We start from the raw sequence: 72,089 nt of genomic DNA on the forward strand, positions 1-72,089 counted from the left end.
AGCTTGACAAGTTTTAATTTTCCATCACTAAAACAACAAAATGATTACTATCACTATTTACCAAGCACCCCAGTGGTACATGTTTCATAAAACACAGCCTTTCAGAAAAGCATAGAAAGCCAGGTCCTGCATCACTGCGGTCAATGGGAGCTTTGCTATTGACTTCCATGGACACAGGCTCTAGCCCATAATCTTGATTTGACATGACACAACAAAGGAAGATCATAAAGAGGTGGGGCTGGTGATAGTAAGATTGTGGCTAAATGAGTACGGAAAGGTCACATCTTGATGGTTATTTGCATTGTGGTCCCACGTAAAGACCATAGTTGGGGATCAGGTTTCATTGTGCTAGACACTGTGCCCACTTATAACAAATGAGACAGCCACTGCTCCAAAGCACTTACATGCTCAGTAATTATAATGTTTCAGTTTCCTTTTAAAATTGGTTGTTGATTTACTGAAATTCTATTCCACTTTATAGGCTCATTTGAACAATCAAGCTGTATTTTAATAATGAGGATCCATAAATATCCTTAAATAAGAAGCAATTTATTTGTCTTATTTTAAAAAAATGTTTGATGTTGATGACACAGGAAAATATCACCCCAATTTTTCCAAGGGAATATTCAGCATGACGCTTCCTTGCATAGCCTTGCAATGTGCCTCAGACCGGCCTGTATGGAATGCCTCTTGGGGTAGTTCAGATTCCGTGTCCACTCAGTCTTTGTCCCTCTACTGAATGTTAATAGGAAGGTGATTTTTGTGGTGTGGACTGTCCAGCAGGAGTTAGACTGAGATCACATATGTATTTCATTTAGGACAAAGAGCCATTTGATAGTAATGCCTTTACTCTCACCTGAGCGGGATTGAAACCAGCAACCTGATGGTAGAGGGGAAAAAAATTAAAAAATGTTTCCTTTTGCACTTTTTGGACCTAAAATTAGTCAAAATGTTTTAAACCAAAATGAAAAACATAATTTTTAAAATTATCTTTAAACTTTTTAACTTGTTTGGCTCATTGGCTGCATCTAACAATATTGAGTGCATTTGTATATAGCACCAAAGAGCCCTGTTCAGGAGTGGATTTTACTGCACTTTTTGCAAAGTATATTCTCCCTTTGAGACTTATGTGTATATTTCACTTGGGCTAATGGGAGTTATATGCACTGAGAGAAATTAATAACCTATTCATTCTGTATGCTGGGCAGCAATTTTTCATTTCATGCATCATATACAACTTGCTATACAAGGTCAGTAAGTATTCTTAACATACAGAAAAAAAAGATTGAGACAGCTTTATTGTTTTGAAAGCTAGATACATTGAGCTCATAATTCATTTCCATAACAGTGTAGCATCAGAAGCTGCACTGACAGCCAGTCACAAAATCCTTAACACAAAATCCCTGCCCTCTCACTGAAGTCTATTTGGCCCAAATTAAACAACATAGGAACAAACCCAAAAACACTTTACAAAAGAATCTGTAAAATGAATTGAGGTTTGGACTATTAATAACAGTCCAAACAGTCAATTCCATTCACATAGACTAAGACCTCAGCCATTCAAAGTGCAATGGAAACTCTGAGCATTGTAATGATGTGAAAAGAAAGTTGAAAGTGTTGAAGAAATTCAAAGTAGTCAATAAAGAATGTCTAAGACAGATGCTACTTAAAGGGCTTGTCTACATAGGGACATTGACAGGCAGAACTATAGTAGTATAATGCAGCTTCAATTCTGCTGGTATAACTCCCCATTTGGATACTCTATTTCAAAATAAGAATGACTTTATTCCAGTATAATTACTCTGCTTCCAAAGATTCACTCCCAAGGACTAGGTGTAAATGAAATGTCATTTATTTTCTTTGGATACAAAGGACACTCCAAATGGAAACGGATGGGCCTGAATCTCTGGACTGAAAATTGCTTGAATTTGGGGGCCATTCAGATACAGACCCTCTCTAATTGTGTAAACTGAGAGAAAAGCAACAAACTAATCTGAGTATGCCCATGTATTTCCTCAGGAAAATCTTTACCTTTGCCATGGCTTTGTGAATCACCTCAGGGAGATAGTAAACACAGCTAAAAACTCCATTTATTGAAGGGAAAAAAGTTCATTTTCATTTACATTTCAAAGGCTATTTTAATGTCTACAAATCTAATTCCCAGAGAAAAAATAGTTTTCTTAAAATTAGAGTTTGCATTAAATCCCCATTATTTTTGGCTACAATTCAAATAAAGACTCAATCTGGGAATTCATTTCTGATGGTGTTTATAGTGCATACTTGATTAGCTGGATTATGTAGCACAATACTGCTGCTTATCCACTAATAATTTCACAACAGAATGGCCATTGTCCTGGAAAAGTGCCCTGTCCGGGCCAAGCCTGCTTTGGCAAGTAGAGGAACTAAATGACCTTATACATCCTTCCCAACTTTAATACCCGCTGTTCTCTTGTTTTAGCAGCTAGCTTGATGTTTGGTGCAAGTCAGGTAGAATACAATACTTGTGCTAGGTCTCTGTGGTTAGAATTGGTTTCCTTTCCTGTAAATCAATGTTTCCCATACAGAAGCCTGGGCTTAGGTGGAGGGAAGACTGAAAAGAGAAGCTGTGGGGTTCCAGGTAGAAAAGAGAAGAGAAGTGCAATGGGTAAAGGTATATGGCTACATTATATTCTCAGTGCAAATGCACTGCTGTGGGCGACATGGTGGGCAGCTCCTTGGGCTTCCTCCCTGCAAAATACCTTACAATAGGGCACAAATAGCTCATACATACAGGGCTACAGGCTCAGGAAGCAGCTCTCTGGGCCCAAATATGTATCTCATAACACACAACTTAACAGTGAAAGCACATTTGCATGGTACAATTTGATTTCCTGATAGTGATCATCCAATCATGCCAAATTTTCTCCTTGCTCCATTTTCTGTACAATATGACTGGGACTTTAAGGTGCAGATGGTTGAGTTTTACATAAACTGAAACTTTTTTCTTTAGTAGGTAGAATGCCTTTTCAAAAAAAAACACCCTTCCCCGCAAAAAACCCAAGCAACCCCCTGCCCAAAAAAATCTCGAAGAGTTTGTTTGATGTTGATGTAATTCTTTTGTCCTTTTTTCTATGGGCTGCATGCAAAGATCCACAATCAACTACACTGTAGGGAAGTCTGAATTAAAAGTAAAATTACAACCAGAATAACGAGTTTATAATTTCAGTTTTTCTCTTATTTTCTTATTTGTGTGATGTGTGTGTGTGCCTTCTGTCTCTGAGGCACCTCTCACTTTCCTAGCTACTATAAGCTTTCAGATCAAACAAATAAGAAACAAGAAAACAAAGTTAAAATAAAAGCTATAAACAATAGTTTTGGTACCTTAATCACTTGTTCTTTACGTCTTTCTTGTTCCCCAATCAAACTTCATTTAGATAGGTTTGCTATCTCATGCTGCTGCTATCTCAAGCAGCCTCACCATAAAATAGAAAAGCTTCTACACCAAGTACATACACAAGAGAAGTACCAAAAAGAGGATAGGTATTTAGAAATTTGGTCAGAGGAGGCCTTCCCTACCAGCAAGCCAGAATCTGTGATCCTGAATAAGTAATTTATGATGTCATACATTTATATTGTGTAGTAACTTTGCCTTAATAAAAAAGGGATTTTTAAATAATAATAATAAAAACCACAAGTAGCTGTTCCTTCTTACACTACCAGACTGATTGTTAAAGGAACTGTTGTAGAACTTGTAGGAGCACACAAAAATTACCTTCACCCATGAAGAAAAATGTAGATAAAATGATAGTAATTTAGAGGTATTGAGAAGTATCAACAAAAAAATATTGTCCATAGTTTACCAAAATATATATTCAAGTAGCACTATATTTTTCACCCAGTGCAAAAATACACTGGAAATTTATAACATTGTTATAGAATAGTGTGCTGCTAGAACTGAATACAAGTTAATACAACTGATACTTAGGACTTGATCCAAATCTCACTGAAGTCAATGTGAAGACTACTTTTCACTTCAGTGGGAATTGGATCAGCCACCTAGATAATTTGAGCAAGTCTACATTATATTTTTATTGCAAGTTGGCTACATTTATGATTGACTTTCATAACTTTTTGTTTCAAGAAGTGATAAAATGATTAGACTTTGTATTTACTATCTCATATCTTATTGAAAGCATTTGTGTGTTGTAGTGAGATATGAGTTGCATATGAAACCCTTTCAGATTAAAAGGTTCTTATTTTTAGATGACCTTCCCAACCCCACATCAAACCTGCAATGCTTTATCATCATAATGGGCCAAATTCACCTATGGCATAATTCCATTGAGATAAATTAAGCTGCACTGATGATACATTCGGTTAATTTAGCAAATATTTTCATCACTTTGATTATATGTAATTTTCAAATATAGATTTTGTCCTGGAATATAATGATTTACTTAGTCACAACCTAGAAAAGTGAATGTCACTTATGGGAAATGTGAGCATACTGGACCCTGACAAATTGAATTTAATCTTAGGAAATCCTTTGATTTGACAGATGATATTGTTCACTCCTGTCTGGATTTGTTTGGAGCCCCCATTTTATGGTTGAAGGGCTGCATATATAGAAAGCCTGTACATCTGCTATGCAGTTCAGCTGCTATTATGAAGCGTGTGTGATTTCTGCAGTCTTAAATATGCATTACCTGTCTTGCACATTTCCTAATTAGTTCAACCAATTTTCTTTCTGTCTCCAGGTAATATGAACCAATGATCTGAATCTGATGTTGTTAACAGAATAGAGTTCTGAACAAATGTTTTAGGTCACAGTCTGTTTATAGCACTACAAAAAGTGCCTTATTTGTCCCCTAATTTATACATTTCGATTTCTTTATTAATTTACCAGAAAACTAAACCATTTTGAATTCCAAGAGCTTAACAAATATTCAAGTTTATTCCAAAGCAATGATTGATCCAAGCTGCAACTCGCAAGAGAATACCACTCTTAAAAGTAATATGTCAGGATTGAAAGACAACCACATCATTACAATGTTTAAAAATGTATGAATGTACCTGCTTTCAAACACACCATACAAGTTTTTCAAACTTTAGTTTCCCTTCAGTGACGTCCTGCTTTTATTTATTTTAATATGAGTGACACATTCAATCAAACAAATTGTAGCAAAGTAAATGCAACTATGATTAAAAATAACACATTACCCCGTACTTTCACCTGCTGGAATATGATAGATTTGTTTATTTACATAGTAAATCGCATACACTACATTGGTGCTTTCTTTTAGTACAGTGGTTCCCAGACAGGGCTCTGGGGCCCCCTGGGAGGCTGTGAGCAGGTTTCAGTGGGGCCATCAAGTACGGCAGGCATTAGACTCTCTGGGGCCTAGGGCAGAAAGCCAAAGCCCTGCTTCATAAGAACATAAGAACATAAGAAAGGCCGTGCTGGGTCAGACCAAAGGTCCATCTAGCCCAGTATCCTGTCTACCGACAGTGGCCAATGCCAGGTGCCCCAGAGAGAGTGAACCTAACAGGCAATGATCAAGTGATCTCTCTCCTGCCATCCGTCTCCATCCTCTGACGAACAGAGGCTAGGGACACCATTCTTACCCACCCTGGCTAATAGCCATTTATGGACTTAGCCACCATGAATTTATCCAGTCCCCTTTTAAACATTGTTATAGTCCTAGCCTTCACAACCTCCTCAGGTAAGGAGTTCCACAAGTTGACTGTGCGCTGCATGAAGAACTTCCTTTTATTTGTTTTAAACCTGCTGCCTATTAATTTCATTTGGTGACCCCTAGTTCTTGTATTATTTTTTGGGGGGGAATAAGTAAATAACTTTTCCTTATCCACTTTCTCAACATCACTCATGATTTTATATACCTCTATCATGTCCCCCCTTAGTCTTCTCTTTTCCAAGCTGAAGATTCCTAACCTCTTTAATCTTTCCTCGTATGGGACCCTCTCTAAACCCTTAATCATTTTAGTTGCCCTTTTCTGAACCTTTTCTAGTGCTAGAATATCTTTTTTGAGGTGAGGAGACCACATCTGTACACAGTATTCGAGATGTGGGCGTACCATGGATTTATATAAGGGCAATAATATATTCTCAGTCCTATTCTCTATCCCCTTTTTAATGATTCCTAACATCCTGTTTGCTTTTTTGACCGCCTCTGCACACTGCGTGGACATCTTCAGAGAACTATCCACGATGACGCCAAGATCTTTTTCCTGACTCGTTGTAGCTAAATTAGCCCCCATCATGTTGTATGTATAGTTGGGGTTATTTTTTCCAATATGCATTACTTTACATTTATCCACATTAAATTTCATTTGCCATTTTGTTGCTCAATCACTTAGTTTTGTGAGATCTTTTTGAAGTTCCTCACAATCTGCTTTGGTCTTAACTATCTTGAGTAGTTTAGTATCATCTGCAAACTTTGCCACCTCACTGTTTACCCCTTTCTCCAGATCATTTATGAATAAATTGAATAGGATTGGTCCGAGGACTGACCCTTGGGGAACACCACTAGTTACCCCTCTCCATTCTGAGAATTTACCATTAATTCCTACCCTTTGTTCCCTGTCCTTTAACCAGTTCTCCGTCCATGAAACGACCTTCCCTTTTATCCCATGACAGCTTAATTTACGTAAGAGCCTTTGGTGAGGGACCTTGTCAAAGGCTTTCTGGAAATCTAAGAACACTATGTCCACCGGATCCCCCTTGTCCACATGTTTGTTGACCCCTTCAAAGAACTCTAATAGATTAGTAAGACACGATTTCCCTTTACAGAAACCATGTTGACTATTGCTCAAGAGTTTATGTTTCTCTATGTGTCTGACAATTTTATTCTTTACTATTGTTTCAACTAATTTGCCCGGTACCAACGTTAGACTTACCGGTCTGTAATTGCCGGGATCACCCCTAGGTGATCCTTCAAGGGACTGCAGCCCAGGATTCTGAGCCCCACCACCCAAGGCTGAAGCTGAAGCCTGAGCAACTTAGCTTTACAGTGATGTGGGGGCCCAAGCAACTGCCCTGCTTGCTACCCCCAGGGGCGGCTCTATGAATTCCGCCATCCCAAGCAGGGCAGCGCGCTGCGCCGCTCGCGCTGCCGGGCGCCGGTCCCGCGCCTTCGCGGGACCTCCCGCAGACGTGCTGCTGGTCCCATGCCTACGGTGGAGCTTCTGCAGTCATGCCTGCGGGAGGTCCACACGAGCCGCGGGACCAGCGCACCCGCCGCAGTCATGCCTGCGGGAGGTCCGGTCGTCCCGCGGCTCCATTGGACCTCCCGCAGGCATGACTGCGGAAGGTCCGCTGGATCCGCCTGCCGCCCGCCCGTTAAAATGCCGCCCCACGCGCGCGCTTGGCGCGCTGGGGTCTGGAGCCGGCCCTGGCTACCCCTTAATGCCGGCCCGGCTTTTATATGCAGAAAAACAGTTATTGTGGCACAGGTGGGCTGTGGAGTTTTTATTGCATGTTGGGGGGGCTCAGAAAGAAAAAGGTTAAGAACCCCTGTTCTAGTAGAATGTCTTTGCCTTCTGTTCACAGGTCTTATTTGGAGGCTACTCAGGCTGTGGCAATGCTTGCAGTGATCATTTTAATGTAATACTGAAATGGGGGCTGCACCAAATTGATCTCCATAACAGAACCAAACTGGATGTGTTTAATGCAACATGAAAACATGGAAACCAAATTAAATGAAAACTTTTTTGAGATAAAGTATTGGTTTCATCAAGCATTCAGATGCTACAGAGATGGGGACTTCAGAAGCCTCTAAATCAATACAATTAAATAAAGAATGTGAAAAATTTGAAAGGGAAAAGGAAAACTAAAGACTACAGGGAAAATCCTTCCAGCAGCACCATTGTGCAAGGTAAAAATGTGGTATAACTGGTTTCTCCTCTGTGGAAATCACATGAGGACTTCAATACACCTCTGCATCCTGTAGGATGGAACTTCATAGCGTTCATCATGGAGAGAGGGATATGGGTAGGCTACAGGTATGAAGGGGCCTGGACAGTGAGCTCATATATGTCATGAGCCTACTGACCAAAATCCCATGGAGGGGAACAGTTAGGAAATTCCATCATAGACTCAGTAGTAGCAGTAGATATGGCCCAGTTACTTTCATGCCTTGGCCCTTATTTGATTTGTAGCTGAGTATTCTGTTCTTCAAAAGCCCCATATTAGGGATCACTGCTGTTTATAGAAACTTTTCTTCCGCTTATTTTGTGCTTTTTTGTTTTTAAAACCTCATTTTCGTGAAATTTCAAGTGGCTTTTATTGTTTGCAGATTGTCTTGTGAAATCCACTGCCACCTCAAAATGTCAAGATTTCTCACTCGCCTAGGGGTTATTGAAGTAAAGGTAGCATATAACCGTGAACAGAATATACTACACCTATGTTGTGAAGGGAGGAGTCCCTAACACTCCAGAGCAGAAAGGTGCTGCTGATAAGCTACACCAGAAAGTACAGAAACTGTTCCAGATACTATTGCTATAGATAGAGAAAAGTTATAGACCACCTCTCAGACTTAATTTGCAGCATGTTGTATATTTAATGATAGTAATGAATCTATAACTTTTTTAAATTTGTCATTTTACACCGAAGGGTGTGGAGCATGTAGTGTATAGGAATTGGGTGGTATCACTTTAAATAGTTTGTGAGCCCCCTAATGCCGCTCACTGTTTGGTGTGTTTCAGAAGCCATCAGAACCCCACCTGAGTGCCAGTGTGCATATGTAGCTAGGCCTTGAATGTTGCATGTAGTTGCCAAACACAGTCATTCGGACACTACTGTGTCTGCCTAGTTCTTTCCTATTACACTCACCATATAAAAAACAAAAGACACAACATACGTGCTTAGTTGTGTGCATGTGAGTGGTCCCATTGACTTCAATGGCACTTTTCATAAGCTTAAAGTTAAGCATGTGTGGAATTCTGTGCAGGATTGCGGCATTGTAATTGACAATCTTTACAAAAACACTGACCAGGCAGAAATGGAACAGTCAGGGACATGTGCTCTGGTTCCACCTTCAGAAGCTGCACAGAAACCTGTATCTGAAACAGCACACCCTACCTACTCCCAGGTCCCCACATCACTCAACTGGCTGAACCCATATTCATATCTGGTTAACAGGCTTTCAGCTGGATATATGATACTCTAAAAGGGAGATTGGAAAAGGCCCAAATGAGAGTTCTGTGCCCAGTTCCCACTGACTTTGCTTGATTTTCAGTGGATATTGGCCCCCTAAATGCTCTTTGTGCCTTTGAAAATCTCCCCTTAGGAATTTTTCTTTAAAATATATCTAACAAAACATAACCATGTAATAATTACAATTATAGAGTGGCATAATATGTGTCCTATCATTTGTATATCTGCTAAAATTTGGCTTAGAATCATAGAATTGTAGGACTGGAAGGGACCACAATAGGTCATCTAAACCACTCCCCTGCACTCAAGGCAGAAGTAAGTAATAACTAGAGCATTCCTGACAGGTGTTTGTCTAACCTGTTCTTAAAAACCTCCAATGACAGAGATTCCATAACTTCCCTAGGCAATTTGTTACAGTGCTTAATTACACTGACAGTTAGGAAATTTTTCCTAATGTCTAATCTAAACCTCCCTTGCTGCAACTTAAGCCCATTGCTTCTTGTCCTAGCCTCAGAGGTTAAAGAGAACAATTTTTCTCCTTCCTCCTTTGACAACCTTTTATGTACTTGAAAACTGTCATCATGTCCCCTCTCAGTCTTCTCTTCTCCAGACTAAACAAACCCCGTTTTTTTCAATCTTCCCTCACAGGTCATGTTTTCTGGACCTTTAATCATTTTTGTTGCTCTCCTCTGGACTTTCTCCAATTTGTTCACAACTTTTCTAAAATGTGGCTCACAGAACTGGATACAATATTCCAGCTGAGGCCTTATCAGCATGGAACAGAGTGCAAGTGTTACTTCTCATGTCTTGCTTACAACACTCCTGCTAATACATCCCAGAATGATGTTTGCTTTTTTTTTGCAACTGTATTACACTGTTGACTCTTATTTAGCTTTTGATCCACTATGATACCCAGATACCTTTCTGCAGTACTCTTTCCTAGACAGTCATTTCCCATTTTCTATGTGTGCAATTAATTGTTCCTTCCTAAGTGAAGTATGTTGCATTTGTCCTTATTGAATTTCATCCTATTTAGTTCAGGCCATTTCTCCAGTTTGTCCAGATCATTTTGAATTTTAATCCTATCCTCCAAAGCATGTCCAACCCCTCCCAGCTTGGTATCATCCACAAACTTCATAAGTGTACTCTCTATGCCATTATATAAATGTACCTTCCTTTATGAACCAAAGGCTAATTAGTTTTTTCAGTTGATTGTCTGATATCCACACAGGGTTCTCAGAGGTTCCAGACCCGTGTTGCTCATGAAACAAATATGACTCAGTATTGGCTTTATACATTTTATTAAAACACTTAAGCAAACATAAAATCAAGAAAACGTATCACCAAAGCTCAGCTACTGTTAATAACACTAAGCAAATCTAAGAATAAGCAGGACAACTATCAAATTGAGGTTAAATACAAAAAAATTAACAAGTTAGATTCAATGTTGGATTGGAATTAAATCATGAAATGAGTTACATCATCTAATTAATATTAAAAATAATCAATCTTTACTCACTCAAAGGGGATTACAAGAAGGTGATAACCCCCAACTAAAGAATTGTACCAAAGTCAATCTGGTCTAGGGCATAGAGCTGATTAAGGCTACGTCTAGTCTACATGCCAGTGTCGGTGGTGTGTAGTGTACACGTAGCTACACGCCACAGTGAAAAGCAGGCTGAGTCCTTTCTGCAGTTTGTAGCTACACATGTCAGTGAAAGACTCCAGCAGCAGGCAGGCCGTAGAGAAAGGTTTCAGCAGTTCCCCATTGCCTGAGCCTTGCACTGTAGTGAGCGTTTTCTTGCTGCCTCCCCACGACTGGATTCTCCCTGTATCAGGAAAGGGCTTCAGCAGTGGAGAGCTGGCTGAGCCTTTCCCCACTGCCTGAGTCTTTCCATGCAGTAGGGAAGGGCCCCAGCAGTAGGGAGCTAGTGGAGCATTTCCCTGCTGCCTCCCCACTGCAGGAGTCTTTCCCTGTGTCAGGGAAATCTCCAGCAACAAGAAGGCAGTGGGACGCTACACTGCTAAAAATAGAGAGGCACGTCTTGGGTGAGCAGTGAGCTGTGTAGAGTATGTTCTCATATCCACACCCTTTAGGCATGTCTCTACTCTCCTAAGCCCTGCCTCACTGGCTATACTGCTATATATACCTGTGCTAGGGGAGCTTCATGGGTATGTATGACCGGGGTCCCAATGGGGAAGAGCTATGATCACTCAATTCGGGTGAACTGCAAAGAATGGGGCAGACAATCCCCATAAAGCTGGTGGATATTCCAATACTTAGATTTATCAAGCCAGCATAAAACAGCTTCTGTATTACTTTACTGCAGGGATCAGCAACCTTTGGCACGCGACTCGCCAGGGTAAGCACCCTGGCGGGCCGGGCTGGTTTGTTTCCCTCCCGCATCCGCAGGTTCAGCTGATCGTGGCTCCCAGTGGCTGCGGTTCGCTGCTCCAGGGGGTGGAAGGAAGCGGCGCGGGCCGAGGGATGTGCTGGCTGTGTGCCAAAGGTTGCCAATCCCTGACTTACTGTTTACTCTGAAATCCAAACAACACAGTTCCTTTAAAGTGATCCAGCCTGAGGCCTCCATCCAGGTACCTAAGTAAAATATGATGATTCCTGAAAATCTTATTTCATCATATAAAAGAAAAGGTTCTACCAATCTCAAAGGATCGGACACATTACCTCCCAGGTTATTGAATGTTTCAGGCCTTACCCAAATACATGCTACAGCCAATTCTTATTAACTAAACTAAAATTTATTGAAAAACAAAAGAGAGAGTATGGTTAAAAAATCAATATACATACAGACATGAGTTCAATTTTTAAGATTCATATTCATAGCAGAGATGGTTAGCTTGGTAGTTGCAAAGAGTTCTTTCAGGAATAGCTCATAGGTTATAGTACAATGTCACTGCAGGGTGTTTCAGTTTAGGACTAAGATCTCAGTCCTTAAGCTTCCCTTGTCTGAAGCCTCAAGCAGATCTGAGATGACAGAATCAGGACCCAAGGATCTTTTATACAATTTCATGTCTTCTTTGACAAATTGGGAGTTCCTCCGGGAACAAAGGGTAATTAAGATGACTTTGAAGGAGGTCTGTTACAGGTACTTAGCTATAGAATTAATTAAAGGCAATTTGCTTGCTCCTCCACCAGTCACAGACTATTTGCTATACATTTCAAAGAGAGATGAATACAGAGATATCCCATGTTTACAATTCATTATGAAGCTCATTAAAGAAATAATTTTTAAAAAATTATAGATGGCCTGTATTGCCACATATGCTATTTCTTTCACATACCATATAGTGCAGTGATATTACAGCAATATGCATGCATTGTATGCTTTTAGTTGCTTATTGCTTAGTTATTAATCTGGTGCAGTCACAAATTGCACAGGACAAGTATTACAATGAGAGCAAAGTACTTTAAAGCAAAGTACTTGTGTCATTGTTAGTAAACTAACTGGCTAGGACCTATCATTAAGGGTAGATCAGAAGAAAGATGAGATTTCACATCTAGAAAACTTCATGTTGTGTTTCAGGCCTTTCCAGAATTTTTTAGTTATATTTAGATTTATGGAGTATTCTTTACATAGATGTTGTTATTTAGAGTACATTGTAATTGAGATGATCCACACTGTTATGAAATACGGAACAGGGTCATGCCTGACATAATCATCCTGATTTTTGAAACCAGTAGGAAATCTCTGAAACTGACCTGACTTCACCTCTAACATTTTTTAAAGGGATAAAAGAAATGCCATTCAAATTAAAGAAATGACGGCTCGCTGAAAGAATGTTGGAGGCCTCTGAATTGTAGCTTAATCTCATTCTCAGCGGAATTATGAGGCCCTAGTAGAAGTTCCAGATGATGAAAAAAGGAGAGTGAAAGTACAGAAACAAAATCCTGCAGTGTGCTGAATAGAACTGATTGAAATTTTCTGAACAAAAATAGGTTTTGTTGTTGAAAAATTCATTTAAAAGCAGGGTTAATACTGAAAAAGGAGGACAACTGAAAAATAAATAAATATATTTGATATAAAAATGTGGGGGGGGATGGATTTTTTTTAAGAAGAGGGGGAGGTTCACATTGAATCATGCAAAATGAAAATAACTTGACATTTAAACATTTTTCTGAATAATTGTTTTTCCATTTTTTGACCAGCTCTAAAACTGAATGTTTTTTGCTTCCATTAATGAGAGTGGGACAGGAGCATGCTCAGCATTTCACAGAACTCAGCCATTGGAAAACCAGACCTGAACCCCAAACCACAGGAAGTCACCTGCTTTCAGAGTTAATTAACAATCTGAAGCTTTGCCTGGGTTCACTGGGATTTGCAAAGCTTTTCTGGTGATTTCATGCTAAGTTCCTGATGAAATCCATCCACTGTTCATAGTTCCAAGTGGAAAATTTGGTGGCACCACAGCCATCAGGGATTTCTATGGCTGGCAATATGTCGTGCTGGTTCTGGGTTCCAGTTTCTTATGCCACAGAGTCCTCAATATTAAAGATCAATATATTCAATTACTGCTCTCCCTCAAAGAACTAACCATCTAAACAAACGAGACACAAAAGCCTGAGTTAAAGAAAACATCCCTACTCCGGAAAGGCACTTAAACCTGTCTTATTGAAGTCTACAGTCTTAAACACATGTTTAAAGTAAAACGGGCTTAAGTGCTTTCCTGAATAGGACTGGATTTAAGCACATTCATAAGTATCTTCTGTTTTGGGACCAAAGAAAGAGAGGAAGAAGGTATTATTATCACCATAGAATTGATAACTAAAGTACAAGGGCAGTTTTCAATATTTTGGGCACTATTTTGATTTGCTGTGACCTCAGCTATAGAATAGTTAGTTCATACATTTTTAGTATTATTTGCCAGGATGCCCTGAGCTAATCATTTATTCACACACTATGGAAACTCTCTGATGTGCTGCTAAAGAAAGTTCATTTTGGAATTGTTAGTACCATACTGGTCACCAAATGACCTCCTTGATTCTGGAGGATAGAGATTTGATGCTAAATGACAGATTTTTAAAAAGATCTTATTAATCTAAGAGGTTAAATGATAGATTCAACCACCCTTCTCCCAACTCATCACTTTTCTCTGGTTTACTATTTGTATAATTTACATAATGTAATTTTATGAATGACTTGGGCGGGGGATTATTAGAAAAGTCCTAATCTAGTCACTTGTCTCTGGTTAATTAATGTATTGTAAAGTATGTATAGACTTTTTTTAGCTTGATGGATTTGGGAGAGAATGGATGATGTAGAAGGATGGCAATAAACATGGATACTTCCCTATATTTTATTGATTTGAGGGCAGCTCACTAGTGACTGAGAGTCTCTATCCTGCAGTAATTCCTTTGCTCACTATCTCAGTCAGGATTATGAGGCATGAATGAGCAAACAGGATTAGCTACTTCACTCTTAGAAGTGGTCCCTCCGAATCATAGACACATTGATATACTCTATGTGACTGGTAGATAGATAGGATTTCAGCTTCCAGAGCTGATAAACGCATATCTTTTGGGGGGACTGGATGATTTTAGGCAATTGATAATGGGATTTCAGTGCCTTTCATCTGTGCATTAATAGTTCAAACCCAGCTCAGGCCAACAGCGACTGAAAATAATAGCTATCCAATGGCTGCTTGGGGGTTGTGCGAAATATATTTCCTGGGATAGACACATCCCTATCACAAAAATTACCACTGCAATTTGTAGTGATTGGCATCTTTACTGAAAATAGTCAGTAGAAAGGACAATGTTTGAATAGTCAGGAATACCGAAATATATTCTCATTTTTAGTCTCAAAACAGCATGGCTTCATTCTGAGTAAGGCCTTTGTTCTGAGTGGACTTGCCTATTGAAATTCCATCCCACCAGGACTTCCAGCAGAATTCCTCTGTTGTTTACAGCTTGTTCAGAAAGCAGCAGCACATTTGCTCACCGGCTTGAGTGGCTGTGATGTTAATATGCATTCCCTGTGCTCTCTACGTTGGTTGCCTGTGAAGTGTCCCTGAGGGTGTTTAACAGTGTGGAAGGAGCTTGGGTGCTCTGTCTACCACCCAGATCTGGGAGCCGAAGAGATGCTGCCCTTCCCCTGGAGCTGGAAGGGAGGCAGAGTAACCCAGGGTTCTGCTTCTCCATTCCCTGGAGGCAGGGAGGCAAAATGCTGTGGTGCTCTTGTCTCTCCATCCCCGTTGAGGTGACGAACACCCAGGCACTCTGTATCCCCATTCCCTGGAGAGCGGGGAGGTGCTGTGGAAATCTGCCTGTGGTTCGGTGGAAGTTTAAGCTAATCTGTAATAGATTCAGTAAAACAGTTCACTCTGCTGAATTGGCTTTTTCTGACAAAACTAAGTTTCATCTGAAAATTTCTGACCAGCTCTAGTCCTGATTAGTATTTCTCTGCCTTGTATCCCCCTTTATATCTTATGTCAGCAGGCCCAAGTGTGTGGAATTCGTTCTCTCCTTAGACATCTGTCTCGGTTCTTCCCCCCGCTCCTTATTGTGGTTTTCAAAGGTGCTGTTCATTATGAAGCCCTATTTATTTTCCACCCCACTGTTCTGATTTGTGTTAGCTCCCCTTCAGTTTTGATTTCATAACCATCAGAGAATGGATTTCTCATGGTTTTTGTTGTATTTTGTATTCTACTGAACCACTTTGTCCACATCCAATTATGGAGGCTGTGGGAGTGGCCCTCAAAGCATGCTGATCTCCCAAGAGACATTGCGTCTCCACACCCCACTCATTGGCATTATGGCTACATCGAAACTTCACTGACAGCTGTGTGCCTACTGCACCAGCCCTCAGAATCCCTCATAAAGGGGAATCCCTTTTGTAATGCAAAGTGTGGAGATATGTGTGTCTGCTCCCCATTGCCATCCTGTCCACTTCTGCTCTGATCTGTCCCTTCCCCAGGAGTGGACTGGAGGGGAATGAGGAAGGAGGAACATATTTCTACTTTTCTATTATTACAATTCATTGCTAAAGCATCATCCAATCAGGAAATCAGTCAAGTTTGTTCTGAGTAGTCATGCCAGGGTAGGACGGGAGCATCTCAGCTTAACTACTAGTTGATTTCTGAATGGAAACCTCTGTGGTATATTTTTTTAATGTTGGATGATCCACTGTTAACTTCCTTCTCTGGCTTCTAGCTCCCTTTAGAGGGGTTATGCCTGATCCTGCAAACTCTTACTTTGGGAGCAAGTCACACAGCTGTCATTCGGGATGAACATGAGTAAGGAGTACTCAAATGAATAGAGGCCTGAATGTTTGGATCCTTAAAGTAAAACCATTAGGGAAGGGAACATATGGCAGGCCCTAAATGAACCTTTCTGGTACAGGAGCCCCACAGCCCCATTCTTCTCTTTCTATTTCCCAGCACATTCTAATACTACCTTGCCTGTATCCCCTAAATGTCCCAAATCCCTCCTTTCCTAGATAGCTTTTGCAGTGAAAGACCCATGAAGTGAATCTTGAAGGGTTTTGCAGTAGTGGTTCCCCTCTCATGGGCTTTTCCATGAGAAGAGAGCACTGGCAGAACATAGATGATTAGAAAGGTATTTACAGAGTTACCAGTAAAATACAAACACAACACACACAAATTTTCCCTATTAAAAATATGCTTAATTACCCCAAGTGGAACATCTGTTACATTTAATCTGATAATAGATATAAAGGGACCAAAAAAGGCTTAATTAATCAGAGTAATTGAACACAAAGTTGAAAGCTGTATCTATTAAGCAGGAAAGAAGGATGACAATATCCTAAGTGCTATATGCATTATTAATTGTTATATCAGATTCTATTAGCACAACTGGACTGAAAGATCTGTCAAAGTTGTCTTCATAAACAGCTATTTTCAGTAATCATAAATCAGTCGTTAAAACTGGCTCTAGGCAAAAACTTGACATACAAAATCTCATCTCTAAAAATATTTTATTTTAGTCAGATTCCTATCCCCAGGTACCAATTTAACCTTTTTAAAAATATAAGTACTGGAAAAAAAAAACCCCAGGAATTCACTAGCTTTGGGTGACTCTTTTGCACTTGGTGCTCAGAAAAAAAACAGACCATGCTGTGCTTTTCCTTGTTGGTATGATGTTGTGCAATTAGTCTTTAAAGTGGGCATTTAAAAATAGTAAATATCAGGAACTAACCTGTGAAAATTGACTGTGCTGCATGCAATGTAACTCTTTAACAAATCTGTATGTTCAGACAACTTCTAAATGCAGATTATATAATACTGAGCATTTATATAGCCTTACACTTGTCAAAGTACTATACAGATAGCAATTAAGCTTCAGGACATCCCTGTGACAGAGAGAGAAAAGGATTTTACCCCTATTTTATATATGGGGAAACTGAGAGACGTGAAGTGGTGTGCTCAAAGTCACACAGTAGGTCACCAGTTTAGCCAGAGCTAGGATTACAATGCAAGCCCATCTGACCTCCAACCCATTCTTTTTGCTCCAGATTACATTGCCTTTAGCATGCTGTTTACAGTTACCTTGTGAATGGACCGAATCCTGCAGTCTGTCCATGGCACGTAAATGCCACTAAAGTCAGTGGAAGTGCCATGGCTTAGACCTATTTCTGTACTATTGTACTACCATAAAAACAAACAAACGAACAAAAAAGGATTGTTGCACTTTAAAAGTCCCTTCCATTTTGAAGAGTCTACTGGCTTAGAGGAATGCCACTGGAGCCAGTAATATCGCTCAAAATGGAAGAACCTTTTTAATGGTGAACACGGCATGTTAAAATATTACTTAGAGTATGTTTAAGCCCATGTATAAAACAAACTGTATTAAATGTTGTGAGGAAAATTCTCAAAACCAGCTGCCTAAAATGGATCCAGTAAAACCTACATTTGCCTTTAGATGGTCTAATGAGTGAGGCAATGAATTGCAACTTAGAAGACCTGGCTTTGGTTCCAGCTCGGCCCCATTCTTCCCTTTTGACTTTGGGCAGATCACTTAAATCTACCCACTTTCCCGTTTATAAAATAGGGCTAATACTTCTCTACTTCATAGGGATAGTATGAGGATACAAATCCATTAATGATTGTGAGGTAATTGTCTCAGGCAAATTCTGTCCTTGGATGAGACTCTCTTTATCTTGTGGGAGACGTATATCTGAGGATAGATTCAGGGCTTCTGTCATTAAGTCACCATATTGACATTGTTAGTTTATGGTATAAAGCTTGCAGAACAATACGGAAAATTACCTACCATGGGCTTGAGGAATGCCGGAATAAGGCCCCAAATGAGCTACAATACCCAGGCATAATAGGGTGATTTAAGGTACACATAATTTCCTCTGAGTTATTGCACTTTATTCTGAGTATGTTTGCTTTAGTGAGTTTAAATCAGTTCCTTATAAACTATATTAAATTACCTTGCTAAATTAATTCACAATATTCTTGTTAACAACTTAAGTTACTGTACTATAAAAATTTCATTCCCACACCTGCTATAAATTTATTTACTGCTATCCATAGCATAGTTTTAAAACTCGTTGTGGCATCATCTGGTAAGTGTTTTCATACTCAGACATTTTTAACATCCTTCATACTAAGCTATTAGGAAGTTTAACTATAGCTAGTAACCATTTCATCGATACAAATAAAGCATTGGCTTCATAGAATGCACCTTAATTTAGAGGGTAACTGAAGAAATGCAATCAATGAGTAACCCACTGAATAAACACACTCAGTTAATGCTTTTAAATGTTTAGGATTTGAACTGTTTGAAAGACTAAAACAAAATACAGATCCACAGCTTCAGATTTATATCTTGTATTCTGAAGTAACTGACATGGAGTTCTAATTTCTCTACAGCAATGTGTTCTGCACTCATGTTATATTTTATACAGTTTATTCTGTAACATTATTGTGTTTATTTTAGCACAAAAGAGGCCAGCCCCATATTCTCACTAAATTTTTTTTGCACTCCTAGCCTACCTGTGCAGGTGACTGCTGTTTCATCTCTGTGGCTAGAAATAGTAGATGCAAATTAATAATCACTGATTTTTCACACCATTGAATATAGTGAAAATTAGGGACAGATCCTCAGCTGCTGTGAATTGGTGGAGCTCCAATGAAGTCAATGTAGTTGATTTACACCTCTTGAGGATCTGGCCCATGACAGTGACTATCTCTAGTCCTGTAGTAATATGTGTATGTAAAGTATCAGAGGGGTAGCCATGTTGGTCTGGATCTGTAAAAGCAGCAAAAAGTCCTTTGGGACCTTATACACTAACAGATGTATTGGAGCATGAGCTTTCGTGGGTGAATACCCACTTCGTAGGATGCATGTCATCCATGCATCACATGCATCCGACGAAGTGGGTATTCACCCACGAAAGCTCATGCTCCAATATGTCTTAGTCTATAGGGTGCCACAGGACTCTTTGCTGCTTTTACATGTATATGTAAGTGTGTGTTCTGGAGAAGGGCAATCTGCATCTGTCAAGGTTCCTTCCCCACTCTGAACTTTAGGGTACAGCTGTGGGGACCTGCATGAACACCTATAAGCTTAACTACAAGCTTAGATCTGGTTTTGCTGCCACCACTCTCTCAAGACTATACTAACTCCCTTCTCTGGATAGTCTTGAGAGACTTCTTCACCAAGTCCCTGGTGAACACCAATCCAACCCCTTGGATCTTAACACAAGGAGAATTTAACCATCCCCCCTCTTTTCCCCCACCAATTCCTGGTGAGTCCAGATCCAATCCCCTTGGATCTTAAAACAAGGAAAAATCAATCAGGTTCTTAAAAAGAAGGCTTTTAATTAAAGAAAGAAAGGTAAAAATCATCTCTGTAAAATCAGGATGGAAAATAACTTTACAGGGTAATCAGATTCATAGAGCCCAGAAGAACACCCTCTAGCCTTAGGTTAAAAGTTACAGCAAACAGAGGTAAATCCTCTTAGCAAAAAGGAACATTTACAAGTTGAGAAAACAAAGTTAAACCTAACACGCCTTGCCTGGCTGTTACTTACATGTTTGAAATATGAGAGACTTGTTCAGAAAGATTTGGAGACCATGGCTTGATGTCCTGTCCCTCTAAGTCTCAAGAGCGAACAACCCCAAACAAAGAGCACAAACAAAAGCCTTCCCCCCACCAAGATTTGAAAGTATCTTGTCCCCTTATTGGTCCTTTGGGTCAGGTATCAGCCAGGTTACCTGAGCTTCTTAACCCTTTACAGGTAAAAGGATTTTGGTGTCTCTGGCCAGGAGGGATTTTATAGTATTAAACACGGGAGGGCTGTTCCCTTCCCTTTATAGTTATGACAACATCTAAAAACACATAATCAGGGACCCACTCCCTTAAGTTTCTGTGAGTTGAGAAGATCCAAAAGCAACTGATAAAGCAAGGAAGGTAAAAGTGCCAAATCCAAGGCACAGTCCCCAGTTTGCCCTATAAGTCCCTCAACAGGATCAGGCTCTGCAGTCCCAGTGGTATGCCACTTTGTGTCACCATCCCCACTCTACCCTAAGGGATTCCAGGGGCAACATAAGCCTCATCATGCACCAGCTCCACCACCAGCCCTAGCAGCTGCACATGTGCATACGTGCCCCACATCCACACAGCAGATACAACAGATTGACACAGGAAGGGAGCTCTTAGCACCTGCTCCAAAGAGGAGGGAAAACTGCTTACCCAAGCGCAGGAGACAAGGAGAGGCCCCCTTCTGCTTTCAGAAAAGAGTGGGAGCTGCACACACACACACACACACACACACACACACACACACACACACACACACACTGAGAGAGGCTTGAGACTAGCAGTCAGGGGCACACCGCAACAATGACTTGGTGGAGGCTGAGCTGCTGTAGTGGCAGGGCCAGCTCCAGGCACCAGCTTAACAAGCAGGTGCTTGGGGCAGCCACTCTGGAGAGGGGTGGCAGGTCTAGCTATTCGGCGGCAATTCGGTGGAGGGTCCCTCACGCTCGGTCAGAGCAAAGGACTTCCTGCTGAATTGCCGCAGATCGCAATGGCTATCATGGGTTTTTTGTTTGTTTGTTTTTTGGCTGCTTGGGGTGGCAAAACCCCTGGAACCGGCCCTGTGTAGTGGCAGGAATAATGGGGAGGGAAGCAGTGAGGATGTATCCTGGAAACCATAGTTTTCCATGGCACAAACCCTTCTCTCATTCTGCAGTAGAAGGAAACTATCATTTGCAGTATCTGAGGGTTCCAACTCCCCATTTTGCCTCCTGCGTGAGACTGATCTATGTTCTCTGAAACTCCCATTGTCTCAGAGGGCAGGATTGGTCCTCAGTATGGAAGTTGAGCAGCACATGTTTGCTGCTGGGGCTTGACACAGACTGAATAAATCTTGACAAGAGTGTCTTTTTGTCCCAAAACAACAGCATTAGAGATTACAATAAAGACCGTGATATAAATCTGATTTTCAGAGAACCAAATAGGAGCAAACAATTAGCTTTGCTTTTTCATTTTTAATGCATGCGTGACTGACACTGTTCCTTCAAATGTTCACATTGCTTAGATTTACAGCAGTGAGCTACAAGTCACAATTACCCACCTTAATATTACAGAATTAACAGTGGTCTTATTTGTGGCTTATAGGCACAGCCTACAGTAGGGGTTGTTGCAGAGGCACACTGCCCCCAACAAAAGCTCCATATTGGGTACATCTACACTGGTGCTGGGGGTGTAATTTCCAGCCTGGGTAGACATACATGCGCTTGTTTTGATCTAATTAGCATGCTAAAAATAGCAGTGTAGCCACAGTAGCACAGGTGGTGAAATATCCAAATACAGGACCCTCTGAGACCCTCGGTAAATAGTCGGGCATCTAGCCTGGGCCGCCTCTCATGCTGTCACAGCGGCACCACTATTTTTAGTGTGCTAGTTTGATCACAGCTAGCACATATCCATCTACACTATCTGCTCTAGTGTAGACGTACCTATTGTGTGTCAGGTAAGCACAGCGCTTCCTGGAATGTGAAGAACAGCTGCTGTGGGTGTGTCTACACTTCATCCAGAGGTGTAATTGCAGCAGCTTGGATTTAGCTAGCACAGCTAACAAGAGCAGTGAAGCTGTGGAGGCATGGGCTGCAACGTGGGCTATACAAGCACACTGGAGACTGTAGGTATGCTAGCCTGCACTGAAGCCAGTGCTTCTGTCTCTTCACTGCTATTCTGAGCTGGGCTAGCTAGATTAAAGTTAGTGCAGGTACGCCTACCCGAGCTAAAATCATACTCCTGGTTGCAGTGCAGCCTGTGCTGCCCTTTGTGCCACTGCCTGCATGGGGCTGGTGAGGAGGGACGGAGAGCAGGACCATAACCCTCCCCCTATGTGCAACTCTGAGGAGGCTAGCACCACTGGAGTGGCGCTTGTGGTCACAGCAGTTCAAGAATTGTCAACATGATGGACCCCAGCCTGGTTGTGTGAATGGGAGGTGAGAAGGCTCTTCCCACTTCTGCAGGACAAATATATTGCTGCACCTTGTGGGATGTGAAGTTAGTTCACAAACTCTAGTTGATAAATTTTCATATTTTCGTTTTCCCCAATCTGCACTACCTGTTCTGCTTTTTATGACTGTCTTTGGATGTTACCAGACTGATCAGTCCTAAGTTCAGTGATATTAATTTAAAACCAAGGGTCCAATACATTAAGGTTATTGTTAAGTCTCGAGCATCCATAAAGTAAATGAAACAGTAAAATGAAACCAGTCTTTAAGAAATACAGAGCAGCTTTGGAAGCTGTGATTTATGATTTTTTTTTGCAGTGTCACTCCCGCTATCGCATCAGACTTTTGTGGCGTATAGAAGTTGTGCCACCCTACCAATAACTTTTGTTCCTTCTAACAGCGCCAAAGCTTCCATTAGATTAAACACAGAATTAAGATTTAAAAGTTTTTCTGATTTTTTTTCTGTTCTACAAAACTTTTTATATACAAAAATAAATTCCAATGTGACTGTGAGCTACAGGCATTTCCCCCTCCATTTTCAGAGTGGGAGTGCACTACTGCCATCTTAAGGCAAACAGGAAGTATTGGCCCAGCACTGAGAGTTGATCTCATAAGTACCCACCAGTTAAATGCACCTATTAAACTTACTATGTAACCTATCAAATGCTACTCTGGTCCTTATGTTACTGTGGAATCTGTGCACAAATTACTATGGCGAGGAGCACATTTAGTACTTTTGGTGTTACTGGGCTGCCTGAATAATCCTCAAAATGACAAATCACTATCTGTGCGATTAATTTTCTTTCTGTCAAGTCTAGAAAGATGAGAGATTTGGGGGACATCGTACAACATGTCAAGGAAATGCCAGCTGTCTCAATTACATCTCACAGCTAAAAACGAAGCAAGATTGATGATTCGTACACAGCACTGTTTTTCATAACTTTAACAAATCTGAATTCCTCTGCAGATAAAGTAATGGGATCTGTCAGTCAGTCTGAGACTCAGAACTGAGCAGCAACAGATATTTAAATAATCAATATTGTAACACTTAAAGGGGGTTGCAATAAACCAAGGGAACCTACCTTTTCATACAATAAAAGAGATATTACTTTTTGTCATTGCTCATGATTACCATACTGAAGACACTTACTGGCAAAGGCAAACTGTTAAAGAAATTATGATATATGACACAAAAGGAAAACAGAGAGATGAGGTAGGTAGGGTAAAAACTTTTATTGGACCAACTTCTGTTGGTGAAAGGAAAACTTGCAAGATACATGGAGCTCTTCTTCTCTGTGTAGCTTGAAAGCTTTTCTTTTTTCACAAAAGTTAGTCCAATAAAAGATATTATTTCACCCACCTTGTCTCTCTTGTATCCTGGGACCAACATGGCTACAACAACACTGGAAACAAAGGCAAGCAGTTATTTTTGGATATAGGACACTCTAATGTACTAATGTCAAATATGCAAATGAATGAAAAAGTCTCATCATATTGGCTAACATTGTTCTATTAGGTCTCTTTGATCTGGTAACAGATACCTATTAGACATACTGGGATACTACATCATCTCATACTAAGGCCTTGTCTACTCTACGGGGGGAGATCAATCTAAGTTACGCAAATTCAGCTACATAAATAACGTAGACGAAGTTGAGGTACTTAGATCTACTTACCACGGGGTACACGCTATGCAACGTCGACTCCCCTTGCACTTCCCATCAACTCCCCTTGTGCTTCTCGTTCAGGTGGAGTACAGGAGTCGATGGGAGAGCGATCTGTGGTTGATTTAGCGAGTCTAGTGAAGACCCACTAAATCGACCGCTGATGCATCGAGCACCGCATGCCAATCACCCGGTAAGTGTGGACAAGCCCTTATAAGTTTATCTCATACTAAGTTCAAAGATCTTCCATAGGTAACTCTTATAATGCAGAGACCCATTAGTAGGGTATTTTTAGAATTCTGCATAAACTCAGTTTCTGGATCTGTGAAAGGTCTTCTGTTTCATGAAATAACAACAGTCTCACTCATACATCATCTTATACAAACATCCCACTGGGCTATTCAGTACAAATGTTAACAAAAAGTCAATGAATACCATTAACAGGCATGGCTGCATATGACACTCTTGCACTGGGGGTAGACAACAATGAAATGGGGTGAGGGCAGCAGCTGTACAGCATGTGCCCAGTTCCCTGTGAGCCAGTGGAACTTCTCAGCAGGTTCTCAGCAATGAAGAACCAGGATTATACAGGGTAGGAGAGTCAAGGAGGGTTTGAACCAGACCTATAGGAAGAGGTTCCACAGGACAGTGCTTCTTGAAATTCCTGAGCTTGAGGATCTCTTTTTTTTCCCCAGCACTTGCAGATCCTTTGCCACATATCTTTTGTCATCTCACAGTCCATTTATTTTTGTTCACTTAGAGCTATACGTGATGTGTCCCATTGCCTTGGACACTGCATACAATCCCAAGAACTAATGACATGATCATTACTAACATTCTTAAACAAGTACAACTTAAAATGGGCTCTTCCCACCCACAAGCTTGCGGACTCTGCTCCAGGGGATGTGGCAGGTAAGAAGCTAATTTCTTGGCTAATTTGAATTTTTTAGTCCAGCCCCGGGTGGGGCGAGGGACGGGGGGCGGGAGCCTGTTCAGATCCTGTGGAGCAGAGTCCGCCAGGAATTTCAAGAAGCGCTGTCCTCTTGAGGGTTATATTTTGGTAAGTTCTTGTGCAGAGGCCCTGTAAGGGCCTCCACAAAGCCTGTATAAAAGCGTGGCAGAATTTAATCTCTGTTTTTTTGAGGGGAGTGCAGGGCTACCACCAAAATGCTGCTTGCCCTGGGGTGCACCATGCCTCAAAGGGGGTGGGAAGAGGCATGGAGGTGAGGGGAATAGATGAAGGTATGGCTTCAACCATCCTTCTACTCTAAGTTGGACAGTGAGCTGGACAGCTGGTGCATAGGGAGTATGCAGCACCCTTTAAAGAGTCAGGAACAGAACCAGGTATTTCTGTTCCCTAAAGCACTAAGCACTGGCACTGAGGGAATATTTATACTATCTTGGGGGAACGAATGGGAAAGAGTGAGTTGGGTGAGGTTGGGAATGGGGAAGGTGTGTGCGCATCTATGTGTAGACACTGAAAAAGATGACAGGAAAGTCAAACTATAGAAGGAAAAGGCACATATAGCTGTGCTTGTAGAGGTTATTGGGATTAAGTGTATCATTCTGGTATTCAACTCTTAAATAATTTTAAAATTGTAACTTGCACTATATGTTGCTTCCTTCTTTCCTTTTTCCTTCCTTCTATAACTTATCTTTCACTCCATCTTTTTCAGTATAATTTCCTCTCTTTTTCTCTCTCTCTCTAACTCCTTTTTTATCCTTCTTTTGTTTTCATTCAATGTGTTCTCACCCTTCTTCCTCCATGGCCATTCAATCTCTCCATCCTCCCCTTCAGTCACTCTCTCTCTCTCCCCCACCACACCTTTCCTCATATTATTATTAATAGTAGTATTTATTTGTTAAGCAGCAAACAATGTGCTCAGTGCAGCAAAGAACATAGAGGAAGACCAAGTCCCTGCCCCTAGAAACGTACAGACCAGACAATAACTCAGAACCTGTATTAACAGGATATGGAGATGGTAGTTGTGCATAAGTATTTTTCTTCTTTTTTCTTTTTTCATGTCTTCCCTATTCACAATCTTTCCCTCATTCTCTCTATCTCTCTTTCTTTCTCTTTGTTCCCCTCAAATCCACTTATTTCCATCCACTGTCTTCCATCCTGCTCTAGAGCTGAAGAATGGAAGGCAAAAACTTTTTACACCTGACTTAGTGCAGCCATAGAACTGTGAAAACTTGGCCATGGCTTTTCTGTGCTAAGGGAAGATGAAGATGCCCCCAGTCTTTGCCTCCTCTTGTTCATGATTGGAAGCAGAAGGGGAAGTGATAGAGCTAGAAACCAGCCATTTGTCCCATTGGCCGAAGGAACCCAGGACCATGAGGTGGAACCATTGAAGCAGGGAAATCTTTGTGGATTTGTTGGAAAATATGGTTTCCATTTTGAGATCCTTTGCTAAAAGAGATGAATTAGCAATTACAGTCCAGGATACAAAATAAACAAGCATCCCACCTGCTCATATTTGCCATAGAAATATGTCCAACTACCATCCAACCCCACTCTAACTGAGCCTATAAGATCTGACAAGATCAAAGTGAATCATAATACGGCTGCAGGCTAGCGGCATTGTTGTTGCTGAACTTGTTGAAGACTTGGGGAATGAAATAACAGCAAACAAACCCATGTGTCCCACATAATACTGTGGAGCACTAACATTGCGCTAGCAGGCAAGACACAACATATAGTAACAATAAAAAACAACAGTAATGGAAATTAAAGGTGACATTTTAACTGCACAGATCAGGAGATGAAGTGTTGATGGCTAAATCCTCCGCTGGTATAGACTGATGTAGCTACACTGAATTCAGTGAAACTACGTTGACATACACCAGCCAAGAAGTTGGCCCAGCATTCCCAACTAGTAACTGTCACTCTGCCCGTAGTTGATATTCAGTATACTGGAGTATTTCAGTACCTGACCTAAGAAAATAGTATATGGTCAGGGTTCCCAAACTGGATCCATTGGCTCCTGATGGGCTACACAGCACATTTTGGTGCTCTGTGTAGAGCCAGCTGGTCACACAATGCTGACCCCTCCTTGTTTCCAGATACTAGATTGCATTAACAAATACCTAACATTTCCTAATATTGCTTTTCCATGCAGACAATGGCTTTAGTGGTCAGATGGATGTTGTCTGAACATAAATGGGATGGGTAACATGGGCTGTAGGCTCAAGAATGGGAGGGGGAATGGTCCATGGGACAACTTTTCTTTAAGATATGCACCACATAATGAAAAAGTTTGAGTAACCAAGTATATGCAGTATAAAATGCTAACTATAAGCATCTAAAATTGATAGATTAAGGGGCCGAGTACAAAATTCAGTGATAGTACTGGACGTACCAACAGAAATGAGCTCTTTTGCATTCTGTTATCCAGTATTATTTGTTGAAAAGTATCTCCTATTGCCCAGAGCTATGTAATTGTGTAATTATATTATACATCGTATTGCAATGAATATCCCAAAGGGGTACAGTTAAAGTTATGAGTTGGGAACAGTAAGACTGAATTTGCTAACTTTGGTGCAAGTCAAATCTCAGCCTTAATATTTCATTAACACAATTCTTTGCCTGAGGTCCCTTGAACTTGAGCCGCAGCTGTGTGGAAAGAAGAGCTCAGGGTACGCAATATGAGACATGCTGTGACCAATTCCTTGTTCCTCCCAGAAAGTGCCCTTTGCCTTGTATAGAGGAAATGTTAAGCCCATGAGCTCCAGTAGGCCAGAACACAAGGAAAGGGAATACAGACTTAAAATTCTGATCATTTTATCTCCTTGCAGGCATATTAGCTGTCTCTTTGAATCAGCCTGGCATGGAATAAACACATACACCGGACGGCGTGCATTGGAGAGCTTCAGATTGAGTCCCGTATCTGTACAGAAAACCACACAGGTAACAGCTAGAGCTGTCGATTAATCACAATTAACTCATGCGATGTGTAATCAGTGCTTTATACACAGGATATACTGACCCCAGTCATCTGGGTGGATAAGGGTAACAAAGGTAAATACCCCAGTCATGTGACAGGGCCCAAATATACACTGATTTCCTTTTTGTATTTAAATCAAATGAAATCAAATTAAATTAAATACATGCTTCACAACATCTAATTTTACCATCTGGGAACGTACAATTTATACACTATTTCTCAGATCTAATGAGACTTTAAGTGGTGCTTGAATTTTTGGGGGCACACTGGGATCCATATAAATGAATCCAAATCCATTAAATACCTCATCAAATTCCTAAGAATATCTTTAGTAGCCTGTTCTGCAGACGTTGTACATTCATTTGATCATCTGCATTTGTTGATTGCTCTTCAACCCAAGCACACATGAGACTTCCTGTTCCACTCTTTTAAACTAGAGTATAAAGAGTAAATAGTATATAGAGTAAAAGTATAGCTTTGCCACATGGGCTTATGTTGTGAATGTTATGTGAAATAAGTTTAGTTTTTAACTTAACATTGGGCAGACACAAATCCATTTGTATACTTTTGGTGGGATTACTCCAACTGGAATGTTTTGTAGATCTCCAGTAATTCTGATCCTACCATAGTGGAGGATTTCACCCACTCTAGTTTATCTAAAATGCCACTTGTTTCCTTCTTGGGCATGAATTTCCCCATAAGAATGTATCCAACTGAAATTACGGTGCTAAATTCTGCCATCAGTTACCCAGTATAAATTTTTGGGGGGCAGGGACCATCTTTTAGTTATGAGTTTGTACAGTACCTAACACACTTACTTCCTGGAACATGGCTGTGGCTCTTAATGGCTATGGGGGCAAATATTTACTACTAATAATGTCACTGATGTTAATGATATCCAGAGATAACATTCAACCTTGTGGGAATTCTGATTGTCTAAAGCTCTGAGACATGATTTCTGAAAGAGAAAATTGGGGGACTATTTTACTTATGGGAATGTTTTCAAATCATTTCAATGTGTTCCCAAGGAGTCTGGGGCACACCTAGAGGTTCTAAGTAAGACCATGCTAATCTCTTCTGCTCTTTCTGTCCGCAGTGCCAAAATACACAACCCAGAGTGGATGTCTTTGAATTTTATCGGCTTGACTGTTCTCAGGATGTTTCAAGTGTTGTAGCTGGGTTGGCCCCAGGATATCAGAGATAAAAGGTGGGTGAGGTAATGTCATTTACTGGACCAACTGCTGTTGGTGAAAGAAATAAACTTTCAAGCTAAACAGAACTCTTTCAGGATGGCGAATCATGACAAGTCACATTGATGCATTGTGTTTTCATAATGCAACTAGAAATGTCTTTGTATATGATCATAAAATGTCTAAAATGGGGCATTCATTGAAAAGTGGGTTTGTTTACATGGTACTAAAAATTTTAAAAGATAATATGCCTAGCGGGCCAAACTGCTTTGTGATGTAAAATCCTTTCTTCTTCAGTAGAGTTACATCAGGAATGAACTCAGCCCACAGATTTTAAAGCTTTTTGAAAATAATTATTTTATAATATATTTATATTCTACATCTCCTACATTTATATTATATCTTCTCTATCTGAAAGCACAGATTACCCACTACCCTTGAATAGATATAGGTCACCATATAGCCAGGGCCGGCTCTAGACCCCAGCGCGGCAAGCACGCGCGTGGGGCGGCCCTTTCCCGGGGGGGCGGCAGGCTGGGCCGGCGGACCTGCCGCAGTCATGCCTGCGGGAGGTCCACCGGAGCCCCGGGATGACCGGACCTGCCACAGGCATGACTGCGGAGGGGGCGCTCGTCCCGCGGCTCCAGTGGACCTCCCGCAGGCATGACTGCGGCAGCTCCAGCGGAGCCGCCGGACCTGCGAACCGTCCGCAGCTGCGGGAGGTCCAGCCGAGCCGCGCTACCAGCGGACCCTCCGCAGTCATGCCCGCGGGAGGTCCGCTGCTCCCGCGGCTCCGGGGCGCCTCCCGGGCATGACTGCTTGTGGTGGCCAAAAACGTAGAGCCGCCCCTGCATATAGCAACAAGCTTTGCATGGGTAGTTCTGAATGCCCTCATGGAGCCCCATTGCAACCAGAGAGATTCTGGGCAAGTGTGGAAATCTAGGGTTTGCAGATTTATGACCAAGATCCTTATATGTTTTAGGCATCTAACTCCCATTTAAATCAACACGAGTTAGGTGCCTAAATACCATTGAAGATCTGGGCCTAGGTGTCACACTTTAGACAGCTGGTTTGAAAAACTGGACTTGTTTCGCTTCACAGTTCCAAGCATTGTTGTCAAAAATGTGTGGCTAGAATGTTTATTCTAATGGGGTAAAAAAGGAGACACAAGGAGTCTTCCCCCTTTCTCTTTCTCCTCTGTATAAGAGTCTGCTAGAAGTACAATCCCTACTCACCTCTGAGCATGCAGAGTGCTTCAGACTTGTGCCATCAGTACAGCTACCCCTGTAGATATGGTGGGGAGAGTGCTGGTCCATGTATCTCCTCTCTTCTTCACATGACACTGCACAACAAAGCTAGGCTAGACTCATGGGGAGAGACTGTGGAGTGCACACTGTAGCCTATGAAAAGATAGCCCTCCAAGAGTATTACCTGGTAGAGGTAGATGACATTTTTCAGCCAAAATTTCTATTTCAGTGAAAATGCAGATTTAGTGACACCACAACTTTCTGTGAATTAGTGTAACCCCCACAAAAAGAAATTCAGAAAATGTCAGTGTTTTGTTTTGACATTTTAAAAACAAAACATTTGATTATTTCAGTTCAAAAGCATCTGAGTTTTTTCCTGAACTTTTGTTCTGAAATTTCCATCAAATTTTAAAATTGAAAAACTTTAAAAAAACACTAATTTTTTTTAATTGCTTTGTGTTAACCCAACACAGAATTTTTTGGAAAATTTTGGTGAATCAAAAAGTTTAAAAAAATCATTTCAGGCTTTGTTTGACCTGAAACAAAGAGCTTATCTACATGGTAGGAGAATGCACATGACAGGGCATGGAGGGTAATTTCTAAAGCACCCTAATGTGTTCCATGTTACTTGGTCAGTGTAAACCAGTAGTTCTCAAACTTTTGTACTGGTGACCCCTTTCACATAGGAAGCCTCTGAGTGTGACTTCCCCCCTATAAATTAAAAACACTTTTAAAATATATTTAACACCATTATAAATGCTGGAGGCAAAGCGGTGGAGGGGTGGAGATTGACAGCTTGCGACCCCCCATGTAGTACCCTTGTGACCCCCTGAGAGGTCCCTAGTTTGAGAACGCCTTATGTAGACCAACTACATTTAAAGTACAAAAAGGAACTTTTTGTGGGCACTATCAAGGTCTAGTCCAACCAATTAACGTGCAAAGCGGTGGTGTGTTTTAGAAAAAAACATCCTTGTGGTGTGCATTACCTTACTGCATAGACAATCCCAAAATGTTTCATTTACATTTTAACTGTCTGTGAACTGAAAACTCAGATACTCACACAGCTCTGTTGGCTACTCCTGCAAAGTGACCCTACTTGAAGGCAAAGTATTGTCTGATACTTAATTCATTGTTTACTGCAGGATCAAGGCTAAATTAGTCTTTATTTTATATAAGTTGTTTTCATGTGGCATATGTTAAACATTCCAACACATAAATGTCAGTACTTAATGGAACTGTAGTGGACTTGGCAGTAGAATATTTTCTGTGAATGTGAATTTATAATTATCAACTATTCCTTTTGGGCTGCCTCATAGAGAGATGGACCCTTCTCAGCCATCTGCTTAGAGATGGCTTGGTACACTTCTTTCTTCTGGTGTTTTTTTGGAAAGACATGCCTGCACTTTCACTTCTCCCTTGATAGTATGGAGATTTTGGAACTCTGCATGGTTCCATGTGGGTGCACAAGGCATTGTTTAACACTGATACTAGCAATAGTAATAGTACTGCTGGAATGCCAAGCTATGCAATTGTAGGAGCAAATGGACCAATCCTGGCTTTTTTCCAGAATTTAAATGGGGAGGTGGCATCCAATAAACCTGACCCCTAGAGGGCACACAGGCAGGCCAGTCCTGGTGGCATGCAAAGCAGGGTGGGATAGCAGTTGGTGGACTGCCAAGCTAATGAAAAAGAGTAGTATATGGACATGGACATTAGTCCACACTAGCTCAAAACCGCAATGAACTTAGTACACTTTCAAAGCAGACTATAGAATACATATTAATTGGTCAGTTAGCATGCTTTAAGCCTTTGCATTGTGTGGACACAGGTAATTTGAGTGCACACTAACTACAGTTAGTGTGAATTAAAACCCCAGTGTAGACAAGCCCTCTGATTCTCTGAGGGCTGGAGGTTCAGATCCAAAATTCAGTCACAGAGAGTCACAATCTTCCTCCTGGTTTCCCTGTGGCTGCCCATGCAAGGAAGTAAAAGAGTGTGTTCACCTCTTTATGCCTCTGTTTGCAATACAAATATTCAGATCCACAATCTGTGTGTTTGTTTTATTCAGGACTTGCATTCTGGAAATTGTAATGAACAACGTAAAATCTGGTGCCTGATCCTGGGGATCCTAGTTAGTTAAATCCTCTTGTGGGCCAGTATTTCCGGATCAGTAACTACTTTGACTTTTATCCTTTGTCCTTGATTTTAAAAGCAGCAAAGAATCCTGTGGCACCTTATAGACTAACAGACGTTTTGCAGCATGAGCTTTCGTGGGTGAATACAAGATCCATTGTCTACAGCCAAGCACTGAGGTACAACTGCATCTGCTCTAACCCCACAGACAGAGACCAACACCTACAAAATCTCCACCAAGCATTCTCAAAACTACAGTACCCGCACGAGGAAATAAGGAGACAGATCAACAGAGCCAGACATGTACCCAGAAGTCTCCTACTGCAAGACAAACCCAAGAAAGAAACCAACAGGACTCCACTGGCCATCACATACAGTCCCCAGCTAAAACCCCTCCAGCGCATCATCAGGGATCTACAACCCATCTTGGAGAATGATCCCACACTTTCACAGGCCTTGGGTGGCAGGCCAGTCCTCGCCCACAGACAACCTGCCAACCTGAAGCATATTCTCACCAGTAACTGCACCCTGCACCATAGTAACTCTAGCTCAGGAACCAATCCATGCAACAAACCTCGATGCCAACTCTGCCCACATATCTACACCAGCGACACCATCACAGGACCTAACCAGATCAGCCACACCATCACCGGTTCATTCACCTGCACATCCACCAATGTAATACATGCCATCATATGCCAGCAATGCCCGTCTACTATGTACATCGGCCAAACTGGACAGTCTCTAAGGAAAAGGATAAATGGACACAAATCAGATATTAGGAATGGCAATATACAAAAACCTGTAGGAGAACACTTCAACCTCCCTGGCCACACAATAGCAGATCCTAAGGTGGCCGTCCTGCAGCAAAAAAACTTCAGGACCAGACTTCAAAGAGAAACTGCTGAGCTCCAGTTCATCTGCAAATTTGACACCATCAGCTCAGGATTAAACAAAGACTGTGAATGGCTTGCCAACTACAGAACCAGTTTCTCCTCTCTTGGATTTCACTCAACTGCTAGAACAGGGCCTCATCCTCCCTGATTGAACTAACCTCGTTATCTCTAGCTTGCTTCTTGCTTGCATATATAAACCTGCCCCTGGAAATTTCCACCACTTGCATCTGAAGAAGTGGGTATTCACCCACGAAAGCTCATGCTGCAAAACGTCTGTTAGTCTATAAGGTGCCACAGGATTCTTTGCTGCTTTTACAGTTCCAGACTAACACGGCTATCCCTCTGATACTTGACACCTTGATTTTAAGTGTTTCCTTGGCTTCCATATCTGAAAGCCAAAAGATATATTTCAAGCATAAAGAGCAGAGTCTTTCTATAACAAAACAGCTTGTATTTCTGATCAGATAAAAGTGAGTACTTTTTTGTATGCTTGCAATAGTTAGGCAAATGGGTAATTCTGGAACAGCTATTTCCATGAAAAGGGTCAAAATCAACACATTTTGGGCCAGATCCTGACAACCCACCATCCTATTCTGCTTTTCCCCCCTACTTACACATAAGCAGTTATATGCCATTCCATTCTCCTTGCTTCAGCAAGAGGACACATTGGGAGCATGATGTGCAAAGAACTGTCTGGAGTGCTGCTGTGTGTCTATGATCCCTTGGGAGCCAAGGCTGCTCTAAGTTGCACCTCAGCACTAGTTCTCAGTGGCTTAAGGATCAGGGAGTCACAATGATGGTCTGCCGCCATCTTGCAGATCCCTCACCACCATACTTCTGTATCTGTGTCAGATGCTGAAGCGTTGGGCCCATTAATTCATCACTTTGTATTCCCAATATACAGTTATCTTATGTTACTACTTTGGGGCTTTATTACGCAGAAATGTAAGGTGTCACTTAAATGGTTCTAAGTCTGCTAAAAGTTACTTATTTGTGTTCAGTTCAACTCTCTGTTAGCGTTTTTCAGCAATTAGCAGGTGCCATTAGCTGAGTTTCTGTCTTACACCTGCATGTCAATATTTCACAGCACTAATAAAATACAAAGCTATTGCCTATCTCCCCTTACCCACATACAAGTAGCGTCTGGATGAACTACAGTTTAAATACCCCTAGGACTTTTGCTTTAATCTGATCATCAACCACTCATCCTCACAATGGGCTTGATTCTGATTTCACTGAAACCAGTGCACATCAGGAGTCACTCCACCAAAATCAATGGAGATATAGCAGTGTGAGGGTGCTAAGAAATCAGAATCTGGCCAAGTGAATCTTGTGGCTGCCTTTATATCAGTAACACTATATATCAGTAACTCCTCAATATCTTGTTACCAAGGCATAGTGTACAAGGATTAATTCATTTGGATAGGAAGTATGCAGAAACACTATGATCCTGAGGAAGTTAATGGCAAAATCTGCCACTGACTTCAATGGGATCAGGATTTCACCTTATAAGTATTATGCTATTTCATAGGAAAACAGATTTCAATGACAGCACTAAAGCATTAGTGCATGTCTCTTTATTTGATCATATCTGTTGACAGTTTTAATTGGGTTAAATCCCATCTGGTTAGAGTGGGATTAAGATAATGAGTGTGACCATGTTGCCAGTACCTTAAAAGAGGTTAGGAAGAGCTAAAGGATGAGGAGGACCTGGCTTTCTATCTGGTTATCCTTCTCCTTTTCCAAGGCTGTCCACCCCCCCATGCATAGAATCACTGTCTGCTTTTCTCTCACTGGGATTGTCCCTCAGAAATTTCTGAGTTATTTCTCCACACTGGACCTGAAATGGTGAAAGGAGGTGGAAGAATGGTAGTGTTTATTCAAGAGCAGCAGGCTAAGGCTAAAAGTATATACAACAGGTTAGATTAAAAATGGAATCAAACTCTGGATGCCCAGCTATTGCAAAAGAAGACTTCATTTCAACATGCGGCTTTCCATCTCACCTTCCTTCTCCCAATTTGTTTAAGAACAAAGAGAAGGATTTACAGGATAAGAATCTGTGAAAAGCAAGGTCTGAAGATCATTACTACCTGAGGTAAATCAGAAGTTCTGCATAGTAAACATGACTTGTTTACTTTTTAGTCATATGTTTGATTCTTCAGATGCAGTAATCTGGGATCTTAATACATGATAATAGTTTTAGCAAGCAACAGTTCTAAAAGTACAATTCCAAAATCTCACACCATGTCATGGGGAAAGGCAGATACCCTGGGTGGTATGGGCAAAAGATCAACCATCAACAATGGATCTGGAAAGCACTCCATTGTAAGCCCATGGGCAGAGGTTGAATACTGCTGAGTGTCATTATCAGGAATCAGACCCAAGGAAATCCATTAGAGAATGAGTGGGAAAAGCATGATGTGTGTTAACATTTAGAGGTGAACACTAAGATCCGAATTCTGTTAGACAATGTGGCTGTAATTGAGTAACATAATCTGGCCCCAAATGCACCTGAGAGGGAGCAACCCTAGGCATGGACATCAACATTCTCAGAACCTAAATGCATTCAGAATTCAGCATGTACAATGTCCCAGTGGAGGAGATGTGCTATTGAAAGAGATGTTGTATTTCATTCCATACTAATCCAAAGGAGTTTGTCAGAGCCTACAGACAGAGTGTAGTTCAGTAACACTCCTGACTCATAAATGGGACTTTATCGCGGTCTTGCTGTGGGAACTCTTCAATTAACCCACTCAGCTCCAATTTGAAGTAGGCTCAAATCTGTCATACCAGTGATGACAGAAATATAAAATAGTACTACATTTCAAGCTACATAACTTGTATCCATTGGAAAAGAAGCAGGTATCTAATCAGAAATGCAGTGGGGGGTGGCATTAAGGCAGATATTCATAGTTCATTGATTACCTGAATGAAATGTGGGTGTGAGGGCTTATTTGTGAGAAATTCAGGGGAAAACCAGCTTGTAGGTGCTACAAAGATAAACGTAATGTTTTTCTTTTGATTTTTTTTTAAATAACTCTTGTAAAATGAAAACACACTCTCTTAAATCCACAACCAAACATTGGTGTTTTGCTTTAATCACATAGCTAATGAACACATTGGTATTGTGAGTTTGTGAAAGTTTATATGGTGATGGTATAGTCCCTCTAGGACCTAATGATTTTTTTTTTGTATGAAGTATTATAAAGCACTTTGGTTTGTTTCTAGTTCTTTAAAAATTAAATTAAACTATTTATATTTTTAAAAAATAAAAAAAATGTCCATCAATTATTAACCATAGAAATCCACCACACAACTCAATACACCTATTTCTGCAAGTGAGATTCAGGAGTGTTAAACAAATAAAGTGCTGGGATTCAATGTACATTAATACTTATGTACATCAATCTAAAAGCAATCTTTTGCTAACTTGAAGCCCTTGGGCTGCCTTGTATAAATGGATAGTATTTATGCACTGTAGTAATAATGGATTAAAAATCAGCATATCTCATTGTTAAATAGAATTTATCATTCACTGAAAATTATGAATGTATTGATTTTCTATAACTGAATTTTGTTGTTTTCTTTGCTATTATTTTCATAGACTTGTATGGGTGAAGGTTACTGGTGAATCTTTAAATCTGACCATACAATGTCAAATTCTACCACCAGGCTGAGATACACACATATTACTTCCATGGGATTATAGACAAGCAGCTGAGAACTTGCCTAAATTATGAAAGTTGAGAAGTGTGTTAAAGCGCATATATTGTGTATTGCATTATGTTTGGAAACATTCTTTTTTCTTTTTCCCTTTTCATAGGACCTGAGGGCATCAGCACTTCTGAAAACCAGGCCCAAATGCTTTAATGGTATTCTGTACTCTGAAGTTGATTAAAAGTAATTTCACTGGCTGTTTTCCAGAAAAAAACCCTCACAATTATTTAGTCTAAGTTTACACCATTGATTATTTAGTCTAAGTTTACATCACCGATTAATTAAGCCCAGAATTTGCTAACTGCAGATTGATTTTCACTTATTAGTTTGACTCATACACAGAGGAACTGTCTCAGTTCTGCATTTTCAGCTCTGGGCACTTATTGAAGAGTGGTCTCAAAGAGTTTGAGTTGATAACGCCTGTGTAATCCAAAACAGATTTCAAAATAATATGCTAGTGTGTTATGCAGCTTGCTGTCAAGATGTTAGAAAGAATGTCAATTTAGATCACGCATGAAGTGATCAGATAACACACATTGTCACATCAAATTAAACATTGTGGTGTAATAAAATGTGTCACATTGGAAAGGGTATGTAAAGCACCAGTCAGTTCCTTTTTAAATAACAACACTGACAGAGAGATAAGTAACATACATGTATAGTAGGTGAGTACTTTGTGACTGAATGGTGCTCCTTCTTAAAAGCTTTCTAAGTTTCCAATCCTCTTCATTGCACCATGAATGCAGATCTCTAAACCCAAAAGAATCATCTGGCAAGACTAGGTCCTAAAGTTGCATTAGACAAATAAATTATGTTGTCTTACTTTTTTAATACTCCCTGGACTTACTATATATGTAGGTAATGTGCACATACATAGGCAGAATTATTTAGTTATCTAAGAAAATTGGTAAACCCCTCAGGGTGGTTACTACATTTTCTGGATATTCTGTATATCACTGAACCCACTGTTGATGCTCAATAGTGTGAGTCACATGCAGTAAACACAAAGCATCTTAGCCGAAGTGGCAAAAATAATAAACTAATAACATTAATAAAATGCCTGACCTAGAAAGGAGCCTCCCCTCCAAGAGGTTAAAAGTCACAAAGACTCTTCAACTGCACTATCAAGCTCATACAAGTTCATACAAGATGCTGCTGCTGAAGCTCCACCACTTCCCTCATGATTTTTAACCCAGTGATTAGGGTTCTCACCTGGGATGCGAGAACCCCAGTCCAGATCCCCCTCCATCTGAGGGGGAAGCAAGGATTTGAACAGGAACTTGCCACTTTTCCAGGTTAGTGCCCTAACTACTGGTTATGGGGTATTCTAATGTGGGGCTCCCTTCATCTCTTCTGTTGATGTAATTCCACTGTGGACAAACAATTAAAGAGTCACTGGGTCAGAGAGAAAGAGAACAAGCCTGAGAATGACTCTGTAGCCTGGTGGTTAGAGTACTCCTTCAGGACAAGTGAGACTCAGGACCCAGGCCACTGTTCCAATGACTCTTTCATTAGCTTTCAACAGTGGAACTGCTTCAACAGCAGAGATTGTGAGAGCCCCATATGAAAAAATCCCATAGTCCAGGAGCCAGGGCACTCACCTGAGAGGTAGCAAATCCTTTCTCCCCCTCAGCTGGAGCAGGGACTTGAACCAGGGTCCACATATCCTACTTGAGTATCTTTATCACTGGGCTAAAAGTGATGAAGGAGGGACTTCCCCAGCTTCTTGAACAAACAGAATAGGAACCTAATTCTGAGAGGGTTGCACATGAGGAAGTGCCCTCCTTCCACTGGGACTTAGTTACCAAACCCTCTCAGAGGGGCAGGGCTTAAGACAACCCCATATCTTGGCATCTCCCATTGGCTTCCTTAAAAGTGCTAATGTAACGCTGACAGACATTGGTCGTCGGCAGGCAGGATCAAACCAGGGATCTCCGGAACTTAGTGCATGAGCCTCTACTGCATGAGCTAAAAGCCAACTAGCTGCTTGCTCAGACTGTAGAACAGACTCATTTAACTCTCTCTAAGTGGTCTCAGTGCCACCAGATGGGACAGAACACCACACCCAGAAGTTGTGTGGGTTACACTAACTTTTGTGAATTCCATTCTCAGGCACCTATCTCCCTCCATTCATTGTATAGGAAGCCTGAGTGCCTAACTCAGACTTTAAGAATCATAGTGATTTTCTAGATGCCTAACTTCTTTTGTGATTCTACCCTTTACTGCTTAGGGTTAGAGTTTTCAAAAGCACCTAAGTGGTTTAGGATCCTAAGTCACATTTTCAAAAGACACAATCAAGTAGAAACTCAGGTTTCATTGACTTTCAAATCTCCTTCAGGGCTTTTGAAAATAGGAATTTGGCTCCTAAGTTATCCAGACACCAATGAAAATTTTACTCCATATGATTGTTTTCTCTCTCTCTCTCTCTCTTTTTTTTTCTTCACTGTTTATATTTCTGTGGATTGATCAGATAAGTCACATGGTATTGCTTCTGTTCCCTGATTGGATGAATGTGCAAATAAAACTCAATCTCTTGACTGTTCATGGAAAATGAACACTAAAAGATGCCATGGTAGTCAAATTATGTATTTCTTTAGCAAAGGTGCACATACAGGAATGTTGAACCCATGGCCATTCTTACATTGTTATGTCTAATTTTGAATAAACAATTAAAGATATTTCTTCAAAAATAAAAATATCTTTGTTGTCCTATTTCTTGTGGGCATTGCAAAGGAAGGATTTGAATAAGAAGAAGATACTGGTCTTATGCTTATTTATTACCTACATTTAAGATTCAGTGAGAGTTTATGCAAATATTTCATTGTCCTGCTTAAATTACTCATATATAAAAAGCTGAATTAAATTTAAGGATTATCATTCTGCTGCTGCTGCTGCTCTCTCTGTCTCTCTCTCTGTCTCTCTCTCTCTCTATATATATAATTGATAAGGCTAAACTATGAAATTGTTTCCTGGAAAGATTCAATGGAGAAATATTCTACCTCATGCTAAGGAATCTAAGCAGTTCAGACCTCAGATGACCCTTCAGCTGTTGTGTCACAATATTTATGAACAGACTTTAAAAATCTTGTTAGCTGGTTTATCATCTTATGACCTAAAGAAGACCTCTCTGAAGCTTGTCTCTCTCACTAACAGAAGCTGGTCCAATAAATGATATTACCTCCCCCACCTTGTCTCTCTGTTATCAGCTATTGTATTTCCAGTTGACTGGAAGGCTATTGAATCACTTTTGCTAACACTGTTGATGTTAGCATGTAGGCTGATGGATCAGTTCTCTATCACCATAACATGTGCATGGTTAAATCAGCCGAGAAACCATAAATTAGGCCTTAACTTCATTTTTAAGTGCTTATCATATTAGTTGAGAATGATTTTCTCTGAGGATTGAAAGTAGGGATTGAAAATCATATGACCTACTTTTTCTAATGGTTGGTGATTACAAACAGTCAAATGTTGCTGTCACCAGGTCTAAATCCAGACTGACTCTGCTGAAATCTCACTGTAAGTGAAAACAGAATTTGACCCTGTATTTGTAAATGTAGTGTAAAAGACAAATTATTTTAATTCATAAATTAGATATGCCATGTCAATTCATACACAAATCTCTAGCCATTGCTATGAAGGTACAGAATATTTTAATGTAATAAATTCTAATCTATTCCATGTAGATTATTATACTACCCTCATCATTGCAGTATCTGAGAGCCTTCCAGCTGTGCATTAAGTAATCTAACCATATTTGTCACATGTTGTTTGTTCGCCTGTCCTCTCTTCAGGGAAGAGGCTTGTGCACTGGAGTGTCTTTTTTTGGTAATGGAGTTTACACACACACACACACTTGCTATGTGCTCATATTAGAGAAGGCAAGGTTAGAGACAGCAAGGTCAAAGAAATGCACTTTGCACTTGAACTGGAAAGTGGTGAGGTTTGTGAGGAGCCTTAATTTCTGGGGGAATTCATTCCAGTCTCAGAAAGGCCCCCCAAAAAGTTCTGTCTTCTGCACAGATGAGCTTTATTCTTGTTGTTCAGAATGCTGTTGTGGCAAAGGAATGAGGTTTTTGACAATCTTTTAGACATCCTGGACCCAGTTCATGCAGAGCTTTGAGGATAAGGACTGACACCTAGAATTTGATTCAAAATTTTATGTGGAGCCAGTATAGAGAGCAGAGGACAGATGTGATGCGTTTGCGGTAGACTTTGCTGCTTAGGAGACATGCCACAGTATTCTGTACTAGTTGGAGTTTCCTAAGTGCTGAAGGTATATTCATGCCCAGTTATATTGCATTACTGTAGACCAGCTGAGAGATGACAAAAGAGATGAAAAACTGAGGCCTGGTCTTCATCAACCAGGATGGGACAGAGTCTCCAAACCAAGCAGAGTTAATAGACATTGTTAATTGTGGATGCCTTTATGTGAGAGCTCAGTATCAGCAAGGAATCCAAGAGTACTCCTAAACTACTCACTCAATTGACCAATTGTGGGTATGTATTTTCAACCATTTTAGGACCCAATTCAGTAAAATATGTGAGCAATGACTATAGGTAAGTGACTGATCTTATAGCGGTCAATGAGACTACTCATGGGCTTAAAGTTGGGTATGTGCTAAATAAATAAATAAATAAATAAATAATAATAATAATACCCTCCTCTTATAAAAGTACCTTCCAGAATATGGGCTTTAATGAAGTAGCAGAGGCATCTTCTCAAGTATTATAGCATCTTCACCCAAAATAATAAAATGCTAAATCTGAACTTCTAAACTATTTCTGTCTTCAGTATACCTATACTAGATGTAGTACTACAGTAATTTTGGAACCTTATCCAAATGCAGCAGCCATTGACATTTATTTTTCATTCATGAAAATTCACTGAGGCCTGCTTATTTCTGACTCCGTCAGTATTACCTTGAAATACAAATAGCTCTTTGTTAGAAAAATGCAATAGAAGAATGTTAATTAGATTTTTATTTGATACTTGAAAAAAAATAAAGAAATACACTCAGAAGAGATTGAAAGGTAAAGCATGCTTCACACCAGGAAAAATTCTGCAGTGTAACTGAAAGGTTACAAATGTGATTAACAATGGCAGAGCTCATGTGTTCCGCTCATAAATCTCACACCTTGTAATGCATTAGGGACGGCAGGTGTAAACATGATGGAAAACTGTAGTTTCATAATTCCATGTGAGACTAAGATAAGAAAATTAAATCAAGATTTGGAAACATATGAGATAATTTGTTTTATAGGATTTTTTTTAAAAAAAATCCATATATTAGCATTTAAATATTTAATGCTGTAGCTAATTTTTAACTTCAAAGTCATGAGCAGTTATAAACTGTCTAGGGTGAAGTTCTCAAAAACATTTGATGCCTGAGAAATGCTAGCAATATACAAAATGCATTTCTTAATGGCATCTCGCAGATTACTGGTTCCCATATGCATGCAACATATGCACTCTGGAAAGAGATCACTTATTTGATATTTTGCAGATGTCTCCTTGGCAAGGAGGACAATATCTCTCAAAGGCTTTGAATACTGTACCCTTTATCTACATGGTAAAAATATTATTTCCACATAATGTTATAAAATGAAACAACAAAAAATCCAGGGTCAGTTTCTGACCTGGTGTGAGCATATGTACCTCCATCACTTCGATTGAATTCCATCCCATTTACAACCAAGCCTGAGTTTGCCTCTGAGTCTGGAATCGCATCTGGTGACTCAGTAAACACAGAGATCTCTCAATGTCTTTGTGATGAGTACTGTTTTTACTTATGTCAGTACCCAAAAATTAAAACTCCTGCCCAAATGATTTATACAAAGAATTCTGTCACAGACAGCTTGTTTGAATGAAGGGAAAAAATGATATAGAATCTAAGTGTAACTTTTATTGGGGACTTTTTGCTGCATTCTACATAAAACTCCAGTTGCGTAGGTAATTTCTGCTAAGCTTGATCCAACTTAAAAAAAAATCTTTGCTTCTTTCTTTAAAAGGCATCATCTCCTTTTCCTCTCATTTTCACATTCACATTAGCTCTTTGTTTTGTACTCTCCTTTTTCTCTCCCAAGTTGTATTCCTTTCCTCCTTTCCTCCCTTTTATTCTTTTGCACCCCTCTGCTCATTGTAAACTCATCTCTAAGTCATTGTCTTCTTTATGGTTCTTCCCTATCTCTCTCTTTTTCCCTAATATTAAATACTCAGAACTCATAGAGCATTAACTTAATCATCATAGCACAACCATTTTGAGGTGTTAAGTGTCATTAACTACTATTGTAAGTAGAGAAATTAAGATAGAAAGTTTAAGGATAAGAAGGCATGAGTCCCTTGATCCCAGATCCATGCTTAGTCCACTAAACCATGCAGTCTCTCGCAATTTTAAGGTTCCACTTGTTGCCACAGCTCATATTGTCTTCTTGGCCTAGGAGTTGGCTCAAATACAAGCAGTTGATTGGAGGCCTTGAGAGAACTTCTTGTGGTAGCCCCATATTGCCAGTAGCAGCAGTGTCCTATCAAAAAATGAATAGGTCTGTGGTCTACCCAGAGAGTAAATGAACTATAGCTATGGATTCCATGGGCCACAAAGCCACACCTTTGGCAACAGTTCAGTAGACTCCAAATCATAATTTAGTTGTCTTTGTTCTGATTATTTTGAAAACAATGATTTGATTGCCATTGTTCAAATACTTCTTCTTAAATGACTGACTTTAAAACTTTGCAGAAATAAATCTAACATATTTCTAATGTTACCTTAAAACAAAGTATATTTTAGAAAGGTCATTGGTTAAAAAATGTGTATCAGCAATTCCTTTAGCACCTTCATCACTCATTGGAGGAAGAAAGAAGATATTCTTAAGTGATGGATGATAACAAAGATCTAATCTGACCTTCACCAGATGCCATATTTGTTAAATTTTACCATTACGGGTGTTTAAAACAACAACTGTTCTGGTTCTAGTAGCTGTGAATTAATACAAGTGCTTTTTTCTTTAATTTCTTTAATCTCCCGAGACATGAATTCACAGCTAGCATATTGCAAAGATTATATAGTGCATATTCATAGCACATTACAAAGGTGCAGAGCATGCATTGAACTGAAACATGTCCTTGTATCAAATGTAATCTAAACATTACTCCTCAGATCTATTTTTCATCTTCCGTTTTAGGCCAGCCAGCTGCAAAGGAAGACACATTGCTTTTCTACCAACAAAAGGGCTTAAATTCTTGATTTCATTTTCCATCAAATTCTGTAAACTCTAAGCATTATTTGTCAAAATACAGTACATAGTTTTCTTTCTTCAACCTTTTAATGCTAATATAGCGGACATTTATATTAAAATAGCAAATTCATAAAATCCTTATAGAAATTCTTTCAAGAAGCAGACCATTAGCTTGCTATATTTTAAAATAGTTGGTATCCTCTGATATTTTAATGAGCTTCATTATAATTGTTTATTTTCCCACAGTAAAACCTGTCCTTTAGTACTTATGAAATGCAATGCAGTACTGGAATTTATTTTGGAATATGTTATTTTATAATTTTATTCATATATACCAGTGCCTGCTGCATTAATGGATGCAGCCAATATTTTTTCTCTCCCATTACCTTCACTCTATTTCACCAACAAAACAAAAAATAGCTAATTTTGCATTATTTTAATATGTTAATGTCACATATAGGGCCAAATTCTTGTTTATGGTTAAGAAGGACATAAGCAAATGGATGGAGAGTGGTGTGCTAAGGTGGCTTAAAGCTGATTTTGCACTCCCCTGAGCCTGGGGGTTGCTATGCGCATGCTGGTCCCCAGGCACTGAGTTAGAGCAACTTTAGGTTGCTCTAATCTATAGGCTGCTATTGAACTCAAAGGGCCAAAATTGCCACTAGGGATCAGCACAGTGTAGGGAAGTTCCAGCCACACTCACTTTTCCTCTGGGTATATCATCTTCCCCATGCTGAAAAGCAGCTTACTGAGCTGCATTATATAGCAGAGTAGCATCTAAAATAAGCACTTTGTGCAAGTTGCTTGAGCAATCGTTTCTCACAGTCTGAAATTCCTCAGAGTAGCAAAAAGTTTGGATCTGTAACAACAGAGAAAACAAAGTAGATGCTGAATATTTATAAGCCCTGAGGGTTTTGAGTTCAATCCTTGAGGAGGCCACTTAAGGATCTGGGGCAAAAATTGGTCCTGCTAGTGAAGGCAGGGGGCTGGACTTGATGACCTTTCAAGGTCCCTTCCAGTTCTAGGAGATTGGTATATCTCCAATTATTACCTATTACCTGAATCAATGTAAGGCTGTCACTTACTGTTAGAAATCAGTGCCTATCGTGAATCTTTAATCCAGGTAATGCAAGCAAATCTTTGAATGGAATAGCATATAAAATAGATTTTAATCCTCCATTTATTGGACGAATTGAACATATGGCTAATGTTTAAATGAGGACATAAGCAGCAGAATGTGCAGCTAATAGCAGACTACCAACATTTCAAAAACAAAGAGAGCTTCTAATCCCTTAATATTTCACTTTCCAGTGGAAGGCACTAACTATTTACAGTCAGTCTGCTCTTGTACATTTGCAAGAATAATTTGATGATAAATATTTGATAGAGATCCCAGGAAACAGTACTAAATGGTTAAGAAATATGAAGTAACTGCAATTAACTTTATTAAAATGTGCTGCTTCATATCCTGCTTGCCTATCATCAGGTTTCTCTCTGAGAACATTCTTAGTGTTAATGGCAGAATTGATATAATACTGATACTGTTCATGATTGTTTTCACAAAAACAAATCTCAGAAACATCCATGATTCTATATCTACAGCTTTACATTCAGTTTGGAAAATTAAGCTATAATTTCTAGCACAGTATGTTTCTATACATTTCTTCTGGGCCTGATCCTCAGATGGTATAAACCTATCCAACAATGGAGGTACACCCATCTGCAACAGATGACCATCTGGCCCAAAATGTTCTATTCTCCAGCAGATCTTGGTGGTATATTCAAACAATGAAAACATGAAAGTGCCATGGTCACATTTTTTCAATGTGTTTTCTAATGTTTGTGTCCAGCATGAAACATCCAAGGCCTGTATTTCAAAGAATAAGGGTACTGGCAGCTCCTGGCTGAAAAAATAATCAATGTCTAGTGTCACGCTGAGCACTTAAAAATGGAGACATCCAATATTACTAGACACATTTGAAAATTGTGGCTTATATTTCTATCTATAGTGCTACACTTTCACACTTTTCAGTAAAATTGAAAGATCAGTTCCGCCTGCACCACAGGGAAGAGCTGGAAGAGAGGAGGCTGATACGGACCTTTGTGCCATTGCTGCTTTCTTGTGGCCATCTAGAGTAGGCTTACCTCAAGTAGCTTCTGTAACTGCTGTCTCAGATACCAGGAAGTCGTAGTGCTTCCTGGGCAAGTCTGGTATTCATGAAAGATTAAAGGAAAACCCAAACCTGTTTCATTGTTCCCTTTTGTGCAACGCTGTACACTGAGAGAGGAGTTCCTTCTTCACACCTGCAGTGACAAGTATACTACAGAGAGCATCATAGGAAAAATAAATCACCATTTACTGTTCATGAGACTTCTGTGTTATTTACAGTATGTCCTGTTTTACCATAAAAATACCACACAAAATGGTAAAGTCAAATATCATGGTGTGGTTAAGCAATTTTTTGTAATAGCGCCCACTATAGCATGCTTAACTGCAAATATTGTTATTTTTAATCATAAAAAGTCCCCTTTTGACTCTTTGCCCTCTTGGTGCTGCAGGCAGTACAGCTGCATTTTACCACCCATGCATTTTATCACATAAATCTTTTTTTAAATATTGTATTATGAAAAGTTACAAAAGGGAAGGATTGGTTAAATTTTACTATGTCCTTCATAGTCTTTACTAGAGTTGAGCAAATAATTGGTGCCCAAACCAAATACATAAATATATATATATATATATATATATATATATATATATATGTTTCTAACTTAAACTAAATTTATTTTCCCACCAAAACAAAAACAAAAAGGTTAGTTTGAACTAAACATTTCAAACATCATTTTGAAAAGTTTTTTTGAAATGAAAGTTTCAAAGTGAAATATTGAAATGAAATGTTGATTCAAAACAACATTTCAAAGAGAAACAGTTCATTTTTTAAAGAAATGTTGAAACTATTCATTTTGAAAATGTCAAGATAAACTGTTTCAATTAAAAAAAAACCCTCCTCATTTTATATATAGCCAAAACTATTCACCAATTTCAACCCAAATTCATAAATAATTTCAGGTACCCAAAACTGCATTTTTCAGTAAATTACTATTTGGCTAAAATTTTTTTACCCAGTTCTAGCCTATACTATGCAAATTTAATCCTTTCTAACTCTTCTCTTTTCTGGGTGAAATAATCTTATTTTTTCTAATCTTTAGTTATGTAAATGCTACCCTAAGGTCTGATACCGTCCCCATTAATGCCAATAGGGGTTGCCATTGAATTCAATGTGAGCTGGATTGGGCTGGTACTTCTAACATTTTTGATGTTGTTTGTGGGACTTTGGGAATCTTAGCTATATAATTCTTATGAGGGGACCAAAATTAAAATACATTTTTGGAAAAGAGGGAAGTTCTTTGCCTTAAAAAATCTCATTTATATAATATTCACCATTATTTTACATCCTCTTTTAGTGGCCTCAGGTTTCCTATTTATTCTTTTTAATAGCTGTTATACACTGGACAGATACCTTCTTCTGTCTCAAGGGTGATATATTATCTAAAAACAAAAGAAAACAGACAACATACCATTCTAGCTATGATATTGTGAATGTTCACAAACTCACTTGGGTTCCGCCTGACAGATACTTAGGCTGACTTAACTATATCACACAGGGAGCAAAATTTTTCACATCTCTGAGTAATGTATCTTGGTCAATCTAATTTTGAGGTGTAGACCAGGCCCAAGACCCACTGTAGACACAGCTAGGTCGACAGGAATTCCTTTGTCAACTTAGACACCACCACTTGAAGCACCACTGCATTAACTATATCTATGGAAAAACCTTGTCATCGATGTAGGAAACATCTATGCTATGGCATTACAGCAGCATGGCTACAGCACTGTAGTGTAGACATGTCCTTAGCTTGAAGAATTTAATGGAAAGATCTTGCAGGAAATTGCAGGAAGCTATGAATTAACATCTCAATAGGCGGAACTCTTTCCTCTGGATCAGAACTATCCCAGTGATAATGCCCCACCATGGTGTAGTGCTACTGGAGGTGCCAGCTTTCAGATAAAAAATAAAGCCAAGGTCTTGACCACTTGTAGCCATTAAAGATGTGTGACAGGGTGTGCATACCATGCACTGGACAAGAGAGGGTTAATCGCATGCTATGGGCAGTGGAAGTCCCACCCCTCAGACTGTGCTGGGCATGCTCTAACTGCTGCCTCAGTATAAAAGAGAGAAGCCCGGCTCATTCTAGGCTGAATGCCAGAGGGGAAGGACCTTTGGCAGAGGCTCCAGCTGAAGACCCGTCACATCCCTTGCGTGCGGGACCCAAAGATTCTGAGCTTCGGAATGGAGGTCTATGGTTAATGGAGCCCCAGGGAATCATCTGCGCTGAGGAGCCTGGAGATCCCAATGCCCCAGGGACTGCAGCTTCCAGAAGTATGGTAGGAAGGGACCCAAGGAGGGTGAGCGAGTGGTATCTCCCACCTGAGGGAGGTCAACGTGTTTTGGTGGGATTCCCCGCTGACTCAGTGGTGGACCACTGTTAGGGCCCTGGGTCAGTGCCCAGTGCAGTTGAGTGGGTCCGGGCCCCCCTATCCACTGGCCACTAGGCTGCACTGCCATGCATACAAAGGCCACTGTGATTGACTCTGGCTGCTAGGCCATGCTGCCTTGAATACAAGGGCTGCTGTAAGTGACTCTGGCCACTAGGCTGCATGTCCCTGTGTCTGTGGGCTGTTATATGGACTCTAGCCACTAGGCCATGCTGCCCTGAATGCAAGGGCTGCTGTAGGGCTGCTGTAATTGTTTCTGGCCATTGGGCTGTATTTCCCTGACCCCAAGGGCCACTATTTTGTCTCCAGCCTCTAGGCCATGCCACTTTCATCCTAAAGATTGTCAGGTAGACTGTAACTGCGGTGGTATCACAACCCTTCCTTGCCCTGAAGGAGGATGGGGTGTACATACCATGGGAAAGATGCAAAAGCACTATTTATATGAGTGAAAATGTTAGCACTGCTGTTCTGGCCATTTTTCAGTTTGGGTAATTACTGGACATAGTTCTAACCTAAAACTTCCCCCACATTCCAGTTTGATTCTGTAGTTCCTGTTCTAAAGTATTGTGTAGTGTTTCTGAGCACCACTAGATAACTCCTTTGTTTCCAGTTCGAGATTACTATGTTTTCTTTAATAACGTGGCTTCTGTATATACTGGGCAGTTTATAAAGCATTTGGGCATAAAAGTTGCTCCATATGCATAATATACTCAGGTATTAGACAATTTGAGTGTTTTACTATCGAGATTTATTTTATATTTTTTTAATCCCAGGGAACTATGAGTCCCTTCTCAGAGACTTCACTTCTTTTGTGTTATCTAAATTACATTGTGTTCGATTAATGTGTAGTGACCGCAAGTCTCAGTCTTGAGCTGTGTTATTATTCAGCATGTATATGATGCATCTCTGAAACATTAATTACAGTCACAATTGCCTTTTAATTTACAAATATGATGCACAGCTCTACTTGTCATTTATTTCTGATTCAAGAGCATCATTATCCTTTACTTCTGTTGCTTTCAATTATATCTATTGCTGAAAGGAGAAGAATTTTGTGGAGCTCAAGCTACCTCCTCTACTCCTGTGTTACTTGGGTGTTCCCTTTATCGTGAAGTGTTACTTGAGAACCATGTGTTTATTACTACTGCCAGAGATTAGGGTCTGACAGCAACACTCTTACTACAGTGAATTCCACCAATGTAAAACTGAAGTAACCCAGTGAAGAGTCAGTTCCCTGGTCTTTGTATTTCATCTCCACAGTATCTGAGCATTTTTTAAGAGATTTAACATAATTTAAAATTGTAATCTCACATTTTAAAATGTGTGGTAAAACAAATGTGTTTTGGTTTCTGTTATTTCTGGAGGGTTGCTAATTTGCTTTGGGTTTGGGTGTGTGTTCAGAATAAAGTAAGTTAATCAATTTTCTCCCAGATATAAATTCCATTTTAGATGTTTGAAGCTTCAGCATATGCAACAAGAAAACACTTTTCATCTGAAGATGTCTCATCAACAATGCAAAACCTTGCCTGACTGACTTAATGTGACAAGGTAGTTTATGATAGTCCATAATTGTTTACACCTTACATATCTCACTAAGATATCAAGGAAGTGTATTAACTGTATGTTTTACTTTTGCAAGTTATATATTCTCAGAAATAGAACACAAATAATCAAACCCACAGAGATCTTTTCAGGACATCAGAAGGGTCATAAAAATCAAGGTCAGTAAGTATTATGCAGACTTGATGTTTACTAGGTCTTTTGTCTCATTTAGGAGTGTAAATAATGCCAGCTTGATGGATATATTGGGTAGCTATGTGATGGAGACTATTTCCCACTAGAGAATAAGCAGACACCATCACACTTTTAAGCTAACTAGGTAAACTTTACTGCACTTCAGAAGCTACTTCATGGCAATAATAGGAGTTAGGAATTCCGAAGCAGCCTGGAAACAACAGTTTGTGTATTCATCTGAAGATTGATATCCAGAACTCTCTTCTAGATAATGGCATTAAGTGTCTGTTTCATTAAAGTACATATGTCTGCCCTTCAGCCAAAATCCTCTCCCCAGCAGCCAGTCTGGGTACTCAGCTGGGCAGAGGGAATAATCCTCCCCCAGGCTACAAAGCAGCAGCAAATACTCATACTCAATGGCAGATACCCCTAGTGGCCTTCGTCCTCGTGGAGGAGCACTGTATAGAACATATTAGTAGAATAACTGAACCTGCTTCCACTACTCCACCAGGCTGTTCCTGTGCAATAGTGTAGTTATCCAAGAGTGTTGCAATAATATCTCTTTCACTCACCTTAGTCACGTCCAGTGTGAGGACTGAAATAAGCCTCTAAGGCACCTCCGTGCCCTTGATTTCTCCAGAACCACACCACTGTACTGGTGTAGGCAAGGCCTGGACCATCTCCCCACTGCCTTCTCCCCACCACTCCTTTCCCCTCAAAGAGTGCCCTGTGCCTCTGGGAGGCAGGGAGTAGCTTTGGTGCTCATAAAAGCACACAGGTTCCTCTTGTCCCTGGTTTCTTCACATGGAGTTCAAAGTGATAGCAGCTCCTTGCATCCTCCTCCCTACTTCTGTGTACATGCATAAGGAACAAACACAGTCTGGGTGAAGGGACTTCAGGACGACCTTTTTTTTGTATTGGGCTCAGGGACTTCATTAGAAATGTTTGGGCAAAAATTCATATTCTATAGAGATCATTGCAGGAAGGACAATATCTGAATTTAGTCCATTCTCCCATTTGTATATGTATTGTCTCATTGTCCCTCCCACCTCCAAGAATATAATGGTTAACATTACATAATAGATTTCTTCTCTGAAAGCTACTTTGCACTGGGGAATTGTGGGAAGCTAAATCAAAGTTTTATAAATGTTTAAGAATGTGTATTTACCATGTTCTTGCAGCTTTAGTAATAAGAAACAACAGAAAGGAATTAATTAAAATGTGTAGATTCCTTGTTCCCTGCTTTGTGCTGTTTCTTCAGTTCACCTCTGTGATTTTGAGCTGTGAGGGATATTTAGGAGGTTTCTAAGGCTAATTTCATATTTGTTTTCATTTCAGTTTGTTTTCCCTTGCTGTTTTGTCAATTTTAAAATTCAATTTACATTTATTAATGTTGTTAAGCCCTTATGATACTTTCTGATCATTCAAGACGATGACTCCTTATTACATATACAAAGAATAGAGAGCCTCACATTTTAATTTTCCACTGGAAACCAATTTTGCCTTATGAATTGTTCATTTTCTTTTTCCTGACATAATCTTAGTGACGTGTTGTTCTTCATAGAGAACTGTATGTGGAGTTATTTTTCACAAGTCTTTTACAATCTCAAATGACATTTCTAATGCCACAAGTGCAATTGACAAAAGCCCCCACCCTTGATGATAAAAAAAAGTATTTCCCAGCAGTAGGAAAGGTGTTGATGTTGCTGTAACACACATTCATGATGCTACAAGCTCACAGTGCAGATTTCTAAATCTTCACAGGGCAGCATTAGGGTTTACTCATCCATTTTTAGTTTTAGTGTCAACAAAGCAAATAGATAATAATCTATATGGGAGGCATCTTGTGCCACAGGGCTCTGCTGTTTTATATAGTTGTGCTTACAGACTGCTTATTTTTTGTTGTTAATTATTAAAGAGCAAGAGTAACGTAAACCCTGTCACTTCAAACTTCCCTCTCCCCACGCCACAACCCCAGAGCAAAACACAAGAAACCAGAACTTCTTCCTGGACAAAAAATCAGAGAGACTGTGTGCCATTTTTCCTCCTCAAAGGTAGCACACAAGCAGTACCCTCATCTCAGAGAGATAGGAGCTGAGATTAGTCAGGGGAAAGTGCCTCAACATAAAAAGGGGAAAAAATGTGGCTGCAAGCCATGAAATTTGAGTTTAAGTCATGAGCCAGGATGGTGTTGTGAGAATCTTCAATGAGGAGTGGACAAGATTAGGTTCATAAAACATAAGCCTTGAGCCACCTCCCTCCCCAGTTAGACATAAACCAGTACCATGTACCTCACCTCCTTCCCAAGAAAGACCTATACATAAATAGGGAAAAGGTGGAAATTCATATCCAAAAGACATGTCATAAAATTGAACTATCCAACTGCAACCCTTATACCAAGTGACAGATATTCTAGTGAACTCCCACCTATTAGAATAAAGATGCATGCCATTGCTCTGACAAACCCTTGCACCATGGAGGCAAGAACCGTGGCATGGGAATGTTTACCCAGAACTGAAGTTCTGTAAGGGTCCTCAAACTCCTCTACCCTTCCATCTGGTGAGGAGAATGAGCAGGAAGATGTTGAACAGACACCTGGCTCCCCATCTCCAGAAATTAAATCAACAGTCTACACTGTCACCCTCTCCCTTAACAATGGGTGAGGTTACTAGTCCTGCATGGTTGTGCAAGGGCAGGTGGGAAGCAAGGAGCCTCTAACTCCTTGTGGCATTATTTAGATGCCAACAGAATTGCAGTCTGCTTCCTCTAATGCTAGGCACCCCCATTCGGAAGTCAGACAATCAGAGGGTACCATACAGGGGGGAACACAAGACAATAGTGACACGATTAGGTTCAGTGTAATAAGCAGCTTTCACAGAACACCAGCTGCCTACCATCAAGGACTTTGTGGGGATCATGGCAAAGGTAGGTTTTAAGGAGAGAAATGAAGAGGATATTTATGGATATCTTCTCAAATACCTAACAGGTGGCATGGGAAAAAGCACAAAAAAAATGTCTCTTGCAGTCCATCTTCATATCACTTCCAGCATGGGACAGTGCCTACAAAAGACCTTGCAGCCCTCAAATTTAATAGTCTCTGAAACAAAGACCTTGTCTTTTGTTTGTTTTGTATGCTATTATTTATGTTTATGGCACTGTATAAATTATAACTACTATATACATAGATACACATTTAGCTGAAGAAGCCATAGATTATTCACTCTCACATATACTTCTCTACAAAGTTCCCTCAAACACTCAGGCCATACATTCCAGCCAGGATGGAGAGCCCAGCTGAGGTAACAAAACACTGAGTAGTTCAACTGAGTTAGTAACTGCAATCATTCCTCACCAATAGGACCCAGAATGTGCTGATGGGTCATTGCGTCTCTTAACCAAAAGCCTTTCCCTGCAGAGTAGCACAGGGCTGCATGCACATAAAACCTCCGCAGGCTGGGCTGCTCTATGTATGTCACTCCCATGTTCCGTACCCTATATTAAGCTCCTAATCTGCTTCTGCTGCCATTTCAAACCTGGGTGGTCTGAAAATGTCATCTAATTCTCAAAATCACATTTATTTCCCATAGGGTTTAAATAAAGAATTAATAGAACTATATTCCCCCAACATGTAGATCAAAGTTACAGTCACAGATTCACACATTGTATGATGGCAAAGTCACACAAACTTCTTCTACATATGTAAATACATAGAACATGTGAAGAAATTTACTGAAGCATTAATGTGAGTGTAAATTACTGTCTATACACATTGTGTTATACAACTGCATAACCATGTCACAATTTTAAATGTGAAAATATTTTGTGTGTTCAGTGTATGTCCAATAGTTTGTATGTTCACATTCTAATGCTACTTGGTGAATTTTAATAACAAATGTATAATACTTTTAAAAGGAGATAACTACCACTCTGTGTCGCCAGAACTGTGACCTGTTGCCACTGATCTTAATGACAACAACCTCAGACAATTGGTGATATGAACCTCCTTGAGCTTTACAATAGCACTTTTATTTTTTCCCTTTGCTATAAATGTTTTATTTTACCTGATACAGTAATGAAATTGTCAAGATAATGAACAGAGTAATAATTTCACACAAATGACTAACTTTAATTAAAATCACAGTGTTAACTGCTGGCAAATGGGGGTAACACAGACCATTGATCAGATTACTGATCATTGATAATTGAAATATGGCTTGAGACTCAGAGATCTGTGAACAACATACTCAGAAATTAAGCCACCTTACTCAGTGATATAATACTCAGTGACAGTATTCAGTAGCCTCAGCACATCATTAGCCAATACACCTACACTTCTTTAGTCAGCTGTTAAATCTGCAAGGACAAATATTACCTGCTATACCAGCTCTAGTGGAACAGTTGGAATTAATCAGGCAATTGTGAAGGTGAAGAGTGTCAAAGTTCTAAGAATCAGGTTTCCAAAAGCCATGAGTATGAAAGAATGTTTGTTCTGCTTGCTTATTTTGGTAGTGAGGAATAGGAAACCCTTCTCTGATGTGAAGCCATTATTCTGATATGACTAAGGGCTAGTCTGCACTTAAAAGGCTGCAGCAGCTGCTGTAGCTTTTCAATGAAGACTCATAGACTTTAAGGTAAGACGGGATCATTATCATCATCTTGTCTGATGTCCTGCACATTGCAGACCACAGAACCTCACCCACCCCCACCCCATGCCTGTAATAGACCCCCTAACATCTGGCTGACTTACTGAAGTCGTCAAATCATGATTTAAAGACTACAGCGAATCCACCATTTACAGTACTTTAAACCTGCAAGTGACCTGTGCCCTATGCTGCAAAGGAAGGTGAAAAAAACCCAGGGTCTCTGCCAATCTGACCCAGGGGGAAATTCCTTCCTGACTCCAAATATGGAGATCAATTAGATGCTACCTACCTCAGTGGGAAGGCTTCTCCCATCACCTTAGGTAATCCACCTCCCTGAGAGGCAGTAGCTATGTTGACAGAAGAAGCCCTCCCAGCGACATAGTGCTGTCTACACCTGGAGTTACATCAACCTAACTGCTTTGTTCATAAGTGGATTTTCCATACCCCCGAGTGATGTCGTTATACCAACATAAGTTGTTATATAGATCGTGCAACCCTACTTCAGAGGGCCTGAAGCCAGCCAATGCAGCCCATATAGGATCATTTTGGCATTAGAATGAGTGTGTTCAGATAAGGCAGAGATGTATTGAATCAGCCTTTTGGCTGGACAGCCTCTGCTGTGGAAGCTGCCCTCCCCCAGGAGAATCATTCCTTCAGAGCAGCTGCCCCAGTGACTCAGGACAGGGTGAGGGATACAAGATGCATTCCCCTGTGCCTGTGAGAGGTAATATTGCCCAGTATGAAGTCCTATTTATCCACAGAACAAGTGCAGAAGCAGTACAAAAGCTTCCCTACATGGCTCCACAAATGTCCATCACTATGTCTTCATGAACATTCAAACCTTGATCCTAACAAGTCCTTTTGTGCCTTAAGTTCCTTCACAAAAGTGAGTGGAAACTACCTGTGCTTACAGCTAAGGTCAAACATTATGCACAGTCCTCCACACTGTGTGGAAGTAAATCTCAAGTCCCTTTGCATGCGCTTCCCTTTACCCTCAAGAGCACAAGGTAGAAACGTAAGAACAGAGAATGAGCATGTCTGAGGAGACATAGATTTAAGTATGATATTTGCCATGCTAAGGAAGTGCTTAGCTACCTGGTCTCTCTGCTAACATGACCAACAAGGCTGATTTTTGTGATGTGAACATTCATCCCTGGGAACTGCTATGAAGCCAATAAACTTTCTTAGCAGCTCTCATATAGTAACAATTTTCAGTCACAATCAATCAGAATGGATTTGAACCAGCAATCCTAGAGATAAAAATATGTATATTGCGAGCTCATTACCAATCTCTAAACTTCCCAGCCCTCCTTTATCTTGTGTTTCTAAAAATTATGATCCCAATAAAGTAAAGAACCTGTTTAAATCCTGCTGACCTTAAAGAGACTTAAGGATGTGTTTCAAGTTAAGTGCATGATAAATCAGGGCCTATATCATTTTCAAGAGAAGCATCTTCAATAACAGCTAAAGCTGGCATATCTATTGTTAAATAGTTAATGAAAACTTTAGTCAAAGCATTCATCAGCACTTTAAGAAATTGGTCTACTGTAGTTGCATTTCAATTAATGCATCACTTTGGCTCTAGGATACCAACAATATATTTCATGCATAGTATGAGGCCAGAGTTTTCAAGATGGTGGCACACTTGAAAGCTAGCACCTTGAAATATCTCTAATAGACTATGTGCTACCTTTGAATCTGCTCGAGGGTATTTAGTGTTTACAAGTTATACACTAGGAAGCTGTCCATTAAAATAAATATAAATAGTAAGAATAATAACACATTACTTATGCAGCTTTTTATATCTTCAAAGAGCTAAGTTTTACAAAAGGGAGATGTCTCTTTGAAACTAAAATATGCCACTAACAGTTTGCATGATGGCCTCATTTAAAAAATGCTATCACTTTTTTAAAAAACAATTATAAATGCAACCATTTTTTTTCTAACACAGGAAAAGTAAATAAATTAAGTGAGAGGTGAAAGGCCCCCCTATACCAAGGGGCAGAATGGGTCACAGGGCCAGGTGCTATTCTACCCTACAAACACAGGTTGAAGAGGACGTCTGCCCCTCCAGTAAAGTCAGACAACCTCTGAGTGGAAGAGGTCTGCTTTTTCCTTCTGCATGGAGCTGAGTACTACTGGTAGGTGAGTACTTATGCCAGGGTTCAGGGTTAAAACATATATATTGCTTTATGTCAAGTGCTTAGAAAAATGTCTTGAGAGCATTTTCACTAGTCTACCCAAATGTTTCTCTTCCCTTATACATAATGAAACATTGATCTTTAAATTAAATGACACCCAGTAGCTATTAAATTGCTATTTTTCTATTGTGGCTGATAATGAATGTCTAGTAAGTAAAACTTTTCAACAGTTTCACAAAACAGAAAACAATGATAATGTTTAGCCCTCTGCTGATTCACTCTCCCAGCAAAGCCCAAGAGACCCTGAGAATGGAGATGATATTGGATTTCATTACCTTTTTTCCCCTCTAACATTAATACTGTTTCCATTTAACTACATTGGGCAGCTATAGATCCTCTTGAATTTGGAAAAAAGAAATGTGTGTGAGGTCAGCAACATTTCCTGATAAGCTTAGGATGTCAGCAGACTTAACTGGCCTCTCAGACTCTGCTAGGGAAGGGAAGGCACAGATACAAATACAATTGACAATCTATGCTTTACAACCAAGTCAGTCCAATTAAATCAATGAAACCACTCTCTGCCTTCAGATTTTCTCTTGCTAACAAATGCTTGCAGTGTTTTCTCATGCTGCACACACCACACTTCTAGAAATGCCAGCTTTTCAGTTAAATATGGCAAAAAAAAATTCTAGCCATGGTAGATCTTGGAATATCAGACCACAAAAATGCATAATTTTGATTGACATCTTGCCTCCCCCTCCACCTCAGTCTGACCTGATGTTAGCAATTCAATACTGTTTTCTTTCAAATGGCAGGGAGTGTAAATGGCTGTTGAAAACATGCTTGAATAGAAGGGGACTGGAAGCAAGGAAGCACGACTGAATGGTTTTAGAATATGCCTGTCGTCTAATTTAGTCTAAAATATTTTCTATTTATTTTGTGTACTGAATGCTAACTATTTGGCTGGCTGGCCAAATGAAGGGAACTCTGCTTTATGACTGCAAGGGGGAGATGAAAACTGCTGCAAAAGGGTCGGCCTGGTCGCTGACTCATCCCCTGAGACTGAGGGGTCTAAAAGGGGCAGCCCTGTGCCTTTAACTGCCACTCATTCAGAATCGGGGCAGCAATGGCGGCACCACCACTAGGTATGGGAGCAGCAGCTATTCAGGCAATCGGGCGTTGGCATTCGGACACGTACCGAATGTATGTAAGACCTCAGGCAGTAAATCAGCATTAATTTGTTGTAATCTCATTACAGATGTTGGATGACCGGCTATGCAGATGGTGGTGTGGATCTGTGGGCACAGTATTGTCTTTTGGGTGAATAGTCACATGTCCAAGTTGCCCAAAGGTTTGCAGCTGGGCTTCAGTAATTAAGCAATACTCAGTTGGCATGTAAAGAGAAGTATGTTATGCCATTAACTAATCCCACTGCTGTATGCTGTGCGGGCCCGTCAGCAGCCACCAGATATAATTGTGGTGCACCTTGAGGGAAATGATTTGGGAATGCTTAAAGGGGTGGAACTAATGCTTAGACCTAGGAGAGACTTGAGGGTGAGCCTTGACATTTTTCCAGGAGTTAACAGTGGATAGTCAGACATGCTTCAGCAAAGAGTCTGGTGGGGAGTCATGAGGCCTCCCAGGGTGGACAAGGCAAAAAGGTATGTGAACAGGGAGGTGGCCACATTCTTTGGGACCATTGTAGGAGCAGTAATTTTCACATCCTGGCATAGTATATGGGGCACCAGAGTTGTTCTGGGAAGATGGGGTTCTCCTGTCAGATTTAGGTGCTGTCATGTTTTTGACTGATATAAAAGAGGGCATTAGGAGATGTCAGGAAACCTGACTGGGGGAAGGAGGCAGCCAAGCTAATGGCTGACATCTCCTTGTGGCAGATGTCCAGTGCAGGCACTCCACAGGGAAAGCATACAGTGACCGGATATATGGCTTGGAGAAGGATTTAAAAGAGGTGTTTGTTAAAGGAACAAACAGGAGGTGGGGGCTGGGAACTCCTATGACTGGTATGGAAGGGAGCCAACCCCCTACGAGAGGGGTGGGGTGGATGGTAATGAATTTGCTGGAGAGACCTGGATGGAAAAAGAGGGGGAACTGGTGGAAGCCCCCTGGGCAATTATGGAATAAACAGGGAGTTACCTGCACTGTACACGTTTATCTACCAGGTAGTCCAGACATCTAATAATAAAGTTGTGGCCTGTTTAACCGCATGCCAGATGTCTCCTGTCCTCCTTTCAGTATAGCCAGTCAATTAAATAACTGTTTTCCTCCTGATTCAAGCATGCTTTTAAAATATCATACAATTTAAAATAAGATAGTGTCTGTTGAAGCATAGATTATATAGGTATAAAGTTTTAATATATGTTTAATTTATTACTTATTAAAAGCATAGTTTTTATCAGGGATGGCCAAATTGCAGCTCGCGAGCCACATGTGGCTCTTTTACAGTTAAAGTATGGCTTGCAGAGTCCCCCACACTCCCTCATTCTCCACCTACCAAATGGGGGAGTGGGAAGCTTGGGGGTTCTGCCCTACAGCAGGATGGTGGGGCTAGGGGCTTCTGTCCAGTGGGGAGGGGGGATCTAGGGGCTTCAACCCCACAGCAGATGACTGCCAGGGCTCAGGGCTTCAGCCCTGCTCTTGCTGAAGTCCTGAGCCCTGGCAGGTGCCTTCCGCAGGGATGAAGCCGTGAGCTCCACTACCTTAACCCAGGGTAGAAGCCCTGAGCCCTGGCAAGTGCACCCAGCTCTCGAACTTCTGAAGATTATTGCATACGGCTCACAGGGTCAGTAAGTTTGGCAACCCTGGTTTATATAGTGTAAATACAGTTTTTGTAAGAGAATAAGGCTTGCTTGTTTTATCATATGCAACATATACAACAGCAATATTGGCCCAGTTTACACAGGGTCTAAGTCTCTAACAGACATAACCCTTGATCATTTACGAACTGGCAAACACAAGACAGTTTTTGTTTTTTGTCAGTATAAATTTATGTGTAATAGTATTCAATCCATCATGTTTTACCTGTCAGAACTTTCAAATGAAAGCAGAGGAAGAAAGAAAATCACTCAGTGTTGCAAGATTTTGTCTGGTTTCATAAACGTATAAAGAAATGAATGGGAATATGAGAAAGGCTGGTCTTGAGAGTTTAATGCCCTCATACAAATGTAATTATTTTATCAATTACATTAAACACTACATAACATCTAAAACCATTCCCCCCCGGGCCTCAATTCACTTTGATGGCTGCTCTGTCAGCAAATTCTGAAACCAATCAGGAAAACTTTTCTAAGGCTGACAGAGTCTGTTGTCATTTTCAAAGCAGGTTAAAGCAACATCACCCTAGAAGAATACAAAATTTTCAACCAAAGTTTAACCTTATCATTCAAAAACCAAAGGCAGATGAAAGGCAAGACCATCACTCTGAAGTAGTCTTTTCTTATCTCAGCTCAACAAGGTTTCAGCTGATCATCTTTATTTGTGCTTCTGTCAGATCCCACCACTGAAGATGAATGCGGTTTGTTCTGCTTTGGACCTTTTGATCTTGATTTCTTATAGATATGGAAATGCTTTCCACATTTCATACTTTAAATTTGTTATTGGCAGATATAAAAATTGCTTAAGATTTTTTTTTAACCATCAGACAACGTTTTGAGACTGAACCAATCTCACCTGGCATGCATTTACCATACATTTATAGAGTTTGTTCCTATATTCTGAGTTATTACAAATTAATTTTCCAATTTGTTTCCAGTTTTACAAAGTTTGTGCTTTGTATGTCATTTGAATCCAAACTAGCATGTGTATTTGTTTTTCATTAGTACTAGTAATTAGACAAGAGATCCATTTTGAGATGCTACAGGGAAGATGAGAGAGAAAAGTGCTAGATATTAATATTATTATTAAATGTATGAATTCAAACATATCATGAAGGTTAATATATAATTACAGCCAGCTTCCACAGCTTTGACAACTAGCCCCAGTCATTACTAAGGGGCTAAATGGTTGCAGAATCAGAATCTCAGCTATCAGGTCCACACTGTACAATGCATATTTTGGCAGGCCCAAGTATTTTGCAACGTGTTGCTTTATTTTCCTTATTATGTATCAACCATTTTTGACTTGTCCTACAGAAAGCATCTGTATGTTGCTGACAATCTTAAATCATAGAACAAAATGTTAGTTTGTAAAAAAAGAAAAATACCTTCATAAGCAATGAACATCATGAAATGGTATAGATAAGCATTGCCTGCAAAAGACAAGACAGAGCAATATCAATAGGTCCATAGGATTACTACATATGCAGAAAGAAAAGGAAAGATTTTGACTCCCAAATATATATATTTACAAATAGAGGCCAAGTCAAAAAAAAATCCTCATGTGTCCATAGACAATACAGAGACCATGAAACAGACTCCATCTACAGAGCTGTTTGAAGACCTCCTATAGATGGGAGAGAAAGCATATGTAAGTCTATACAAACATACCAAATAATCAAAGGTTTCAGAGTAGCAGCCGTGTTAGTCTGTATCAGCAAAAAGAACAGGAGTACTTGTGGCACCTTAGAGACTAACAAATCTATTTGAGCATAAGCTTTCGTGGGCTACAGCTCACTTCATCGGATGCATAGAATGGAACATACAGTAAGAAGATATTTATACATACAGAAAACATGAAAAGGTGGAAGTAGCCATGCCAACTGTAAAAGGCTAATTAATTAAGAGAAGCTATTATCAGCGGGAAGAAAAACTTTTGAAGTGATAATCAAGATGGCCCATTTTGGACAGTTGACACGAAGGTGTGAGGATACTTTAACATGGGGCAATAGATTCAATTAGTGTAAAGGTGCCCATTTTCCCCTTCTACAATGAACTCTCTAATATGTCCCTAATAGAACAGAAAGATTTAAAAGTCACTCAGTTTTATGCCACCATTAAAATTATTCTTTCAGTAGCAATCAGTACCCCAGATGTTTCAAGGGATTGAAATTTAGACAACTACACTTTATCTGCAGTACCTTCTAGTACAGTGATGTAGAAAATCTCTAGCCTTATATATTCACACATATTGAGAGGTAACATTTCTAATACTCTGGCTATATAATTACATAGTATGAATGCACAAAAGACATCTATCATGATAGCTACAAGTACAGTGACAAGTGGACCATTTATATGTCACACATAGAAAAACAAATAAAATATTGCCAGGGTTAGTGTTGCCTAAATTCCAAAACATGAGCATGGATAGCTCTGACTATACCCACGCCAAAGGACTGAACATCCAAAAAAGGTTTTTGTTTCAAATCTGCCACTGTCTGAGCAACACTCACTCACAAAAGACTCTGTGAAAGCATCATAAAAATGTTAAGCAGACACTGCCACAAAGCATTTTAATATTCATCTATACGGCTATACCTGGTAATGATATCCATGGCAGTGAGAATCAATAACAAGTTCAGTCACAATGTCTGGAAATGGGCAAATAATAAAGTAACCTTCCTCACTCTTCATAAGTAGGTTTTCCCAATCTGCTCCTGTATGAGCTGCACACCCACCAGGGGACAGGGAAAAATCAGGAAATGGAGGAAGAAAAGGTCATTTTGTTTCTTCATCACTGTTAGGACATCTAGACAAGTCTATGGCTTTAAAGGATGGCCCATGTAATGAATAGGCACAGAGGGGCCTGCACTGCTGCACAGCACAGCCTTAAAGGAATGGTAGCTGAAGTTAGGAGGAATGAGTGGTTGTCATGGTGGTTGTGCAAGTACTGAGGAGCAATCAGGATGGTCAAGAAGTAGCTAAAATTACTAAGTGGAAGAGTGGTATGTGTGGAGTACGGGATATTGTCAATATGGGAGGGACTCTCAGGCACACAAGAGAGTCAAATGAAGGAGGGAAGACCCTTTTTCAGTGAATATGGTAAAAATAGCATTGTTAGGGCTGCACAAGGAGAAAATTAGGTAAAATATAAATAATCATTAGAGCTGGCTGGAAAATGTTTTTTTTTTCCCCAAGGAAGTTTTATTTTTCAGCAACAAATTTAAAACTTTTTTTTTAACTCACAGCCAAAAATGTTGATTCAGAAAAGCCACCGTGAGAGTTGCAATTCTGATCTCTCATGCTCCCATTATCTTGTCTGTGCTAGGCTCCATGGCCAGACTACATCTACCATGGAAGGTCATCTCCTCACACAGGGAAACAGATATCAAAATGGCAGAATATGACAGAGAGCTAAGGAAAGTGCATTGGCAAACTGTACACTAAGAACATTAAGCTGCTTTCAGGGTGAGCAAAGCTGAGGCACTTGGAGCCATCCAAATCTGTCACAGAGGAAGGAATGTGGCAGCAACAAAATTCTCAGTACTAATGATTACCTCACATGTGTTGCACCTAATTAGTATTGATTAATAAATTGATAACCAACCTCCAAGACTTCCCAAACTTTGCAACAAATAACAACATTACTGGGACATTGCGGTACAGGAGAATTAAAGAGGAACAGAGTTTCAAAGGCATCATTGAGGATAATCAACCTAAAACAGCAGAAAAAATACTATAGAAAGTCAGTGGAGGAAGAGATAGCTCCTGGTTTCATCACGTCAACAGGGTAAGCTGGACTGCACCATTCCCAGCCCTCATAAATTGCAACTTGCTTGGGAATCTCCCTGTCAGTGCCTCAGTTGCTGATTTTGCTGCTGCAAATTGGCTGGAGGAGCCAGTTGCATGGAGTTTGAAGGTTTGGAAGGGTTAAAACTGTAATTCATAAATACCAGATACAAAGTATAAGGGTAGCTCTGTTGTTTTAGAACAAGCTTTAGAGCACACAAAAATAAGCACTCATTAGGCAGAAGGAGTTGTAAATAAATGTAGGGCTAGGAGATGTTATGCCAAATTAGAGCTAGGAAATGCTTATTTAAGGATTCCCTATTCCAATGCATCACAATCTCAAAAGATTCTGGAGGTTTCCATGGGAAGGAAAGAAAACTCATCGGAAAGTCATGGGATAAAATTTTTAAAAGCACCTATGCGACTTTGGAGTGAAAGTAACTTACAATGGGATTTAAGCATCTAGCCTGCTTAGGTACTTATATAAATCCCATCAGGCACCTATCAACATCTTCAGATACTTAAATACCTTTGTAAACTGTATGCATAGGAGCCTATTTGTACGTCACTTTAAAAATATAGGACCTAGTCTCCTAAATCACTTATGGCCAGATTTTCAATGTTATTTAGATGCTTAATGTGCAAATAAGAGACTAGTGGGATTTTCAAAAGCACCTAGACCCCTAACTCCCATAGAAAAGTCACCAGGAGCCTATCTGTATCTTTATGCACCTAGATACCTTTAAAAATCTGAGCTTTAGAAGCTTTTGAAAATTTTATCCTGATGTTTGGGTTGTTGTACAAGGGGCATTCATTGTATTCTGAGAGTGGATGTCTCCCTTGTGAGGCCTCCAGGAATAAGATCACTAATGTACTGTGTATGGATGATGAGCTAATTTTGGAATGAGGAGAAGATCATCCACAATTCTTTGAGAGCAATGTCTCACTTCTTACACAGATTAGGATTTATAATCCACAAGGAACATTTTTGTTTCTATAAGGGAAGCAGTTTGGGGGTGATTTTTGGTGGGAGTGGGTGTTAATGGCTGCTCTAGTCAATTGAGATTTCTTCAGAAATTGATTCCTTCAGTCCCCAAGTCATTTTTCATTCTTTTTAACATATAATATTTAGAATACAGTAGCACAGAGAGATGCTGCCCTGATGTTTAGGTGCCCAGGGCAGTATAGAGAGGCATTAGAACTTTATTGCTCCCCTTAGTTTGTTTTATTACTCAATCCATCTTTTAGGTATTTTTAGTGCATCTAACACTAATATCTAGGTACCAGATACAAAATTAAAAGATGCATCAAGATTTACCCTAAAGGCTATTGCTGTCCTGCATAACTTCAGCTGCTATTACCTAGACAAGTGAGATTATTGGAAGAACTCAAAGTGTGACTCATGCACCAAAGCCTGCATTACACTTCCCTTCTTTCAACTCATTGCTCTAGTTTCCAGGGACAGCCCGGGGCTTAAAGGAGGACCCAGAAGTATAGTTTCTATAGAACTCATGATATCAAGGGGACAGAGCAACAGTATGGAAGCAAAGGGTCTCCACTCAGAAGCTATTTGCCTCCTGGGAATTCATGAGTTAAATGGAGCTAGAATTCTGGCATTTGTCATGTGGGGCAAATACTATTCTCAATGGAAGAATTCCAGGAAACTCCAGCAACTGAAATATAGTTCTCTATGCAGTTCCCGTGCACAAAAAAGGATGCATGTGGTCCTAAGTAAATGTGTTCAACTCTGTAAAAATCAAGGCAAAATAGGAAAATGTGCAGGAGTTTTCAACCACCTCGGTGCTGTTTGGCTTGGGTGATTATTATTTTATAATTTAAGTACTTTTTAAAAAGTATATTGCAAGACTTGTGAGCAGGAAATATATATTTTAACCTATGCCTATAATTCAAATGTGTTCAGAATGAACAGAGCCTAACTTTGCAATTTCATTATGAATAATTTCTTAATTTAATCAGCAATTTTTATAGATGTTTTCAGAAGGCATTTGACAATTCAAGGTTATACTAATGAGAACATTTGAGTTGTGGGAATCATGAAATAACTAGAATAGTGAAGAGTAATCAGAGCCCTACAGACAACTGTGTGTCATAAAATATGAAGATTAATAAATATCAAACCCCCGGGAATAGAAAGTGTTCAAGATGCAGAGGCAAATCTTTGTGTGTCCTAAAATGTGACAGAATACAAGACTCTCATGTTGTTAAATTAGTTTAAATAAATATAAAAATTGATGAGTCTATCTATAAAATACAAGAACAGTGTCAAGGACACGAAGGCTAGTTGGTTACATTGTGTTACTAATTACAAGGGCAGAGTAATAACATTTCCCTATCTAAAAATAGCAAAAGCTTAGTTTGTAGGATACAGTGTGAGAGATTTTGTTAGCAAAAGGAATTATGGATTACATTTCTGTTCAGAAATGTCAAAGATTCACAAATAGAGGACCTGATTCTTCTCTCACTCAGTGTAAGTCGGGACTGACTCTATTGAAGTCTGACTGGCTACATCATTTTACATCAATGTAACTTGATTGACTTCACTGGTGCCACTCCTAATTTCCACTGACATAAACGGGAGCAGGATCAAGCCCATGATTTTAAAAGCAAAGAGAGATGTGTATGTAAGTTTAAAATGTTGCCCATTGTAGTGTCATCTTTTACGTAATCCTGCAGAATTAATAGGAATGGCCAAGTGGCATTTACTTACACTAGACGGGAACTATGAGACTGCCACCATGACACTATCACTGAGATTGCAAAATTGATAAATATGCAGTGTTGGCTAATTGATTGTTCAATGTGGACACATGCATTACATAAGAGAGTTAGCAGCTGCTCCTGTGATTAGCTGAATCTACATTAGTAAGCAGTGCACATTTCTTAAAATAAAGAGAACTTATTCTCCATGTTGGTAATATTATGAAATTAACAAAAACTGAATGCATTCCAAAGAGCAAAGAGTACAGTAGCTCAGTCCTTTAAAATTAATGCCTTATGCTTAATAACTTTCACTTAGCTGACTACTGAGAGAAACAATTCAATTTGGAATCTGATAATTGTGAACTTGGGCACACGCTCAGCTGCCATCAGCTATTTCATTTATTTAAGGTTGAATAAAGGTTTAAACAAATAATTTCCCTTGACAAAACTTTTTTAGTCATCCTCACATTGGAAGAAATGGGAAATAAAACAGCCATGAACTCAGACTTTCTTGGCCTTGCTCAAAGAGGTATTTCAACTGCAAATGGTACTTCTTTGAAATTGGGTCAAATAGTCCTCCAAATTCACAGGATTTCTCCTATTTCATCATAGCACAGTTTTATGATAACATGCTAGGGAAAAATCTGTCTTGCATACTGAGAGCCTGATTCTCTTATTACTTACACACATGTAAACCAAGAAAACTCCAGTGAAGTCAATGGCATAAGTGAGATTTAAATCAGCATCTGATTTTCTCATTGTACATGTAAAATCTGACCCAGAAGTCCTAATTCAGGCAAAACTCCCAGCAAGGTCCCTTTTATTCAATCCTCAAAAGATGCCTTTATTTTTTTTAGTGTGATCAGTGTTGAATTTCTTTTTCATCTTCTTCCCCTTTGCCCCTCTATGAGACCATCCACAATTATTCTTCTCATTTGAACTTTGGGCATGATTTGGCAGTTCTAATTTTACAGATAATAAAATAGATATTTTATCTTCAGCTTGCAGTTGGAGAAGGTGAATGTGTGATGTTCCCCAGGATACAATCTGGACTGTTGAACAGCTATGTCCCCTCAATTCTCCAATCTGGGGTGCCTTTTACTCTGCTTTGCTGTGAGAGCAACCACTCCTGGTCTGTTCACACACAGCCCTCAGCATGTAAATCACTCCCAGCTATACTGCATAAGTGCTATAACCAGCTGCCCATGAATTACACTGCAAAGCAACACCAGCAAACTCCCAATCCCAGACTTTCCTGCAGAACTGTGGGCCTCACACTGCCCAGCACCCTGCTGGACAATACAAGCTCATATAAAGTCTGTCATTTCACTAATAGAAAATTATATGCACAGATCTTATCTTAAATAAAGTTTCTCAAACACGTGAATCCAAACAAACTGGTTTGCCTAAAACAAGAAAACAAGTTTATTAACTATAGAAAGATAGATTTTAAGTGGTTACAAATAATGATGCATAAAAGTCAAGATTGGTTACAAAGAAATAAAAAGTAAGAAAGCAACTAATACCTAACTTAACAAGTTAAGGGAATTTAAAGCAAAAGGGGTCTCTTTCACTCCAATCTTTCAGCCTGGATCCCTCCCCAGTCTAATGATGCTTCTTTTGTCCTTCAAGTGTTATCGATGCTGTGAGTAGAGATGAAGGGAGAGATCATTTGGGGTATTTGTTCCCCATTTTCATATATTTCCTCCTCTTTGAGAATCATCTCCAGCTGGGGTTCAGAAGACAAAAAGTCAGTGGGACAGGAACCTTCAGCTGTTTCTTTGCCAAGATTTAAATTTCTCGCTCTCCAAGTGAGAGTCCATTTGATTTTGTTGACATGTGGCTGAGATGTCCGTTTGCCTTTTGTTTCTGAGGAACTGGTCTGTGCCTGTTTTTGCAGACTTGGAATATGTCTCAGTAATATTATACAGTACAATCTTATAACTTTAAATACAATGTTGCCACATACATTTTACCTGAACAATAATGACTAGCAAATTACAAGTTTTCAAATGATACCTCAGAAGGCATACTTGGTACAAAATCCATTATAGTTTTGTAAAAAGGGTGAACATAGGGATATAGACTGGCACAGAATGCTAAAGTTACCTTTCATCAACTAGTATGAATATTCATCACCATAGTACCCAGCAGCCTAGAAAGCAGCTGTTTCTGTGACCTCTATCTTTGCCACTGCACTGGGAACCTCCAGAACTGAAAGCATGAGTCTCTACAGCTTGAGGTAAAGAGCCAGGATCTGAAGCAGGGGCCATCATAGACTTTGGATTAGGCACACAGGGGTTCACATGACAATACCACAGGAACAGAAAAGATAAGTCATAAGCTGAATGGGCAGCCACCATCCTATAACCATCACCACTCCTCTCTCTATCTTTCCTTTTATTTATAAGCACATTGAAATATCACAGTCAGATTGACTCCTTTTGTTTTTTCCACAGACAGAAAACTGATAAGAATGAAATTTGTCATAAATCCTTGTAAGGTGCAGAAAGTGCTATTATTCTGTCTGTTTTCACTGCTCACCTCCAGAATTATTAGCAATCAGCTTGTCCCTGATGGCCCTGGGATTCAGATCACCGGAGTGCTGAACATGGTTCCTAGTTCTGACACTACAGGCTCTCTCAAACCCCTGCCTCATTACCTGATGAGTTCATGAATTCACTTATATCTGCCTCCTCCAGCCAGAGTATTCCATGTCTCAGTGTGGTGTAGTATATTGTGATCCTTGTGGGTGCATATTGTAATGTGCTACCAGTCTGAACCTCATCTGGAGAAGGCCAAATGCCCTCACTATGACCCTTCTGGTGGGCCAATGGGCACTGTGATATCAAAGCTGTGCCTTTGTTTGAGGCTTCTCTGTAGAAGGGACAGGAGCCAGTGAAGAAAGGAGACAAAATATTAGAATGACTTTCCCATCACTGTCATTCCTGTGATTGGTCTTGTGTGTGTCTGCCTGCTGTACACAGAATTTGATTTTCTTACTCACCTAGAATGAAACTGGATTTACCACCTGCACTCTCAAACAGTGCAATAAAGGAGGGTTTTCACTGAATATAGAGGACATGACTGGATTGGGTAATCAGGACACAACAATCGTGAATTGCAGTAGATGGTCCCACATATTCTTCATATTTGGTGAGTAAATGTTCTTCTTACTGTATGGGGCTGTCCAAAGAGCATTGGGATGGTCCTTAATTTGGTCTGACAGAGCATGATGGGAATTTGTTTCAGTGTTACAAGGCAATGGGTGGGTCCTGAAAAAAATTACAAAAATATTATATAGTTTATGCACAGCTCATGTGCCTGGAAGCAGTGGTGTCAAATGATCTTAAAGTGCCTGATGGCAAACATGTCCACGGCTGTGGCAAACCTGACACACTATAAGAGGGTGTGGCTCCTGTGTGCTGCCACTCTTAGCTCCTCACAGAGATGCATGATGGCTTTCTGAGCAAGCATGTACCATAAATTGACTAGCTCAGTAGCCTGAGTAGTTTAATCTGTGCCTGCTGAGTGACTGATTCCTAGATTCTAAATCCACAAGGAACGATTATGATCATCTAGTCTGATCTCCTGAATAACACAGGCCATAGGACTTCCCTGAACTAATTCCTGTTTGAACTAGAACTTATCTTTCTGAAAAAATATATCCAATCTGAGTCATGCCCCTGACATGGCTAAATCAGCAACATCTGGTTTAGCACTTGGGACCTTTGAGAACTTTTGAAAATCCCAACTGAGAATTCAAGCTCCTTAATCACACTATGGTAACAACATTCAGGAGTGCTCAGCCTTCAGCTGGGAACTTAGGTGTGACTAACAAAGCTTTTCTGAAAATACACCAAGCCCCGTTTAGTTCTGTGTTTGTACAGCACCTAGCGTAATGGACTCCCAGTCCATGACTGGGGCTTTCTATGTGCTATAATAATATCAATAATAAATTAGAATAATGTGGACCATGCAACAGGCTATGTATGCCTGGGCAGGCTTTTGAAAACAGTGTGGATGTGTTGACAGCAGATAGCACCTTACTGTCAACACATCCACATCTTCTCTTGCAGCAGCTCAACTCCATTTATTTTCATTTTTGCACTTTGTACAAAAGTGAAACAAGAATAATGAGACAATAGACAAAGCAGCCCACACCATGACTAACTTACTATCCTGTCTGTAGCAAGACCAAACCACTATTTTCCCTTGTGATAATAAATCTCTCTAGTTAGTATACACTGTCAGCTCCCAAGAAGAGAGATGGAAATATTTACAGTGAGATATCATTAGCTTTGAGAAAGTGGCACATACATTGAAAGCACTCACACATTACTAGAGGACATAGAAAAGCAGGGATAATTCCCTTGGCATCAATAGACATTGCAAATTTGCTATTCCAAAACCACTCCTCTGCCATTACAGGGCAAAGGTAGATGAAAAGTTTTGCTAAACCAAAGGAAATAGATGATCAAAACTTGAATCATTTGTTACTGTATAAGTTATTGATGCCCTGCAGCTCCAGTAAATAATGTAATCTCTTAAAAAAAAACAAAAAAAAACAAAAAAACAACAAAAAAAAACCCCCACCTCTTTATATGCTAGAAGTCAAAAATAAAAATGCCCTTCCTTGAAAGCCTCAGTCCTCTTTTGAATTTTTTCACTCCCTGGGTGCATAATTAAGAAATGGCCTCCTTTGCATTGTGAAAAAAAAATACTTTTATGAGTTAGCAGAAAATCATTCTTTAGATCAGGGCTCAGCAACCTCTGGCACGCGGCTCGCCAGGGTAAGCACCCTGGCAGGCCAGGCCAGTTTGTTTATCTGCCGCGTCAGCAGGTTCGCCCAATCGTGGCTCCCACTGGCTGCAGTTTGCCATCCCAGGCCAATGGGGGAGGCAGAAAGCCACAGCCAGCACATCCCTCTCCTGCGCTGCTTCCCGCTGCCCTCATTGGCCTGGGACAGTGAACCGCAGCCAGTGGGAGCCGTGATCGGCCGAACCTGCCGACGTGACAGATAA

At 40.0% G+C, this 72,089-nt stretch overlaps 1 long non-coding RNA gene across 1 annotated transcript; it reads left to right on the forward strand.

Annotated features, from left to right (window-relative positions):
- The first annotated feature begins 24,360 nt into the window (after positions 1–24,360).
- On the forward strand, positions 24,361–29,433 carry LOC123375495. The gene is made up of 3 exons (XR_006581490.1): positions 24,361–24,472; positions 28,078–28,189; positions 29,323–29,433. It is a non-coding gene; the product is annotated as an uncharacterized LOC123375495 (long non-coding RNA).
- The last annotated feature ends 42,656 nt before the right edge of the window (positions 29,434–72,089 follow it).

This window comes from Mauremys mutica, chromosome 1 (genome assembly GCF_020497125.1).
Source record: "Mauremys mutica isolate MM-2020 ecotype Southern chromosome 1, ASM2049712v1, whole genome shotgun sequence".
Lineage (NCBI taxonomy): Eukaryota > Metazoa > Chordata > Testudines > Geoemydidae > Mauremys > Mauremys mutica.